We start from the raw sequence: 71,603 nt of genomic DNA, 5'->3' as shown, positions 1-71,603 counted from the left end.
CACCCTTCAGACTGGCAAAAAAGACAAAAGAGGGGAATTGCAAGATTAAAAGGGCTGCAGGGAAGTGGTCACTCTCTGATATACTGTTGGTGCATCTGGGATTGGTCTGGCCATTCTGAAGAACAGTTTGCAACTCTGCCCCACAGATGACCAAGCCATAGCTCCTTTTTGACAGCAGGGCCTGTGGCCCAGAGGGAACAAAGGCAGAGGAAAAGCACCCACACATAGACAAGTATTTATGCTAGCACTTTCTGTAGTGGCAAGAATTAGGAACGATGTCATATGAGCATCATGGAATATTGCTAGCTTCTCAGAAATGATGAAGTTGATGGCTTCAGAGGACACTGGGAACATGAACAGTTAGTTCATACAGTGACAACAACATTGTCGAGAAAGACAATTGTAAGAAACTTTGGAGCCCTGGTCACCACAGTGAGAAGCCTTGAGTCCAGAGGAGTGAGGATGAAGCACACAACCCACCTCCTGCCAGAGGAGTAATGGACCCTGGTGCAGAGTGAGACATACATCTGCAGGCCCGACCAACATGGGAATCTGGTTTGCTGCACCAGGCACATTTTTTCTTTTCTTTCTTTCTTTTTTAATGCTTCTTTGGGTGGTCGTCAGGCATTTTGAGGGAGAGATAATAAATGCCTCCAAAACAAACTTCTAGCATTTAACTTACAAGACAAATTTTTTTTGAAAAAATCAGATGATTTTCTAGACAATTGCAGAATACTTATCTACATATTTTAGGTAAGTTACTTATTCTTTCATGGCATGTGGCATGACGCAAGGTCTTTTTGTAGTATTTTTTCTCAAATTATATGTAAAAACAAATTTTAATGTCAATTTTCAAAACTTTGTGTTCCAAATTCTCGTTCTTCCTCAATCTCTTAAGAACTGAAGCAATTCAATATAAGTTATACATGTGTAGTCATGCAAAACATTTCCACATTAGTCAGGTTGTGAAAGAAAAAAATACAAAAAAAATAAGGAAAAAGAAACTTTAAAAATATGCTTCAATCTGTATTTAGACATCATCAGTTCTTTCTCTGGAGATGGATTGCATTTTTCATAAGTTCTTCAAAGTTGTCTTGGATCATTGTATTGCTGAAAATAACTAAGTCATTCGCAGCAGATCATCTTAAAATATTTCTGTGATTTTGTATACAGTACATTTCACTTTGCATCCAGGTTTTTCTGATAACATCCTGTTCATAATTTCTTATAGCACAATAGTGTTCCATCATAATCTCTTCCCACAATTTGTTCAGCTATTTCCCAATTGATGGACATCTCCTCAATTTCAAATTCAACTTTTTGGTTTTTATCTCTTTTTGTATACCAACCTACTAGTGGTATTATTAGGTCAAAGAGTATGCATGGTTTTATAGCCCTTTGGCCATAGTTCCAAATTTCTCTACAGAATATTTGAATCAGTTTATAACTCCACCAATAGTGCATTAATGTCTCATTTCCCCCATATCCCCTACAACATTTGTCATTTTCCTCTGTTGTCCTATTATTCAATATAACAGGCATGAGGTAGTACCCCAGAAGTGTTTTGACTTGCATCTCTCTAATCAATAGTGAGTTAGAGCATTTTTTCATGTGGCTATAGGTAGCTTTGATTATTTTATCTGAAAACTCTTCATATCTTATGATCATTTATCAATTGGGAAATGGCTCTTATTTTAACAAATTTGACTCAGTTCTCTGTGTGTTTGAGAACTGAGGCCAAGGGGACAGGTAGGTGGCGCAGTGGATAAAGCACCAGCCCTGGATTCAGGAGGACCTGAGTTTAAATCTGACCTCAGACACTTGACACTTACTAGCTGTGTGACCCTGGGCAAGTCACTTAACCCTCATTGCCCTGAAAAAAAAAAAAGAAAAGAAAAAAGAGAACTGAGGCCTGCCAAACTTGTTTCATATTTTTTCACAGTTACTATTGCTAACTGTATTTCCCTCCATCCTATTCCCTCCCCATGACATTTACTTTATTTTCTATCTTCTTTCACCCTATCCCTCCTCAAAAGTGTTTTCCTTCATCAGTAAAAATTATCTCTCCCATTCCTCACTTTTCCAGACTTTGTATTGTCTTGACTTTGACAAGCTTTTTTTATTCATGGCATTAGTTAGCAACTGATTTTTACTGGTCTCATGTTATTTCCATCTTCAAGAAATGTATGCCGCACTCCAGAGGAAGCATTAACAATCCCTGCAGCTATCAAAACCTTTTGAGGGTCCTTGTTTTCTGAGGCTTCGTTTAGGCTGTTTTGCAACAACAGTTTGTCAGTTCTTGATGTTTTCCATTTTCAGCTGCATCTTCCTTTGTGCTTTAGAGTGATCCTATTTCATTGTGGGCTAATGGATCCTTGAGATTCTTGACTTCCCCACACCGATAGCTGTTGTAATATTGCTAACAGTCATTGAAGTGTGCTCTTTAAGAGCTACAACTTTTACACATTTCCTTGGGGGTAATATACATTCTTGTTTTGTTTGTTTTTTGTTTTTTGTTCTTTTTTTTTTTTTTTTTTTGGTGAGGCAATTGGGGTTAAGTGACTTGCCCAGGGTCACACAGCTAGTAAGTGTTAAGTGTCTGAGGCCAGATTTGTACTCAGGTCCTCCTGAATGCAGGGCCAGTGCTCTATCCACTGCACCACCTAGCTGTCCCAGTAATATACATTCTTAAAAACCATATAATTTGGGGGGCAGCAGTGGATAAAACACTGGCCTTGGATTCAGGAGGACCTGAGTTCAAATTCGGCCTCAGACACTTACTAGCTGTGTGACCCTGGGCAAGTCACTTAACCCTCATTGCCCTGCCACCCCATAAAAACCCCATATAATTTAAAATGCTACAAAAGAGAAAAATGATACACATATGATTAGCAAGAAACCTGACCCTCATCTGACAGAAGACCAAGTGAAGGAAGGGAACCAGCTAGGTCCATTTCTTTGGGTCAGGTTCAGATGTTCTGAACTAGCAGAGTGTCAGGAGAAGTATTCATCACCATTGCCATCACAAAATAAAACCACATGGAAATTATTGCTCCTTCCAAGCAATCTGCCTGCCATGGTCCTTAGCTGCACAATACCACATAGGCAGGGCTCAGGACTGAATCGAAGTCGGCTCTCTGACCTGGACTCTTTCCTATCTACCTTGAGCAGGACTTGTGTTTTCCAAGCCCTATGTGATCTGCCAGTTGGAGCGAGGGGGAGCACCTTGGATGCCAGAGGAAGCAGCCCCGAGAAGCAGCCATGCAGGTGAGTGAGCCAGATGGGGCAGCGGAGTCATGGCAGGCAGTTAGGACCTGGAAAATGTGCGCTGGGGAACTCTTTTTCAGCCCCTGGGTCCCTGGATGGGAGCTGAGGCTTTACTGGACCTCATCGACAAGCCAGTGTCTAGACTTCCCTGCACTCACGGCTCCCTCCTGAGTCGGAGGAGAAGGTGCCTCCCCCGGGAACAGGCCTTTCACTTCTGCTCATCTTTGGAGTTGCCTTCTGGTCAGCCAGCATCATCCTGCTTCCCCTCACCTGACTGCTCTTGTTTATATACTTTTTGTTCACTAGAAATAGAAAACGCCCTCGGTGCTTCCTTCTTTCCTGCTAACGGGTCTCTCGGGAATCCTTTGGATTCTTTTATTAACATTTTCTTTACACTCAGAGAGATGAACAAACCATTTCCAAAAAGGTTCCAAAGCAAATCAGAACAACTCTGAGGTTTTACTTCACTGCGTGCAAACAGGCAGGGAGAAAAGGATGCAAGAGCCAGAGCTTGAGGGGCTGTGGCAGGCCGGGCCCCTGGCCCCTGAAAGAGACTTGGCAGGTAGAAGCAGCTTAATAAAGGCCTGGTGGTTGGTGGTTGGTGCAGCTCTGAAGTTGTCTAATAGTTTGTGGGTCCATTATTCACTAAGGACTCATATTTACATAGCCCTTTGAGGTTTATAAATTATGCTTTACTTGACCCTCACAACAGTCCTGGGAGGTTGGTGTCTTTCTTCTCCCCATTTCACAGATGAGGACACTGAGGCAGAGAGAGGTTATTTAACTTGGCCAAGTCACAGCTGATAAATGTCTGAAGCCACATTGGAGCTCAGGTCTTCCTGACGCCAGGTCCCCTCACAGAACTGAAGGGGCGGGTCATCAAGCCCGCGCCCTTTTCACAGATAAAGGAGGGGGGAGAGAGAGGATAAGGAACTTGCTGGCAGCTCACAGCTACTGTGAGAAACAACTCATTCGGACCCCTCCCCCATCCCGACCACTGTTGACTCCACAAGGGGTCACGGTGACTAGCAATTATTAGTGATCTACTCACCCGGGAATGTGCATTTAGTTGGTCATCTAGCAATAGTACAAGAATAAACACGCATCAATATCTACTTTGCATAAATTGTACAGGGCCGATTAGGTAAGACAGCTTCTTACAGTGGACCTCACACTTCAGCATTCACCACTTGTGTGCTAGTCAGGAAGCTGGCTTACACAACCATAAGAACTCTGACAAAGAACTCTCCATTGCGTTTTGCTCTGCTTCCCTGTCCGAGCCTAGGCTGGGACACTGCTGTAATATGGAAAGCCCCCCAATTTGTTTTATACCTCCGGCTACCTCTCTTGTCCTACTGGAGCAGGTGGCAATCCAGTGACCACTTAGTCAGTGGGGTTAACCAGTGCCTGCCCATCCTGTGACCCCCCCACTCCCCCGTGCCGATGCATCCTTTATGGCCCTCTTGGAGGGTCAGAATCAAGGTCTGTCATCCAACAAGATTCTGTGGGGAGTTTTACCGCCTCTCTTTTGCATGTTTGGGGATCAAACCCCATAAAAGTAAGGCCCTGTGGAGAGGAGAGGAAGATCCAAGGTCCGTTTCTTTAACCTTGGAGCCTTTAATAAAGTGCTTTTGACTTGGAGTTCTGCCTCAGTGGGTTTTTTTTTGCAGAATGGATAATTTTGGAATCTACAGCATGTGTCTAAGGTAGAATTTGAACCCAGGGCTTCCTGAATGCAAGTCCAAGCACTCCATCCTCTGTACCCTGCTGCCAAATACTATTGGGACTATGCCCCAGGGAAGTCAAAGACAGAAACAAAGGTCCAGCCTCTGTACTGAAATATTCACATTAGCCCTCTTTGTGGTAGCTAAAAGCTAGCACTAAAGTGAATGTCCATGAAAGGGGCAGAGCCAAGATGGCAGAGGAAAGACATTAAATGCAAAGAGCTCCTGACACAATTACCCCCCAAACAGCAATAAAACAAGCCCTGGAGCTGCAAAACTCACAAAAAGATGGGCTGAGATTCTTTTTTTAAATGAAAGGGGGCCTTACTGGGCTGCAAACAGAGTCCAAACCCTCGATCACACTGACACAGACCCCAGACACACTGGGCAGGAAAAACTTACCCCCGAGCCTCTGAACCAGCTGCAGCACCAGTATCTTCTGGAACTAAGTATACGGTCGGGTGAGGGCTGAAGAGCTGGCAGGTGGGGGGTAGTGGTGGGGATACAGGGGTGTATGTGGGACCTAAGGAGGAATTTGGCTATCCCACCCCAGCAAGGAACCAGGAAGAAATCCTGAGTGGCAGGAGGCCCAGGTTGGGGAGGGACACAGGCTCATCAAAGCTAAGATCCACAGCACACATAGTTTTGCTGGCTTAGCAAGAAGGCTTGAGGTTATCTTCAGACCAGAGAATAGTCCAGGTGAGAGAAAAACCTGCTCTCCCTCAAACCAAAACACCTGGGACCATTTGAAGCTTGGGACAGTGTAGCTTGGAAGTAGGGCCCCACTGTAAGAGGGAGTTAAAAGTCAAATAAAACATAGCAAGTTGAGCAAGAAAAGAAAGTTGAGAACTATTGAAAGTTTCTTTAGCAGCAAGGAAGATCGAGGTGCACCCTCAGAAGAGGATAGCAACCTCAAGGCCCCTACATCCAAAGCTTCCAAGAAAAATATGAATTGGTCTCAGGCCATAGAAACACTCAAAAGGGACTTTGAAGAGAAAGTAGGAGAGATAGAAGGAATAGAGAGGTGGAGGAAAGAATGGAAAGAGAAATGAGAGCAATGCAGGAGAGTCATGAGAAAAAAGTCAACAGCTTGAAAAGCCAAATGGAAAAGGAGATAAAAAAGCTCTCTGAAGAAAATTATTGCCTAAGAATTAGGATTGAACAAATGGAAGCTTGTGACTTTATTTATTTAGTTTTTTTGGTGAGGCAATTGGGGTTAAGTGACTTGCCCAGGGTCACACAGCTGTCAAATGTCTGAGGCCAGATTTGAACTCAGGTCCTCCTGACTCCAGGGCCAGTCCTCTATTCACTGCACCACCTAGCTACCCCAGCTAGTTACTTCATGAGAAACCAAGACACAGTAAAGCAAATCCAATTGAATGAAAAAAAAAAATAGAGGGCAATGTGAAATATCTCTTTGGAAAAACAGCTGACCTGGAAAATAGATACAGAAGAGATAATTTGAAAATTATTGGACTGCCTGAAAATCATGACCAAAATAAGAGTTTAGACAGCATCTTCCAAGAGATTGTCAGGGAAAATCTCCCTGATATTCTAGAAGCAGAAGGCAAAATAGAAATTGAAAGAATCCACCAATCACCTCCTGAAAGAGATCCCAAAAGGAAAACCTCCAGGAATATTATAGCCAAATTCCAAAGCTCCCAGGTCAAGGAGAAAATATCACAAGCAGCTAGAAAAAAGGAATTCAAATACTGTGAAGTTACAAGAAGGATAAAACAAGGTCTAGCAGCATCTACATTAAAGGACTGGAAGGCATGGAATATGATATTCCAGAGGGCAAAGGAACTAAGACTACAACCAAGAATCACATACCCATTAAAACTGAGCATAATCTTTCAAAGGAAAAAATGGGATTTCAATGAAAAAGAGGACTTTGAGGCATTTGTGATGAAAAGACCTGAACTGAATAGAAAATTTGACTTTCAAATATAAGACCCTAGAAAAGCATAAAAAGGTAAACAGGAAAAAGAAATCATGGGGGATATTAAAAGATTAAACTGTTTACATTCCTACATGGGAAGATAATACTTTGAACTCATAAGAACTTTCTCAGTAAGGAATACACAGAGGACACAGGTGTGAACTGAATATGAAGGGATTATATCTGTAAAGTATTTATTTTTTGTTTATCCTTGTTCATTGTGGGGCAAACAGGGTGGGGTGTCTTATATCTGGGGCCAGATTTGGGCTTGGGACCTCCTGGGTCCAGGACTGGTGCTTTGTCTACTGTGCCACCTACCTAACCCATGATGACACCTTTAAAATAGGCTTGAGGAGTAGGAGGAATGTACTGAGGGAGGGGGAAGGGGAGAGATGGACTGGGGAGAGGTAGTTCACATGAAGGAAACAAGAAAAAAGCTTATGGAGGGGAGGGGAAGAGGGGGAAGGAATTGGGGAGTGAGTGAACCTTACTATCATCAGAATTGGCTCAAAGAGGGAATAACATACATACTCAAGTGGGTATAGTAATATACTTTTGCCCTGAGGGAGAGGGGGAGGGGAGGGAGATAAGGGGAAGAGGAGAAGAGGGGAAGGAGGGAAGGGCAGATTGGGGGAGAGAGCAGTAAAAAGCAGAACACTTTCAAGGAAGGTAAAGATGTTCTGCATAACTGCACAAGTATGACATATTGAATTGCTTGATTTCAGAGGGAGGGCTGAGGAGAGAGGAAGAAAAATGTAGAACACAGAGTTAGCTCAGAGACCCTGATCTCACTGGAGTGGGCTCATGGAGGGAATAACATTCACACCCAATTGGGAGGCATAATCTATTTAACCCTACAGGAAAGTAGGAGGGGAAGAGGATAAGGAGGGAAGGATAAAAGAAGGGAGGGGAGAGCAGGAGAGGGGGCAGTCAGAAGTAAAACACATTTGAGGAGGAATAGGGTAAAAGAAGATAGAAAATAGAGTAAATATCATGGGAAGGGAATAGGATGGTGGGAAATAGTTATGACAATTGACTATAATGGCAAAATGTATGGTACCTACTTTGCTGGTCTATTGTGAAGAAAATTCTTTGTCAAGTTTAAGATACTATATAAAAGTTATGATGAACAGGATGCTATCAGAAAAACCTGGAAAGACCTACATGAACTGAAACAGAGTGAAATGTGCTGTATACAAAATAACAGCAATAGTGTAAGATGATCTGCTGGGAAGCATGTGGGTATTTTCATCAAGGCAATGATCCAATATAACCCTGAAGGACTTATGAAAATTACAATCCGTCTACAGAGAAAGAACTGATGGTGTCTGAAAACAGATTGAAACACAATTTTTTTTTTTACAATTCCTTAATTTGAAGTTTTGGTTTTTATCTGTTTTCTCTCACAACCTAGCTAATGGGTGGATGTTTTCCATGACTACTCATGTATAACTTATATTGAATTGCTTGAGTTGTTGGGGTTGGGGGTTGGGAAGGGAGGAAGGAAGAGAAATTAGAACACAAAGTTTTAAAAAATTGATGTAAAAATTTGTTTTTACATATATTTTGGAAAATAAAATTCTAAAGAGAGAAAAAAAGTGAATGCCCATAATGCTAAGGGGAACGAATTGTTCCATAAGAAATGGTGGCTCTGAATAATGTGGAAAAATGAGGGAAGGGGCACGTCATCTGAAGGCAAATGAGAGGAGCAAAGCCAAGAGAAAGGTCTGCAATGTGGGGACACTGAAAGGATCCCAACAGTGCCTTGGCAAACATCTGTCTGACTTGACAAATAGGCAGCCCCAATTTAGAGTAGAAGCTCTTTTGTAAAATCGTACAGTCAAATTTGATGGATGGTTAAGAACAGTTTGATGCCATATAAACCAGAGAGAAGCAGGGAGGTTAAGACAGATTTTTAAAATGCTTAATAGAGACATATCTAATTGATGAAACAGCTGAGTGGTGCAGTGGAGAAAGTGCTGGGCCTGGAATCAGGGAGTTCAAATCCAGCCTCAGACCCTTACTAGCTGTGTGACCCTGGGAAAGTCACTTCACTTCTGTCTGCCTCAGTTTCCTCAGTTACAAAGTGAGGGTAGCAATAGCACCTACCTCCCAGGAATGTTGTGAGGATAAAATAAAATAATATTTGTGAAGCACTTTGCCAGCTGTAAGGAGTTATAAATGCTAGTTATTGTTGTTGTTATTATTCCAAGGGCATTTAAGGATGATAATGGAAGGAAAATAACAAACAGAAGAGAATAGTCAAGATCTGCAAAAATAGGGGCAAGCTAGGTGGCACAGTGGATAGAACACTGGCCCTGGAGTCAGGAGGACTTGAGTTCAAAATGCGGCCTCAGACACTTGACACTTTTTTTTTAGACACCTGACACTTACTAACTGTGCAACCCTAGACAAGTCATTTAACTCCAATTGACTCAAAAAGATCTGTAAAATGTGCAGAACAAAGTTTTCACCATCAAGGACAATAGATCCGCTCACCACACTTGGACTCTCACATAACATTCCTGGGTGTATTTACAGAGGATGTAGCAATGCCCCCAAAAGAACAAATACAAGAGTAGCCAGGTTGGAACAAGGCTGCAGGTAGGAGATAGATCCATGCTGGAGGTGATAGCATTGTGAGGCTCTTCATCAATCCACGAGGCATCTGAAGGGCAGGAGAATGCCAGCGGGCTGGGGAAAAGATTTCAAAATGTTGAAACTGAAAAAAGGGTAACAACTGCAGGATTCTATGGCTACTTCCCCACCCATACAAAATCTTTTGAAATTCATCTACACACACATTAAGAGTGACCTCAATGAGGGTTCCAGCACAGAACAGACAGGCTTTTGTGAGCAGTATTTTCAAATAGATTCCAAGATCTGGAAAATACTAGATCCTACTATGATTATTTGTTGATTATGAGAAAGCAGTTGATTTGATAGAGCAAAATACTGTATTAAAGACTCTCTTCTAAGAAGATGTCTCTGTAATATATCAGAATCTCTTAGGATTCCTTGAAAAACAGCAACAATAATAACTTTGATCTATGCCCCTCTGACCATAATGATATGGTAATGAAATGCTTACACTCCTCTGCTCAGAAGTGGAGAAATGTATCTTTCCTTAATATGTAACAAATGTTGGACTTCGAAGAATAGAAGTCAGGGAAATAGATGATAGCAAAAGAAAATGAGCTGGTGGCTGACAAGGGTGAGAGGTGACAGGTGGACAGCCCATATGCTCCACTGGTATTCTTGGAATGTTAGGAGAAAGTTAGGAAGACCTGAAGCCTGTTGGGTAGGCCTCCTGGGGGGAGGGGGAGAACATGGGCAAGAGTCCCAGGGAATGGGCTGCAATCTGCAACCTGAGGGACTCCCCAAATGAAGGAGTTCCCCAAGCCATGGGGGTATTTGAGTGTGTTTTGCATGTACTTATGTGTACATGTAAGCTCTCCCTTAGGGTCTAAGTGTCTGGAGGAGCATAAATGCTGAGGAATGAACATTTATTAAGCCCTTCCAATGTGCCAGGCAATATATACACTCCAGAATCTATCGCATGGCTTGGTGATTTACTGGTTGCCATGAATATTTGGACATAACTGGATCTCTTCTTTCTTTCTGTCTTTGACCTCTTTGGACTCTGTGCCTCATAGTGTGATTTTATCATTTAAGTTCACTGACTTTTTCTAGAACAGTTGGGACAGTTCACAGGTCTCCCAGGTGTATGTGTCTGTCTGTGTTCCCACAACTCTATCAGAGTGTTGTGGTTTTTTAAAAAAAATTGCTAGGTAAATTTGCTGGGTGTGAGTTGAATAAAACCTCAGAGTTATTTTAATTTGGGTTTTCCATATGTTTCTAATTAGTTTACATTGATTTTGATGATTGTTGAAAAAAGTTGGCAGTGTGACTGCACAGACATAGCTGATTTAGAAATAATTCCCATATCAGTAATCAGTTTATTGCCTGTCTATTAAAATATATAGTTTTTGTACTCATCTTGTCCAATGCCTCTGAAAGTATTCTGATACATGGTTTTGAGTATTCTGTGTAATATGCAAGCTTCGCTTGTTCTTTCCTCATAACTTTGTTTTCCCAAAACACATTAACAAAGTTATGAGGAAAGAACAAGAGAAGTTTACATATTACACAGGAAAAAGAAAAACAACCATATGCCAACCATTGTGCTTTGCTCAAGAGATACAAAGAGAAAAAAGAAATAATCCTTGTCTTCAAGGAAGTGACATTTTACTGGGGAAGACAACATGTAAACAAGAAAATTTTTCACAGAATCCTGTTTTAGTGCTGTGCCAATCTATTTAGAAAGAAGTACTATGTAGAAATAGACAAAAGAATAACAAGATTATAGTTACAATCTTTTTAAAAAGTAATAAACATTTTTATTTCCATTTTTATTCTTTCTTCCCTCCTCCCTGAGGCAGCAAGCCATCATATATAGGTTGTACATGTATGATTATGTAAAACATTACTATATTAGTAATTTTGTGTAAGAAAACTTGAATAAAAGAAAAAAATGAAAGAAAGTGAAAAATAGTATGCTTCAGTCTGTGTTCCATCAATATCAGTTCTTTCTTTGGAGGTGGATAGTCTGTTTCATCAATAGTTCTTTGGGATTGTCTTGGATCATTGTACTGTTGAGAATAGTTAAGTCACTCACAGTTCTTCATCAAACAATATTGCTATCTCTGTGTACAATGTTCTCTTGGCTCTACTCACTTCATGATATATCAGTTCATACATGTCTTTCCAGGCCTTTCAGAAGTCATCCTGCTTGTCATTTGTTTTTGTTTGTTTTTTTGATGAGGCAATTAGGGTTAAGTGACTTGCCCAGGGTCATACAGCTAGTCAGTGTAAAGTGTCTGAGGCCGGGTTTGAACTCAGTTCCTCCTGAATCCAGGGCCAGTGCTCTATCCACACTGCACCACCTAGCTGCCCTTGCTTGTCATTTATTACAGCACAATAATATTCCATCACCCTCATAAACCACAACTTGTTTAGTCATTCCTCAATTGATGGGCATTCCTTTGATTTCCAATTCTTAGTCACCACAAAAAGAACTTCTTGTTATAATCTTTTTTGTTTGTTTTGTTTTTTGTTTTTTGTTTGTTTTTTTTTTAGTGAGGCAATTGGGGTTAAGTGACTTGCCCTGGGTCACACATCTAGTAAGTGTGTGTTAAGTGTCTGAGGCCAGATTTGAACTCAGGTACTCCTGACTCCAGGGCTGGTGCTCTATCCACTGAGCCACCTAGCTGCCCCATTGTTATAATCTTTATATGGAAAAATAAAAGACCAAGAATATCAAGGACAATAATTCATAGAAACGGCGAATGAAAATGGCTCTGGCATTACAGGGTTTCAAAATTACATGAAAAACAGTTATTTTCAGAATTATCTGGTGCTCTTTTTAAAAATTGAAAAAAGTAGATTAGTGGCATTAAGTAAGGCAAGGAAGTCCCAGAGGCAGATGTATGTGGCAGGTTAGTATTGGACCAAACAACCCAAGAGTACAACTGCCGAGGGAGCCAGTCTTTATTTGACTAGAACAATAGTGCATTTTTCTGAAAAATAGGTTTAGGAATGATTTTTCTGGATGAATGTACAGGGACAGAACTGTGTATAAAACAGGAGGGTTAATTCACATTTTTTCATTTCTTTCAGAGTGGGAGATTCCAAATGAATCCAAAGAAGCATTTCAAGAACAGCTGGGCATTTCAGTGGAAGAGCTACAACGGGAAAAGATTGGAAGAGACAGTCTTTGTTTTTCCAATTTGGGCAAAGCCTTGGAATGTGATTTCAGAGTAGAGAGGCTGCAGAGCCAAGAGGAGCAGCACTCTTGGCCAGTGACATTCATACAAACGAAGCCTCCAAATCAATCGAGAGGCCTTGAATATACTGACTGTGGAAAGAGTGTCCTTCAAGGACCAATTCTTTTCCCACAGCAAAGAGATGAAAGGAGTTTCAATGTGTGTGAATCTCATAGAAAGTGCTTCAGACCATATACAAATGTGAGAAAATGTGGTAGATTGTGCTCAAAGAAAATTCTTCACAAATGTAATGAACATGGGAAATCCTATTGGCACGATTCAACCCATTTTGGAAATTGTAGAATATGTACCAGAGAGACTTGTGAATGTAATGAATGTGGGAATACCTTTGAGCAGAATACAGTACTGGATGAACAATGGACAGTTAATATCAGAGAGAATCCTCATAAATGTAATGTATGCAGGAAGGTCTTTTTCCTGACAACTCAGCATCAGAGAATTCATCTGAGAGAGAAGTCTTATAAATGTGATAAATGTGGGATAATCTTCTCTTCGAAGAAAGAACTTACTCTTCATCAGAGAATTCATACTAGGGAGAAATCTTTTAAACATAGTGACTATGGAAGTACCCTCAGCCTAAGGACACACATTCCTCGACATCAGAGAATTCATACAGGAGAAAAATGTTATGAGTGTAATGGATGTGGGAAGGCCTTCCGACTAAAAGCACAGCTTAATCAACATCAGACCATTCATACTGGTGAGAAACCGTATCAGTGTAGTGAATGCAGGAAGGCCTTCCGTCTCAAGGGGCAGCTTAAGCAACACCAGACAATTCATACTGGTGAGAAGCCTTATAAATGTAATGAATGTGGCAAGTCCTTTCGTAGGAGCTCACACCTTACTGGACATCAGAGAATTCATACTGGAGAGAAACCTTATGAATGTAAAGAATGTGGGAGGGCCTTCTGCCTCAATACAGCTCTTACTAAACATCAGAGAATCCATACTGATGGGAAACCTTATGAATGTAATGAATGTGGCAAGGCCTTCCTCCTGAGAAAAAGTCTTGTTGAACATCAAACAATTCATACTGGAGAGAAACCTTATCAGTGTAATGAGTGTGGGAAGGCATTCCGCCGAAGCAAAGCACTTACTGTACATCGGATAATTCATACTGGTGAGAAACCTTTTGAATGTACTGATTGTGGGAAGGCTTTCCGATTAAAAGCACAGCTTGCTCAACATCATAGAATTCATAAAGGAGAGAAACCTTATGAATGTACTGAATGTGGGAAGGCCTTTCGCCTGAACTCAATTCTTATTGAACATAGAAGAATTCATACTGGAGAGAAACCTTATCAATGTAGTGATTGTGGGAAGGCCTTCCGCCTGAACTCAGCTCTTACTGAACATCAAAGAATTCATACTGGTTGGAAACCTTATGAATGTAGAGAATGTGGGAAGGCCTTCCGAATCAAAGCACAGCTTAATCAACACCAGAGAATTCATACTGGAGAGAAACCTCATGGGTGTAATGAATGTGGCAAGTCCTTCAGTCATACCCGAGAACTCAAAAGACATAAAAGAATTCATACTGGAGAGAAACCTTATGAGTGTGTTGAATGTGGGAAGGCCTTCCGCCTGAGATCACATCTTACAAATCATAATCGAATTCATACAGGTGAAAAGCCTTATGAATGTAATGAATGTTGTAAGGCCTTCAGTCGGAGGGCAGAACTTGAGCAGCATCAGAGAATCCATACTGGTGAGAAACCTTATGAATGTCAGGCATGTGGCAAGACCTTTAGTCGAAGATCAGATCTTAAAAGACATCAGAGAATTCATGTCGGAGAGAAACATGGTGAATGAAACATTTCTCCTTTCATTTTCTGCCTATTTGATTACTTCTCACTCTCCTTTTGTGGATCTTCCCATGTCATGGCCACTAATGGGTATACCCCAGTGCTCTGTCCTGAGCCCTTTTCTTTTTTTTTTTTTTTTGCGGGGGCAATGGGGGTTAAGTGACTTGCCCAGGGTCACACAGCTAGTAAGTGTTAAGTGTCTGAGGCCGGATTTGAACTCAGGTATTCCTGAATCCAGGGCCGGTGCTTTATCCACTGCACCACCTAGCCGCCCCTTCTTTTCTCTTTAAGTGCTTTCACTTAGTGATCTCTTCAGGTCTGATCAGTTAATTTATCATGTTTATAGATGCTTCCCACATCTATATATCCAGCCCCAGTCTCTCACCTGAGTTCAATCCCCCCTCATTACCTGTTCATTAGACAGTCATTATGAACTGGAGAGCCCGGAGGTATCTCAAACTCCACCAGTCCCAAACAGTCTCCTTAGCTCTTCTCTTCCAAATTAACTTTCAAGGGCGTCCCCTTCCTTCCATGTACTGAGGTTTGCAGCCTCATCATCACTCTCAGTTATCTCATCCCACATCCAATCAGTCTCCAAATCAGGCTCACCTTCACTTACGGGCCACCACCCTGGTTCAGTCTTATCACCTCTTGCCTGGTTAATTGCCATAGACACTTCTCTGATCTTCCTACCTTCCTGCCACTCGTATCTATCCTCCACATAGCTGCCAGCGTGATTTTCCTGAGGTACAGGTCTAACCACGTCACGTTCCCACTCGAGATACTTCAGTCACTCAACATTACTCTATAATTAAATACAAACTGTTGTTTGGCATTCGATGCTCTTCACAATACGATCCCTTCTTGCCTCTCCATGCTACTTTTACTTGACTGCTCTTCATCTACAGCCCGACCATGTGTGAACACCATCTCTTGTATCTGTACCATAGCCCTCCCCATACCAGATAGGGACACTTCCCGCACCATGTCTACTTCCTGGCATCCTTGTTTCCTCCACAGTTCAGCTTTGATGCCACTCTCTGTAGGAGGTCTTTTCTGGTTCTTCCAGCTTCTAGTGCCTCCACCTCCAATTTTTCCTTATGTATGATTTGTATGTGTCTCATATATTAATGACAGCACTTACTGTATGTCACACACTGTGCTAAGCACTTCACAATTATCATCTCATTTGATCTTCACAACAACCTTGGGAGGGAGATGCTATTATTGTCCCCATTTTGTAGAAATAAAACTGAGGCAAATAGAGGTTAAGTGACTTGCCCAGGGTCACACAGCTAGTAAGTGTAAGTAAGGCAGATTTGAACTTAGGTCTTCCTGATTACAGGCCCAGCACTCTATCCCCAGTGCCACCTAGCTGTTATTAATATAGTCAGAATTAGGGATCTGTTAATAAGTCAATAAACATTAAGTTCTGTAAACCAAGGTAAATGCTCTCTTGACAGAATTTAGATCTTTCTTTCCCCAAAGGGGAAGACAGGAGAACGCAAAGGTTAGGTCTCAAGATTTAAATCCCCTTCTTCCTAAAAGGGGAGGAAACCAGAGAAAGACAATGCCTATAAAAATAAAGAAAGGTTTTTATTAAGCAGGGAAGAGCAGAAAACATGATCATGGGTGCTATCCAGCTTAGGTGGATCACAAAGGTTTATATGAATTTTACACAAAGGCAGGCAAGGACTTTGTAGGAAAGGTGGGCTTAGAAAGGCCCACCCCCAAAGGGAGGCGTGTGTGTGTGTGTGTGTGTGTGTGTGTGTGTGTGTGTGTCTAATTCTGGAGTGAAGGATGTAGCCTTTGAAACACAAACCAGAAGGCATTCCTGGTGATAGGCAGTTCAGTTCAAGACTTCGTTAGGAGATGTTTGTTTGTTTAACTTCAGTACATATCCTTTTATTACACAAACACCAGTATGTAAAAGGATTTAGGCTAACCCATTGAGGACATAAAGATGAAAATTTAACAGGATGTACAAAAATAATGGTGATCAAAGATAGAATGGAATAAGGTGAAAGAAAAATTCTAAGAGAAAATCTGAGGAGGAAGAAAACACTTTTGGCTGTGATGCAATGGAAAGACTTCTTGGAGAATATAGTCCCATATCTATGTCGGGAAGGAAGAAAGAAAATGATTCCGAATATGATGGAGGGGGGATCTATTCCAGGCATGGTGGTGGCAGATTATAACAATTACTTGAAGAACACTCAGGAGTTCAGTTTGCCTAGAATGTGCAGTGTGTGAACGGAACTCATGTAAGTCTGAAAAGTTTGGTTGTTATCAGATTGTAGAGTCTTGCATTTTTCATTAAAGGCAATAGAGATTCACAGATGGTTTTTGAACAGGAATGTGATGTGACAGACCCATGCATGAAGATTATTAATTTGGAAACTAAAGAATGAATTGGTGAGCAAAGAAATTGAGATAGTGACACTAATTAGAAAGCCATCAATCATTAATTTAGAAATGATCACAGCAAGAACTAAGAATTTGACATTGTGAATGACAAAGAAGAGATGCATGGGAAAGATATTGTAGATATAAAACCTATCTGGCATGGTGGGAAATATATAACCACTTATTTATGGAATACTAGGCCTAAGGGGGTAGAAGAGTAAAAGATGATTTCAAGATTCTGAAACTCTGAGACTGTGATGATGGCGCTACCCCTCAGAGAAGTAGGAGAATTGAGTGAAGCAGCAGACTGGGGAAAGGGTAAAATCACAATGGTTTCTTGTTGATTTAGATATGTTGGTGAGACATACAGCGAGAGATATTTTGGCAGATAGAAATGTAGGACTGAAGCCTAAGGGAGGTAGAGATTTGAGTGCTCCAGTATAAAAGTGATGAGATATCTTGATATGGAGATCTCTTCAGGAAAAAATGGATTATTCCAAAGTTAGGGAATTGCCGAAGATAAGGTCCATATTGATGGTCGCTCATCCTGTCATCAGATCTTTGATTGGCTTCAGAGTGACTGATTCCCTGCATGTCCAATTAGGTTTACTCTGGGGCATGCAAAGGATTGTTGGTGTGTTAGCCAATGAAGCCAGTCCTCATACAGTTGTTCTGGTTACCTGGATAATGGTGGAGGCCAGGGGGAGGCTCAAGCAAATCACGGTATCCATTTTCATAGTGCCTATTATGTGCTGGTCACTGTGTTAAGTCCTAGGGATAGAAAAAGAAGCAAATGACAGTCTTTGCAACCTATATATATAGGATAAATAGTAATAACTAATACCCAAACAAATATTTAGCACAGTGCCCAGCACATAGTAAGTGCTATATAATTCCCCTTCTTTCCCCCCTTCCAGATTAATAGCAAATAATTTTAAAAGAGGAGGCACTAGAATTAAGGGCTGGGAAAGACTTCCCAAAGAAGATGGGATTTAGGTAGGACTCAAAGGAAGTCAGTAGGTGGAGGTCAGGAGGAGGAACATTCCAGGGGAGACAGCCAAAGAAAATGCCTGGAGTCTAGAAATGCAGTGTCTTGTTTGTGGACTGGTTGGGAGGCCAGAGTCACTAGACTGAAAAGTATGTGCTGGGGAATAAAGGGTTATAAAGGGCTCCTGAATTTGCTCCTGGAGGCAATAGGGAGCCCCTGGAATTTGTTGAGTAAGGGGTGACGTGATTGGACCTTCTTTTTAGTAAAGTCACTTTGGTGGCTGAATGGAGGGTGGACTGGAGTGAGGAGGGACTGAGGCAGACCCCTGCAGCAGCTGTTAGAGTAATCCAGGGTTGATTAGCAGTGTCAGGAAGGGTGCAGCAAAGTTGAAATTTGTAGGTGTTTATCTCCTCATGCACTTGTCTCTCCCATTCAGATGTAAATTACTTGAGAGTGAGAAGTATTTTCCTTTTGTCCTGGCATTCCCAGCACTTGGCAAAGTGCCTAAAACACCAAGGCACTTAATAAAAACTTATTGATCAGTTGATTTGTCAAGTCTTTTTGTTGGATCATACAGGTTGCTAAACATAAGACTTGAGTTTATAAGGGAGAGAAACTCTATGGCTGTAATCAATGTGGGATGGAGTTACACCTGAGAACAGAACCTACTCAGTGGAAGAGAATGTGGGTCAGAGAGAACCCAAGTGTGTGATGAGTGAAGGAAAGCTTGGCTGCACAGCAAAAGCTTTCCTCAGTACTCCCAGTTCACACTAACCAAGGAGTGTTGTACATATGTAGAAAGAACAAAACACTTGTTCAACATCACAGGACATGACAGAGAACCTATGAGTGTAACAAACAAGAATCATTTTAGCCCAAATTAACATTCTTTCTTGAAAATTTGGGAAATACCCCCCCCCCCGGATTCTTAACCTAAAGTCTATTAGCTTTTTAAAAAATCTTTTGATAACTTTGTGTGACTATATGTGGCTTCCTTTGTAGTCCTATGCATTTTATTATGTATTTAAAAAATTTTTTTTTGTGAGGCAATTTGGGGTTAAGTGACTTGCTCAGGGTCACACAGCTAATAAGTGTCAAGTGTCTGAGATCACATTTGAACTCAGGTCCTCCTGACTCCAGGGCCAGAGCTCTATCCACTGTGCCACCTAGCTGCCCCTTATTATGTATTTTAAAACAAATTTGAGGATATGTTTGCAATTTTCACCAATCTTCCAAGAGGTGCAAGACACAAAATGTAAAGAATCTGTGGACTAAATGAAACATCTCAAATGACTGTTTACTTTTTCTTAAGCCTTCATTTCATTTTTTTCCTCCTCAAGACTCAGTCATTTCCCTCTCAAAACCCCCAAATTTATTCCATATGATTTAAATTCTTAACTTTGAGAAAATTGGAGTTGATCTCATGGGCACTCATGCCTGGAACTGTACTCAAAATCTCTGAGAATTGTCAACTTCTGTGTTCCAGGGGAAGATAGAGCCCTGCTTCTCATTAAGACTCATTCCTGGGGGCAGCTAGGTGGCACAGTGGATAAAGCAACAGCCTTGGATTCAGGAGGACCTGAGTTCAAATCTGGCCTCAGACACTTGACTTACTAGCTGTGTGACCCTGGGCAAGTCACTTAACCCCCATTGCCCAGCAAAAAAAAAAAGACTCATTCCTTGAAAAAAAGAAAAGAAAAGACATTCCTTTTCCTGCCTACTCTGTAGAGTGCTAGTCCTGTTATGGGACAAATGCTTTCTCTCTGAGTTCATGTGGTGGGTAACTGATGCCAAAGATATGTTTACCACAACACAGAAATTATATATATAAAAACCTAAGTTTTATTATGCTCAAGCATAGGCCTCAGGGAAAATGAACAATTATGAAGATTCTGACAAGGCTTTTTGTGGGCAAAATGACATCAGAGTGACAGAAAAATAATTCATTTACATAATTCGATCTGGTACATTCCTCTCAGGCCATAAAAGTTCAATGAAAAATAAATCCACAATTCAATACTTCCTTCAATGTCATAAAAGTTGAACAAAGTTAGTTAAACAGAGCCATAATCTCATACATCACAGGGACCAGCTCTTGCACCATGGCAAACTTCTGTTGGGTTGCTGGGTCTTTGTTAACTCCTTGTCCCCCAGCAGTGAGTCCTTAGACATCTCCATGAGTCTTTGGGTCATACTGGTTACTATGCTCAGTTTGGCCAAAGCAATGGAAAGCTGAAGAATGATTAGCAGATGTGGGTGGCATCCTTATTGGCCCATGCTTCGTGCCTCATCTCCATGTAGGCAGCTGATACAGTCAGTCGAAGACTCAGGCACTGCAGGCTGTTTCTCTTGGCACATGACCATACAACACCTTATATGTTTCATGTCCAGTGGCTTGGACTGCGGGGGTCTGCCGACCATGTTGGTGCATGTAGGTGATGTGTTGGGACAACCACAGGTCACTGTCACCATCGGGGCTATCTGGGATTAGCCAGAATGGGTCAAATCAGGATAGGGAGCCTTCTGTTATATATCTGTTTCTATTTGTGCCTTATATGCAGTTTTCTTTGGTATGCAGAACATCTGTACATATGACCTGAGCTTTAAGACTTAAACACCTTTTAAAAAAAGACTTAAACACCTTTTTAACTTCCTTTCATTCTTTTGCAGTTTCTGACTTTGATTCTCCCATTTCTTGTTCTGAATCTCCCACGTTAGTGAATGTCTTGCAGCAGTGTTCTCTCTGTTCGTTTAATATTTAATTTTCCTTTATAATTTACCACTTCATCTTTGATATGTTCCAATGACTTGTCTGGGCAGATTTAGTTCTTATTTTTCCTGCTGTTGTTCTCTGTGATCCAGTGATGTTGGCCTCTGGGCTGTTCCACTAACAACACACTTTCTCTCTGGGCTCTGGGATTTACATTTGCTCCTCCACTCTGACTATTGACTTCCCTGGCTTCCTTCAAGTTCCAACTAAAATCCAAGGGCAGCTAGGTGGCATCATGGACAGAGTGCTGGGCCTGAAGTCAGGAAGATTCCTCTGCACTTTATCAAAACCCAAATATGACTTCCTTCCATAATGCTCTACTCCTACTTCTATTGATCTTCTGCTATGTGTCATTAGCGGAGAAGACACAACACTGTTGACTGGCTCTATTAGATATTTATATTCACTAATCTTATTGTCTCAGAGCAGTGCCTTTATTTTTTTCTTAGATTATCTACATTTCTGAAGATAATACTTATTTCAAACCATCTATCACTCCTTAAGACCCCTAAACCATCACCTTCCTCCTGACATTCAAGCAGAGAACACTACCTCCTAAGTTACTGAGAAAATTGAGCACACTCATACTGAATTTGTTCAACTACATTATTCCAAACTTCAAAACCCCTATATATCTACCCAGCTAGGTTGCACAGTGGTTACAGTACTGGACTCAGACACTTACTAGCTTTGTGACCATAGGCAAGTCACTTAACCCTGTTTGCATTAGTTTCTTCATCTGTAAAATGAGCTGGAGAAGGAAATGGCAAACCACTGCAGTATCTTTGCCAAGAAAATCCCAAATGGGGTAATGAAGAGTTGGACATGACTAAAAATGACTGAACAATAACAGTCTTCTTTTGCTTTGCTCATTTCTAATAAAGAGATTATCCTTCAACTTCTCAAAGTCCATGGATTCCAGTCCCACCACTTGACTGGAACCACAGCAATCAACTATGTGCTAATTGCTAAAATCAATAATGACTTTTCTTTTAAAAAATAAAATATTTTTAATTAGTTTCTTTTTATCTTCATATTACCTTCACTTTTAATATATCCCAAATCTTTCCTCAAGCAAGCCTTTCAAACAATGAAAAAAGCAAAAAAAAAAAAATCTCAAACAAATGTTCAGTGAAGCCAACATATCAAACAATCAACGTTTATTAAATTCCTACTAGTGCCAAGCAGTGTGCTAATCGTCAGGGATACAAAAAAATGCAAAAGACAGTCTCTTCCTTCAAAGAGCTTACACTGTAATGGGGGAGACAACATGCAAACAATTGCATATAAACAAGCTATATAGAGGATAAATCGGGAATCATTAATAGAAGGAAGGCACTACAATTAAGAGGGGTTAGGATGGCTTGCTATAAAAGATGGGACTTTAAGTGGGACTTAAAGGAAGCCAGGGAAGTCAATAGGTAAATTTGAGGAGAGCATTCTAGGCATGGGAGAGAGCCAGATAAAATGCATGGAGGCAAGAGTGGAAGTGTCTTGTTCAGGGGACAGGCAAGTATCACTAGGCAGAAGAGTGTGCAGAGAAGACTGGAAAGGTAGGAGGGGGCACATTGTAAATCCCGAACAGAGGATTTTGTACTTGATGCTGGAGGTGTCAGGGAGCCACAGGAATGTACTGAGAAGAATGACATATTTACAGTTTCTACCAAGAAATGCAATATTGCACATCCCTTCCCTAAAATCTGCTATGTAATCAAGGTAGGTATGTCTTAACTCTTCTGCCAAAGTCAAATTTAGTCACCATAATTACACAGTATTCTGTACATTCTCTTTGAGTAAGGATCATTTCATTCTTTGTATCTGTATATACCCAGGGCTTATCATAAGTGCATGGGGGGCAGCTAGATGGCGCAGTGGATAGAGCACTGGCCCTGGAGTCAAGAGTACCTGAGTTCAAATCCAGCCTCAGACACTTAACACTTACTAGCTGTGTGACCCTGGGCAAGTCACTTAGCCCCAACTGCCTAAAAAAAAAAAAGTGCATGAAGCATAGTGTGATGGGTAAAACTAAATGTGTGCAGTCACCTGTCCCCAGTGTGGGGAAAGCTAACTAGAACAACAGTTTAACAGTTTAGGTATTAAACATTTGTTAAAATATATTAGAGGTTAACAAATATAGAACAAGTGTCTCTGAAAGAATAGGAAAACCTCACTACCCTCCAGGAGTGATCAGAGCTCCACCTCTCACAAGGTTCCAACCACCAGTTGACAAAACAAACAGCCTTCCACACTGCTTCAAGCTGATTGGTTGAGAGTGGTCTCGTGTTGATGTGAGGTAACTTCGGGACACTGAACCTTAGAAATGTCAACTCATGCTCTCTCAGCAGGGGCCCCTGGTAATAATATTCTCATACTCCCCCCTGTGCTTCATTAAGAAACAGTAGTTTCATTAAATGAAGCAGTCACTTTACAGATACTTATAACTAACAACGTAAAGGGAATCAAAAAAGAGAAAAGAAATTGAGTGACACATAGTAAGCACTTAAATGCTGCTTCATTGATCCTTTTGCTTTACATCATTGTGGTTATTGTGTATATTATTTTCTTGGTGTGCTTATTCATTTTGCATCAGTTAATAAAAAGCTTACTTTTCTCCTTTGAATCCTTCATATCCTTAATTTCTTAGGGTAGAGTAATATTCTATTATATTCAAATACCACAATTCATCAAGCCATTCCCCAAACAAGGGACATCTATATTGTTTCCAGTTTTTTGCTACCACAAAAAGTGATTTTTTGAATGTATATGATCCCTTTCTTTCTGCCTTGACATTGTTGAAGTACTTGCCTAGAAGTGGGATCTATGTGTTAAAGGGGTATGGATATTTTTAGTCACTTTTCAACCTAACTCCAAATTCATTTCCATAATGGTTAGACCAATTTCCAGATTCACCAACCGTGTATTTGCAAGACTATCTCCATAATGCCTATTATATCAAATATTCCTGTATTGTAATTTCTGTCAATTATCTTGATGAGAGATAAAACTTCAGGGTTGTTCTAATATATATCTGTCTTATTAGTAATTTGAAGCAATTATCTGAATATTTATTAATTGCTTGCAGTTGTTTTATTGAGAGATTTTTGCATATTTTGACCACCTATCCATTCAGGAATATCTCTTTACTTACATTTTTTACTTATTTCATATACATCTTGAATGAGTAAGTCCTATCAGAGAGATGCAAAGATATTTTTTTCTCCAATCAAAACTATTACTTTTTTTCTTAGCTGCCTTGTCATGTAAGAATTGTTTAAATTTCACATAATTAAAATTACCTATTTTTGTCTTTTTTGATGATCCTTGTTTTTAATGTTTGGTTAAGAATTTTCCACCTGAATGCTCTTTCAATTCTCAGCCTCCTTGATCTTTCAGCAGCTTATGACCAAGTTAACCACCCTTTCCTTTTGGATAGTCTGTTCTCCACTGACCTAAGTGACATTGCTCAGAATCTGACCTCTATTCTGACCAGTTATCCTTGAGTTCCTTTGCTGAATCATCATCTGTCTCTTTGCCTCTAACCATGATTTCCCTCTCATAAGTTTCTATATTATATAATTTCTTTTCTCTCTAAAGTATTGGTGGTCTCATCAGAACTCATTGGTTAAGTTACACTCTCTCTGTAAATATTTCCTGAACCTTATGGAGAATTATATATGTAAAGTTGAAAGGGACTTCCAAGGGCCTCTGTGACAGAGGTGTCAAACATACAGCTCTTAGGTTACATGTAACCCACAACACTTGGGACCCACAATACACCCAAGTGCAGCCCAAAGTAAATTAAAATGTAATGGGGAGGGGCAGCTAGGTGGCGCAGTGGATAGAGCACCAGCCCTGGATTCAGGAGGACCTGAGTTCAAATCCGGACTCAGATGCTTGATACTTACTAGCTGTGTGACCCTAGGCAAGTCACTTAACCCTCATTGCCCTGCCAAAAAAAAATGTAATGGGGAATGTTTAACATAATAAGTAAAAATACAATAAAGTATTGACGATATTAATATGTGGTTATCTAAGACAATAAATAGGCTGCAGAGATTCTTATATATAGTTTACTTGTCTTATTTCTATGAGTTTGACACCATTGATCTAGGTCAACTCCCCACCCCTGCCCCCCACCCCCAATTTCCCATCAATAAATAAAGAAACTAAGGTCCAGGAAGATCAACGTGCACAAAATTATATGGTGTATATATAGCAGTATTAGGATTCAAACCTGTTTTCCAATTTTCCAATTTCCAATTTTACATCCAGCATTCTTTCCACAACTTCCCCATTCTGATTTCATTTTTGTTCATACTCAGCACTGACCCTATGATGTGCTGTATTCATTATTCCCATTGTTTCTGTCACGTATGACTCTTTGTGACCCTATTTGGGGTTTTCTTGGCAAAGACACAGGATTGGTTTGCCATTTCCTTCTCTAGCTCATTTTACATAAGTAGAACTGAGGCAAACAGGATTATATGACTTGCCTAGGATCACATAGCTTGCTAAGTATCTGAGGCTAGATTTGAATTCAGGAGGATGTCTTCCTGATTTCCCACCCAGCCCTCTGTTCACCATGCCACCTAGCTGCCTATATCCACTAATTATTACCTTCGAAACCCTTAAGCCTCAAACTAAACATTTTAGTTTCTAGGCAATTTCCACAATCCAATTCCTTAGCTCTTTTTCCAGGCCTATTGAGTGTTGTTAGAAGTCATGAAACTGACCAATTTCACCCCCAATAAATTAATGGTATATAACCTCAGCTAGACGTACCACCACAAGCTCAACTCATGGGTCACTTGATATTAGAATCCTTTCCTAATCCTACCAGTTATTTCCCTTCATCAAGTTTTCTTATGTATACCCTAGCAAAATAGAGCTTCCTGCAAGTTTGGGATTGATTTGTTTTGGGTTTTTTTATTTTTTGTCTTTACATTCCCAGGACCTAGCATAGTGGCTTGTATATAGTGGGTGCTTAATAAATGTTTAACTAATTGTATTAAGCAATTTCAATAAAAAGTGCTGAAGAACTAATTCCCTTCTTTTTCTTTTTTTTTTGGCAGGGCAATGAGGGTTAAGTGACTTGCCCAGGGTCACACAGCTAGTAAGTGTCAAGTGTCTGAGGTCGAATTTGAACTTAGATCCTCCTGAATCCAGGGCCAGTGCCTTATCCACTGCACCAACTAGCTACCCTGAAGAACTAATTGAAAGGAATAGATACAAGTTGAATCACTAGTAGACTAACTGTCCTGGAGTAGACAGGAGGAGGACAGTTCAAGAGGACAAAAAAAGTGTAAGGAATTAATTGTAATTTGGGGTTTCCATGACCCCATCTTTGCTTCATTATGGTCAAACTGAAAAGATGTAATCTTGAAAAGCCTAAGAAAAGATAGGTATGTACTTAAAGATATAATAGAACAAACAAAAGGAACTCTGATTAGATTTGTCATGTATATTAGGTGGGACTGAATAACATAAAGAACGTTTATTGAGTCAAAGTATCCAACTAAATACCTAAGCCCCACCTAGGAGTTCCCCCACACTCACATAGGCCTGGCCAAATTATAATGGAGACAGGCCAGGGGTTGTGTAGAATCAATTGGAGACTCAGCAAGGCTAAGAACCTCCCTTCTGGTGGGAGAGGGAGGAAGGGAAAAAGAGAACTCCAAGAGGGGACAGGAAGAAAGGGAAAGAGAAAGAGAGGAGCTGGTGGTGGTTGACCTTCAGACTGAACCAGAAGAGACTGCACAGCTGATTCTCCCTAGAACTATGGATTCCAGGTGGTGGTGAGTTTGTGTTGTTGAAGCGAGGCTGTCTCTTTCAGCCAGCTGAGCTGGAAGCAAGTTTAGGGTTTGAGTCAGTTTTTGCTCTAGCCAAGCTGTTCTGAGTAGCTGAGGAAGCAGAGCTTATTCAAGGTACCTGGGGGCCTTTTTACCCCAGAGATTTAGATTCTAACCATCTGGGAAGTGGGACATATTCTTCCCTTTCTCTATCCCCTTTCTCATTGTCCCTGGCTCTATTAACTTCACTTGTGTTGTAAATTTTGTTCCCATTAATAAACCCTGGTTTGTGGAAAAGAGGCTGTTAAACTCCTTTCTTATCAGTCTGAGAGAAATAACTAAAGAAAAGGCAGTTTGGAAGAGAGGAAACTCTGGACCTAGAGGTCTCCCATTATTTTCTGAACCCCAATATTATGGTTAGCTGCCCAATTAACTCTTCCCATACTGAATGTGGCCCATACGAAAGGAATTGCTTTTCTTCAGTGACCAAGATGGTGCTCGACAATTTTCATAATTTAAAAAATTTATTTTTATTTATTTATTTTTTTTTAGTGAGGCAATTGGGGTTAAGTGACTTGCCCAGGGTCACACAGCTAGTAAGTGTTAAGTGTCTGAGGCCGAATTTGAACTCAGGTACTCCTGAATCCAGGGCCGGTGTTCTATCCACAGCGCCATCTAGCTGCCCCAATTTTCATAATTTTTAAAGTAGCAGAGCTCAGGGAGTGAGCTTCTAGGTGAATACATCCAATTTCCTCAATAATTACAACTCTAAATTGGGTGGGGTAGGTTTGGGGGTTGTCATTGGCAAGTGTTTGGGGATTTGAGGAGGAAAATGTTTGGCATAGCCACTATGAGATAATATATAAAGTAGATATGCTACTGTCTACTAGAAAGTAGAGGGATCTGCTTCATTTATAGCAGGAGTAAATAAACCATGGCCCACAACCTTTTTTTTTTTTTTTGTGAGGCAATTGGGGTCAAGTGACTTGCCCAGGGTCACACAGCTAGTAATTGTTAAGTTTCTGAGGTAAGATTTGAACTCAGGTACTCCTGAATTCAGGGCCAGTGCTCTATCCACTGCACCATCTAGCTGCCTCCCACAACCTATTTTTTATAGCCTGTGAGGTAAGGATGATTTTGTTAAAAGGTTTTTGTTAAAACACAGGGGGTCCAAAAACAGATGTGGGTCAGATTTGACCTTTGGGGTCTGCCAACCCCTGATCTATAGGGTTTCCCTTAAGTTTTAGTGCTAAAATTTTCAACAAAGGCTAATATCTTTGGTCAGGTCCAACTCAGGTTAGTCCTCTTGTAGTTTAGGTCTAATACTGGAACAAAATGAGACACCTGTAGCTCCTTCAACAGGTTACAAAAGGTTTACTTACTTAGCCATTAGGAGAGGAAGGATATTCTACAAGGGTATTTAGAGAGGATACACTGATTTACCTGAATGCAGCTTCCTGGTGTTGATGATGCTCTTGGTTCAAAGTCAGAAGTGTCTGAAAAAGAGGTGATGCTCCTCATGGCTTTTATATTAGGGTGACCAGGAAGCTATGCCAATGACCTGAAGCAGGATCCTTAGTCACTCAAGACTAGGCAGGTGTTTCAATAACTCTTGAGGAAAAGAACTGACATGGCACGCATGGGATTAGGCTTTAAGAAAAGCCATGAGACTTCTCCATATGAATGATCTGATGCTGAATAAATTTCATGTTTTGGCTCCACATTTGTTACATGAATGCAGTTTTTAATCATTACTTCACAATGGTACTGAGTGTTTTCTCTGGAGCAAAGCCTTTCCCAAAGCATTAGATCCATAAAATTTCTTTACAGAATGTATTCTCTAATGCAGTGTGGCACTGTGCAAAGAGCAGTAACTGGAGTCAGAAAACCTGGGTCCAAATCCTACAGTAATGTTAGTGTGACCTTGGGCACGTTGTTTAATTCTCTGCATTTCAGTTTCTTCATCTTTAAAATTAAGGAGTGGGGCTATATAAGCTCTGAGATCCCATGCAGCTCTAGATGTATGCTAAGTATGCTCTCTTCATAAGTAAAATGCCTCCACTCATTGATTATATTCTTAAGGTCTGTCCAGTATGAATTTTCTTGCTCCATAAGCCATTGACCCCAACCAACAGCCATTCTATATTGAACACATTCATAATGTTTCTTTCCAATATGAATTTTCTTTTGTAATTTAATATTCAATATGTCCCCTGGCAGCATTCCCATATGCAGTTTCTCACTAAAGTGAATTCTTTGAGGGGAAGCTAAGTGGTGCAGTGGATAGAGCACCAGCCCTGGATTCAGAAGGACCTGAGTTCAAATCTGGCCTCAGACACTTAACATTACTAGCTGTGTGACCCCAGGTAAGTCACTTAACCCCAATTGCCTCACCAAAAAAAAAAAAATTGGAGTGAATTCTTTGAAACATAGTTAAGATGTGACCTCAAGGAGAAGTACTTTTCATATTTATTAAATCTCTAAGGTTTCTAAAAAGTATGGCTTTATAAAAATGTAGTAAGAGTTTGATGAAGAAGCGCTCCCTCCCACATTTTACTTCTTTACAGTATGAATTCTTTTATGCTTACTGAGTTGTGTGGTCAGGCATTAGACTTACTGCCCCCACCCTCCACATTTAATAATCATAAGTTTTCTTTCCACTATGAATCCCATGGTATCTTTAAAATTCTCAACCATAACTAAAAGCCTTCCCACATTCATTATACTCAAGGCTTCTCTTGTGTATAAATTCTCTGGCATTCCATAAGAGAGGGAATCAGGTGGAAGACCTTGCATTCATATTTATAATCTAGCCAGTGTGAATTCTCTGATGTTGAATAAGTTTTATCTTCTCACTAAAGGCCTTTCCACAATCATTACATTTATAAAGTTTCTTAGAAGTATGAATTATTTGATGTTGACTAAGCTTTCCTTTTATTCGGAAGGCCTTCCCACATTCATTACATTCATAAGGTTTCTCACCAGTATGAATTCTTTGATGTTGAATAAGTCTAACCTTTCGGGTGAAGGCCTTCCTACATTCATTACATTCATAAGGTTTCTCACCAGTATGAATTATTTGATGTTGATTAAGCTGTCCTTTCAGTCGGAAAGCCTTTCTACATTCATCACATTCATAAGGTTTCTCACCAGTATGAATTCTCTGATGCTGAATAAGTCTTATCTTCCGGCTAAAGGCCTTTCCACATTCATTACATTCATAAGGTTTCTCACCAGTGTGAATTGTCTGATGTTGACTAAGTTGTCCTTTTAGTTGGAAGGCTTTCCCACATTCATTACATTCATAGGGTTTTTCACCAGTATGACTTCTCTGGTGTTTAGTAAGAGCTATGCTCCAGTAAAAGGCCTTCCCACATTCACCACATTCATAAGGTTTCTCACCAGTATGAACTCTCTGGTGTTTATTAAGAGCTGCACTCCAACGGAAGGCCTTCCCACATTCACCACATTCATAAGGTTTCTCACCAGTATGGATTCTCTGATGTAGAGTAAGAGCAGCACTCCAGAAAAAGGCCTTCCCACATTCATTACATTCATAACGCTTTTCACCAGTATGTACTCTTTGATGTTTGTTAAGGGCTGTGCTCCATCGGAAAGCCTTCCCACAGACATTACATTTGTAAGGTTTTTCACCAGTATGAATTCGCTGATGTTTAGTAAGGGCTGTGCTCCAGTAAAAAGCCTTCCCACAGTCATTACATTCATAAGGTTTCTCTCCAGTATGAATTCTCTCATGTTCAATAAGGTTTGATCGATTGCAGAAGGCTTTCCCACATTCATTACATATATAAGGTTTCTCACCAGTGTGAATTCTCCTATGTTTAGTAAGAGCTGTACTCCATCTAAAGGTCTTCCCACATTCATTACATATATAAGGTTTCTCACCAGTATGAATTTGCTGATGTTTAATAAGAGCTGTATTCCAGCAGAAGACCTTACCACATTCATTACAATCAAAAGATTTCTCACTAGTATGAATTCTTTCATGTTCAGTAAGGTTTGATGGCCTGCAGAAGGATTTCCCACATTCATTACATTTATAAGGTTTCTCACTATTTGGAATTATTTGTTGTTGGTCACTTTCATAATGTTTCTCTCCATGATGAATTCTTTGGTGTTGAGTAAGTTTTGCCTTTTGGCTACAGGTTGTCCCATATTCATTAGAGTCATAAGGTTTCTTATCCATATGAAGTCTCTGATGTTTAGTAAGAGCTGACCTCCTTGGGAAGGTCTGCCCACATTCATTACACTCATAAGGTTTCTCACCAGTATGAATTCTCTCATGTTCGTTAAGGTTAGAACGCCTACAGAAGGTCTTCCCACATTCATTACATTTATATGGCTTCTCTCCAGTATGAGTTCTCTGGTGTTCATTAAGCTGGTCTTTTAGTCGAAAGGGTTTGCCACAATCATTACATTCATATGGTTTCTCACCAGTATGAACTGAGTTATGTTTAGTAAGTCCTGCTCGCTGGGAGAATGCTTTACCACATTCATTACATTCATAACATTTCTTTACAGTATGACTTCTCTGATGTTGAATAAGTCCTCTCTTCTGATGGAATACTTTCCCACATTCATTACATCCATAAGATTTTTCATTAGTATTATTTGTCTGATGGGAAGTAAGAGCTAACTTCCATTGGAAGGTTTGCCTACATTCATTGGATTTATATAGTTTCCCTCCAGTAGGAACTGACTGATGCTCAGTAAGTTCTGACCTCTGATTGAAGCCCTCCCTACATATATCACATTCATACTGTTTCTTTCCTAGATCAGTTCTTTGATACTGGGTAAACTGTGTTGTCAGGCTATCAGCTCTCCCAAACATGTTAGCTTTATAAGGTTTTTCTCCAGAGTGAATTGTCCAATGTTCAGTCAGCCCTGTGCTCGGATGGAAGGTATCCCCACATTTATTAAATTCAAAAAGCTTTTCTTTGGTATATGTTTTACAATTTTCAGTAAGGCCTGAATTATCCCTCAAAAATTTCCTGTTTTCATTATAGTTAGAAAAAGTCTTCTTTGAGCACATTCCATTCCATTTTCTTATATCTATATAGTGTCTGAAGGTCATTTTGTAAATATCACACATATCAAGACTCTTTCCTATTCTTGGTTGTGGCAAAAGCACTAGCCCAGGATTAAAGACTCTACCATGCCTATTACAGTCATGGTTTCCTGATATGCTAACAAGTTTCTTTCGTGTGGTTTTGACTGACCAGGAATGTTTCTCCCCAGTGTTCTTTTGCCTCGCTAAGTTGGCATCCCATTTACAGGTTCCTCTTAACTTGGAGAAAATGGAACCATCCATTACAAGTCTTTCCAGTGAAGTTTCTTCCACTGGAATGTCCAGATTTTGAGATGATTCCTTGGATTCTTGTTGAGTGTTCTGATCTAAAAGAAATGAAAAATGTAAATAATACATACAATCTTGGAGCAACACAATTTTATCTCTGTGCATGCATTACAAAATTATTTAACCAGATTTTCCGGCAAATTTCCCTCCAACAGCTCATATCAAATAAAGACCCCCACCCCCATTAGTTTTGCTTTTGGGTTGATATAACATAAGGCTGCTTTATGCATATGCTTTTAGGTCTTCCTTATTCGGTACATGCCACTGACCAATTTTTCTGTCTTTTGAAACCAGTAACAAGTAGTTTTCATGCTGCTTTATAGGATAATCTTAAACTGTTGTAATGCTAGACTATTTGTCATCTCTAAGTTCATTTCCTTTAGTGCTCTCAACCTTTTATTTCTCTACATTAATTTGATATACTTTTACCCAGAATTCCCTTTTAGCTTGCCTAGGATTAAATTCATAAGTTAATTTAAGTTGTACTGTCATTTTTATCAGGTTGGTGTAATCTATCCATGAACACCGAATGTCCAAATGATACATCTGTAATATTTGAATGTACTGAGCAAGCTGGTCTTCAGAGGCTAAAATGGGAGGGACAAGGAAGAAAGTGATTAAGAACCTACTATATCCCAGGTGCTGTGTTAAGCATTTTACAAATATTATCTAATTTGATCTTCACAACAATCCTGGAGAGTAGATATTACTATTGCCTCCATTTTATAGATGAGGAAACTGAGGCAGAGAGGTTAAGTGACTTGCCTCGGATTGGAGAGCTAGGAAGTGTCTGAGCACAGATGTGAACTAAGATCTTCCTGAGTGAAGATCCAGAGCTCTGTCCACTGAACCACCTCACTGCCTTACCCAAGTAAAAGACTTCCTAACAATTGGATTGGCCTAAAGAAAAATTGATGGTTCTGAGAAAATAAGAAATATTAAAACAAAACCAAAAGACTGAAAAAGGAAGAAATTTACATAAAAGTGATTTGCACCAAAAAAGGAAAACAATCTAAGTATCATTATGCTTCCAGAAAACCATGACCAAAAAATAGAGCCTAGATATTATTTTTCAAGAAATCATGAAAGAAAACTGCCCAGAAATATTAGAATTAGAGAGCAGAATCTATTCATTACTTCCTAAAAAAAATTCCCCAATAATGTCACAGCCCAAAATCAGAGCATCCAGGTCAAAGAAAAATTACTGCAAGGATCCAGAAAGAAAGAAAAAATTCAAGAATGAAGAAACCACAGGAGGATCACATAAGATCTAGCTGATAGTAGAGCTTGAAATATTCTGAAATGTAAAAGATTTAGGTGTACAACAAGTATAAATAACCAACCTAGCAAAACTAAGGATAATGCTAGATGGGGAAATATATCTTTAATGAAATAGAAGATGTCCAAGCAATCCTAGTATAAAAACCAGAGCTGAGTAGAAACTATTTAGTATAGCTATATGCTAATAAAGTGACAAATTAAATGGATTAATATTTACAAATTAAATGCCCAGATTAAGAGCAAAAAATAGAGAATTAAAATGACCAAAACTTAGAAAAAAGAAATTGAACAAGCCACAAAAAAACTCCCAAAACAAAAATCCCTATAAATTTTATCAAGTATTCATATAATAAATACCAGCATTGTATAAATTGTTTATGAAAACAGGGAAAGATGGAATCCTACCAAATTTCTTCTTTAACACAAATATGGTCTTGATATATAAACCAGAGAAGTCAGTACAGAGGGAAAAAGCTATAGGTCAATATCCCTAATCTTAAGTCGAATATTAGCAAAGAATGTATAGCAACATATAAAAAATTCTATACTATGAATAGTTTGGATTTATAACAGGAATGTAAGATTGATTAAAACTGGGTAAACTATAAATATAACAGACTATATTAATAACAAGAACAACAACAAAAATCATGATTATGTCAATAGATGCAGAAAAAGCTTTTGATAAAAAGCAACACCCATTTCTCTTAAGATACTAAAAATAATTTCAATAAATCAACCTTAATATGGTGAGCAGTATCTACTTAAAACACACACTAGCATAACATATGATGGGGAATATACTAGAGGCATTTCCAATAAGATCAGGGGTAAAACAAGGATGTCCATAATTACCACTATTATTTGATCTAGTGCTAGAAATGCTACAGCAGACAAGAAAAAGAAATTGAGGAAATAAGCATAGGTGAAGAAGAAATAAAATTATTGCTTTTGGCATGCTGTGATGATTTATTTACAGAACCCTAGAGTCAACTAAAAAATTAACTGAAATAATAACTTCAACAAACTTGAAGGATATAAAAAAATCCATATAATCAGCATTCCTGTATGTTACTAACAAAAGCCAGTGTCTTCCTATTAAAACATACACAGAAACCTTATACAAGTACAAACACTAGTTATGTAACTAGTTAGTTTTTATAAATAAGCATTATTTGTAGAAATAAAGAACTAAGTAATTAGAAAAACATGAGTTGCTCATTTGTAGAATAAACCATTATCATAAAAATGACAATATTACCCAAATTAATTTACCCATTCAGTGCCCTGGCAATAAAACCATGAGAGAGTACTTTACAGAGCTGGATAAAAGTTAACATAATTTGTCTATAGTCACAAAAGGTCAGAATGCTAAGGGAATTAATGAAAAAAGGGGAGGGTGTGTGTGAGGAAATTGATCTAGCAGTACCAGATCTCAAATTATACGACAAATTAGTAGTCATCAAAATGATTTGATGTTAGTTAAAAAATAAAGGCCTCTCAGTGGTACACTGATTAGGTACACAACAAACAGAAGCAAATAAATTTTCTATTCTAGTCTTGTATTCAATGAACCCAAAGACACTAATTACTAGAATAAGGACTATTTGACAAACAGTACTGGGAAAACTTGATAGAGGTCTGGAGGGAATTAGGTTTAACAACATTCAATATCTTATGCCAATATAAACTTGAAATGAATATATTAAGTTTAAAAGATCATGACATATACAAATTAGAGGAACAAAGAAATTATTTTTCATATCTGTAGACAGGGGAGAATTCTGATGAAACAAGGGATAGAGAGTATTACAGAAGACAAAATGGACAATTATGATTACATAAAATTAAAAAGCTTTTGTAACAAACAAAACAAATGCTGTTAAAATTGGGGGGAAACAATTCACTGGAGAGAAAAATCTTTGTGGCAAGTCTCTCATTTTGAAGATATATAGGGAACTGATTCAAATTTATGAGGATAAGAGCCATTCTCTACTTGATAAATGGTAAAAGCATACAAAGAGGCAGTTAGCAAAGGAAAAAATCCAGGCCATAAAAGCCACATGAAAATGAAAGAAATGCAAATTAAAGTAATTCTGAGGATCTATCTCATACCCATCACATTGGCAAAGATGAAGAAAAAAATGACAAATATTGGATGATCGACAGAGAAAGAAGACACTGTTGTGTTGGAGCTGTGAATTAGTCCAACTTTTCCAAAAAGCAATTTGGAACCATGCCCCCAGTCACTAAACCATGTACGTCCCCTGACTCAGCAATGGATTATTTCATTCTTTGAACTTGTATCTCTGCTACCTAGTGCAGTGCCTGGTACATTACATGCTTCTTGATTGACAGATTACATGAATATAACAATAATATTTTGACATAAGAAATTATGAAAGGGATGCTTTCAGAGACCTGGGAAAAATTCTATTAAATGATGTAGCATACAATAGAAGTTACATTGTTTCCCTGCCAATCTGCATGCTGTAAGTTGTTTTAATTTGCTTTTCTCTTATGTTTCAAAAACTGTTCATATTCACATAAAGAAAATTCTAACAACAGAATCCTAAAAGTTCACATTAGAATACACCACCAGGAGCAAATAAAGAAGCAAACCATGTTTCTGTCATTTTTATGTAAGCTAATAGATACTTTTGGGCAGCTAGGTGGCACAGGGGGATACAGCACTGGGCCTGGAGTCAGGAAAACTTATCTTCATGAGTTCAAATCTGACCTCAGACACTTATTGTGTGATAGCTTGTTTTTGTTTTTGTTTTTTTCTGGGCAATGAGGGTTAAGTGACTTGCCCAAGGTCACATAGCTGGTAAGTGTCAAGTGTCTGAGGCCAGATTTGAACTCGGGTCCTCCTGAATTCAGGGCCAATGCTTTATCCACTGAGCTACCTAGCTGCCTCCCTCAGACACTTATTACTGAGCAAGTCACTTGACCCTGTTTGTCTCAGTTTCCTCATTTGTAAAATGAGCTGAAGAAGGAAATGGTGAACCACTCCAGTATTTCTACCAAGAAAACCCCAAATGGGGTCACAAAGAGTCAGACATGAATGAAATGACTCAACAATAATAGATGCTTTGTGGAAATGCAGAATGAGGAGAGGTGGAGCAGGAAAGCAACAAGAGAGGAAGCCAAAGACCTACATCTGAGGCTCCCCTTTCATTCAGTTGATGAGGAAACTCCATGAAGGGCTCATGACAGGCAGCTCAGCTCTTCTCCATAGGCCTGGAGGGCTCCCTGTTGAACATTCCATAGTCACCAACAGACAACTGTTTACGACGACTCATCTGCTGAGTCCAATCACTCACCTGCACAGATAAATCCTGGGCCTTCTTTGGAAACCCAAGGTTCTCCCCCCTGCTCCAAGTGGCAGATCACTTCTGGTTTAGAGATGGCAAGTCCTGCTCATTGGAAATGGAAAAGGGCTCAGGACAGAGAACCAGCTGAAAATTCAGTCCTACATCTGGCCCCTCTGGTGTTAAATGGCTAGCAATAGGAAGGGCCACAGGCATCATCTTTTGCTGGGCTGCTAAGTAGCGTGGGGACCATGGGCACAGAATGGACTCTAACGTAGGAAAAGAATTCATTTATTTGACCTGCTCCTTGCTAAGAGGAGAGAAACCATCCAAGTGTTTCAGGTATCTGTACTGGGACTCAGGGGAAGATTGGATTAGAAGGAACAGAGAGTGCAGGAAGTTAAACCTTATGGGCCCCAGTCAAGAAACCAGTCTCCAGGTATGTAAAGCCAAATCTTTTACCTGTGAACTAACAGCACACGCATCCTGTCTTTCTTGTTCATAAAAGGATCGGGAACCTCTGTGCATGTCAATTAATACCTGCTCATCACCCCACTCCCCCTCCAATGGGCACCAGGGTCCTCACCCAGGCAAAGCAGGTTCTGGTAGTTCTCCAGCATCACCTCCCGGTACAGCTCCTTCTGGGCAGGGCCCAGGCGCCCCCACTCCTCCGGGGTGAAGTCCACAGCCACATCCCCAAAGGTCACCGACTCCTGAAACAAATAAAAAGCTTTCACCTCATACAGACCTGGAAAAGAAGTGCATTTTCACAGGGACTACAGGGATTAGCTCTAACTCTTCGGGTTTTAGTGAATAAAGCATTTCCCAAGCAGAAGCTTTATTCCAGGCACTGTGCTAAGCACAGAAGATACAAATAAAAGGGAAACAGTCCCTGACTTTGAGAAGCTTATATTCTAAGGGGTAGGGGGGCTGGAGAGAGAGGGGGACCCGCTTGGGGAAAAGGCAGATGTCAAAGAGGAGGAGAAGGCTAGAGGGTTGTTAGGAGGGTGGTGGAGGCCCTTCCTGAAGTAGGGGTCATGGGCAGGCAATGGACAATTAGAAGAGCAGTCTCCAAGGAGAAATCTCTCTCCAGGGAGAGACAGCAATGGCTGGAGAATCCAGTCTGTAGGGAAGAGTCTTCCCAGCGCCTCTTCTGTGACACAGTTGGTAGGAGATTCTGGATTATGGAGCAGAGAGATGATAAGAACTCACATCTGAACCATCCTTTGGGGCTTATGGAGTACTTAACCCTGAGCCACCCCATGAGGCAGGTGTGACAACATACATCATACCCATTTTAGAGATTTCAATGCTAAGACTAGGAAGTAGATGGATCTTGTGGTTAATCAATAGGAGAGTGGGGTCCAACTCTTGTTTTCTGAAAACCAGGGCAGCTAGGTGGCGCAGTGGATAGAGCAATAGCCCTGGAGTCAAGAGGACCTGAGTTCAAATCTCACCTCAGACACTTACTAGCTGTGTGACCCTGGGCAAGTCACTTAACCCAATTTCCTTAACCATCCAGGTCATCTCCAGCCACCCTGATATATACCCTGCCCCTGGACCCACATGGCTCTGCAGAAGAGAGTGAGGGGGGTGACCTTGCCCAGCCCTCCCTCACTTCAAATCTAATTCATTGCAAGTGACATCACCGGATGTCCCAGTCCTCTTCAAGAATGAAGGGTAAGGGGCAGCTAGGGGGCGCAGTGGATAGAGCACCAGCCCTGGAGTCAGGAGGACCTGAGTTCAAATCCAACCTCAGACACTTGACACTTACTAGCTGTGTGACCCTGGGCAAGTCACTTAACCCCAATTGCCTCACAAAAAAAAAAAAAAGAATGAAGGGTAAACAACAACCCTCTGAAAGCCAGTTTATTCCATTGCTCTCTCCATTACACCCTGTGCTGAGCCCAAGTTCACTATTATACTGGGTACACAATCATGCAGTGCTTTTGACTTGTTGCTTTCTTTCCTGCTACTGTGAGGTTTCATTTAATTTAAATAAAAAAGCAAAGAGGTCTTTACTCTTTCTCCACTCTTCCATAGAGCATTGGGAATGGGGATCTTAATGGTAAGTTCCATAGTTTTATAATTCTTAGCAGAAATCTCTGCACAGTGAGCTCACTGTATATTAGGCACATTTCTAGCTCTTCAATACATTTCCTGAATCCACCAGGCATTAAGATCTGGGATCATTTTGCACCCTGTTGTCAGTGACTCTTGGTTCATGCCCATTATGCTTGATCTGGACATATCGTGCTGACTGGGGTGGGGTGAAGTTTGGGGTTCTCTTCACAATTTTAGGCTTCACAAGGGGTCTGAGGGCCGGCATGTTGCTGGCAAAGAGATGACAGGCCCCTCGTAGGCAGCACCAAAGGAGACTACCTTTAATTGTTAAATATACAAATCATTTAGTAGGCATCTGTAACATACATCAAGTAATTTTGAGGTGGACTTCATGAAGATAAAAATTAGTACAAAGTAGACAAGGCTGTGGGAAATATCAGTTGGGTGCTATGCTGGAAAAAGGATGAGAAATTATGGCTCCTGACTTGTTGTTCAATTATTATCATTCCTGTTCAATTCTCCATGACTCCATTTGGGGTTTTCTTAGCAAAGATACTGGAGTGGTTTGCCATTTCCTTCTCCAGTTCATTTTACAGAAGAGGAAACAGAGGCAAACAGGGTTAAGTGACTTGCCCAGCGTCACACAGCTGGTAAGTGTCTGAGGCCAGATAGGGGCTCAGGAAGACTCCAGGTCTGGCCTTCTATGCACTGTGGTATCACCTAGCTTGGTTTGCTTGATGATACTTTTACCCATGGGGCCTGCTGGGCCAGTAGTGCTGACTTTTGCCTTGCCACTGGATTCCAATGATTCTGGAGGAGAAAGCATGGCTGATGACTTTGTGCAGCTCTTGCCTGACTTCAATCCAATTCACCCTTGTGATGTCGTTGGTCCTCTTTGAGAACAAAGGATGCACCACCACCCACAGGGCCTACTGGCATCAGTGACAGAAATATGTGCATGTGCACATATGCGCATGCGCGCGCACACACACACACACACACACACACTGTGCAAGGTGACAGAGATACAAGGACTGAAACAACAATTCTCTCTTGTTCTTTGTATAGAAAAGACTTGCTTTTTTAAATAACTAAGTTCATAATACAAAATAATATTAAAAAGCACGTGCAAACCTCACTGACACAATGGCCCCGCTAAAGAGCTCAGTCATAAGAAAAGGAAATGGAAAGATGGAAAGAAAAACACCAAGAGCAGGACAAGTACCAACAATGACCCGGTGGAGAGAGTCAGTCAAGCAGCCCCCACATTACTGGTCTCTCAGGAAAATAAAAATGGACAGAATCTGAACACTTCATTTTCATGGCTAACTACAAGAAGACTGCACAGAAGTACTGGGAACATAGAGTGGTGATAGGCAGCTTCCTTTCATTACTTCTTGCATTAAGATATTCAGGTTTTTAATTTGTCTTGTTCTTCTAAGAGACTTAAAATCCCCAAGTTGTCTCTACACATGCTGCCTTCTAGATGAAAATGCTTTGCTTGGACAGCCTGCTCTGAATGGGGCTGACATCCTCATGGCTTCTCTCCTGTGTGTTTCCATCTCTGATAGATTACTCTCTCATTCCCACAATGCTAATAGTGGTTGTTACATTCATACAGTGCTCCCTGTGTGCCTGGCACTGTGTTAAGCACTTTACAAACATCACCTCATTTGAGGTAGGTGCTATTAGGGTCCCCATTTTACAGATGAGGAAACTAAAGCAAGCAGAAGTGACTTGTGCAGGGTCACACAGCTAGTAAATGTCTGAGGTGGGACTTGAACTCAGGTCTTGCTGACTCCAGGCTCACAACACTCGTCACTGCTTCTGGCTGCCTTTCTTTGGAGAGACTTGCCATAGTGGATTCAAGTTTTTCTATTGTGTTGATTATTTCTGCAATGCAAGCCGTCAATTTTGCTTTCATAATTCTTCTTTTTTCTCTTTTAAACCACTTAGAAACATCCTACTGCAGTTCCAAGGTTTCTTCAGAATCCACAGGGTCCTCTCTCATGAGGTGTTGATCCTTTTCCTTTCTCCTCACTCACAGGAGTCTGGACTCTCTGACTTCACCCAGAGGCCATATTCTCTTCTGTCACTACCTTCCCCAAAGCATCTGCTCATGCTCAAGGTCTTGACTTCAGTTTGCTTCCTCCTGAGGTCTCTGGTGATTTCAGTCATTTCTTCATACTCCCCTAATCTTCACTTTCTGAACTTTCCTCTGATGGCAGTTTCCCTGGGGAAGAGTTGATCAATGGAATGGACTATATGCCCAACATCCAGAAAGAGCCCAGGGTCACAGAGCCAGTCTGGGTCACTGGTACATCTGAAACGTGGTCTTCTAGCCAGCTCTCCATCCACTATGCCAAGCTATCTCATCAGAGGCCATACTATAAGCAAGCAAAGGAGCAAGGAAAGAGATGTCCTTCCCAACTATGGACAGCAGAACTGAGAATGGATGGAAAGAATCACAGAAGATTATGGGAACGTTTGATTACAAAGAACGGAAAGGTTTGTGAAAGGAAACCCAATAATAAATTGGCGATCTGGAGCATCCTTCACATGGTTGCTCACCGGTTTCAAGTCTTCTTTTGAGAAGTTTTTGTTCTCCTTTCTTGGTCCTGTGTTCACTGGGGGATGGCTCTTGGATCCACACATCTGCTGTGCTTGGCTCTGAGACAGAGCTGAAGAAGAAACGTCCTCCACCCCCCCACCCCCTTCTTCCTTCCAGGGCTGGTATGGAAAATGACCCACACTGTCAGACATGATTGCTTTTGTTGAACTATCTTTTTCCTCTTTGAAAAAAATCATAGCTCACTGAGTATGGGATAGTAGAAGGATATGTTAAAACATAAAAGTATAAAAACAAAGGATACCCATAAAAATAAGATTTTTAATAGTTATATTTACAGTGTGCTTTAAGTAAGGTATAGAAAGCTCATTACATATGTTCTTTCATTCGATCCTTACAAACAACTCTGTGAGGTAGTTGCTATTATTATTCCCCATTTTACAGATGAAAAAACTGAGGCTGAGAAGGGTGAAGGTGACTTCTCTGGGGTCCCATTGTACCTAATAAGTGTCTGAGGCAATATTTGAACTTAGGTCTTCATGAATCCAAGTCCAGAACTCTATCCAGTGTACCACCCAGCTGCCTCAATAAAAGTTGAATCCTGAATCCCTCTTAGGTTTAGGTAGAAGAAAGAAGAGAGAAATTATTAAGATGAGATTAAAGGCAGGGACTTTAAGAAAAATAACAAACAGGTAAGCAAATCATCACCTTGCCACAATAAAAAGAAAATATTAACATAAAAAATAATGGATTTAGGGGGCAGCTAGGTGGTGTGGTGGATAAAGCACCAGTCCTGGATTCAGGAGGACCTGAGTTCAAATCTAGCCTCAGACACTTGACACTAGCTGTGTGACCCTGGGCAAGTCACTTAACCCCCATTGCCCCGCAAAATAAATAAATAAATAAATAATGGATTTAAAACCCATTTTGAAAATATATAATCTTGGCCATTAATGGGCTGAATTCACCAATAAAAAGGAAATTGTTTGTACAATGCATTAAAAAAACAAAAATCTAAATTTTCTTCTTACATGAAAATATCTAATGTTCAGAAGAGAAGTATGTAAGTTGAAAGTAAAGGACTGGAATAAAATAAATTTTGTGTCAGCTGAATATAAAAAAAGAGGAAGTGCAATCATAATTCTAGAAAGCAGATATGATTGAGAGAGAAGCAGGGAAATTACCTTATAATTATAGGCATCATATACAACAAATGATAAACATGAATTCATCATTATAGATGAATAAAATGTATCTTGGCAAAATAGGATTTAAGAGACCTATGATGACTATTAAATGGATATTTCAACAATTCTATGTGCCTCTCAGACCCCCAGGCAAATTATACAAATAGCCTCTACATATAAGGGCATAAGACTTATAAGCCATGATTAAAGGCAGAAATCTTAAACATATCCTATACAGACTATAACTCAGAAAAGGAAAAATTAAGGGAACATACCACCCTAAATGAAGGCTAAACAATGAAAAGGTCCAAAGACTATATGATAAAAACATGGGGCAGCTAGGTGGCACAGTGGATAGAGCACTGGCCCTGGAGTCAGGAGGACCTGAGTTCAAATCCAGCCTCAGACACTTAACACATAACTAGCTGTGTGACCCTGGGCAAATCACTTAACCCCAATTGCCTCAACAACAACAAAAAAAAGAAAAAAGAAAAAGATAAAAACATGAACAAATATATAAAAGAGAACAATAACAAGAAAACATGGGAAATGCCAAGATAGTATTTGAAGAAAAAGAAAACATCTACTCACCTTTTGGGTCCAGGCTGTCAGGAGCCCAGGAGCCATTATTTCCTCTGTAAAGGAGACAAAGTTATTCCTCTTGGGGAAGGGCAAACTCTTCGGAAGGCAGAACTGGGAAAGAAAAGGTACCATGAGGGGAACCTTGGCCCTGCCCTGCAGTTCCCAGGCCCATGAAGCAACCTTCCCTATATAACTCCTTGCTGAAGAAATAACCAAAACAGGGGCAGCTAGATGGCACAGTGGATAAAGCACTGGCCCTGGATTCAGGAGTGCCTGAGTTCAAATCCGGCCTTAGACGCTTAACACTTACTAGCTGTGTGACCCTGGGCAAGTCACTTAACCCCAATTGCCTCACCAAAAAAAAAAAAAAAAAAGAAATAACCAAAAAAGAAATGATGAGGATTTCCCAGAATTCAGTTCAATTCATTAAACATCTTTTATGTCCAAGGCACTGTGCTAGCTGAAGAGGAGTAAAAAATGAGATTCTCTCTACTCCAAGGATCTATCCCTCCCTGCCTCCTACATCTTTCACTCTCTTTCTTCCTCCCCCTCTCTGTCTCTCTCTCCCTCCCTTCCCTCTTTTTCTTTTCTTTCTTCTCCCCCCTCCCTCTCTTTTTCCCTCCCTCCATCTCTGTCTCTTTCTGTAAACAGACAGAATCTCTCTCTATCTCTGCCAAAAGCATGGCATTTAATAATGTAGCAAAAGGTAGAGGAGGGGCAGCTAGGTGGCACAGTGGATAAAGCACCGGGCCTGGATTCAGGAGGACCTGAGGTCAAACCCGGCCTCAGACACTTGACACTTACTAGCTGTGTGAACCTGGTCAAGTCACTTAACCCCCATTGCCCTGCCAAAAAAAAAAAAAAAAAAGGTAGAGGAGCCAACCAGGGACATTCTCTCCTAAATCTGATTCTTACTAACTGGGAGGACCTGGTAGTTGGGATGGAAATGATAAGAAATGGGAGGAAGTGACCATTGCAGCCTAGAACTTTTTATAGAAAAGAGGAAAGGAAATCTGGGCATAGTCTGACACACACCATAGGCATCATGAAATTATGAAAGCAAATTTCAGGGAGTCCAGGGGAAGGAGAGGTAGGATTCTATGGGAGTCAAATGCTTCAGGAAAGTTAGCCCAGAAGGGATGGGAGGCGCTCCAGAATGAAATTCTGAAGACACAATGGGAAATCATTCCGATGCAGGCGAAGGGAGCTTCCCAACTTGGATTCTTAAAAGCCAAGTATCAAAAGATGAATACAAGGTTACAACACTGTCCTGTAAAAAGAGAGTCTGGAACACTAGCCTCCAAAGGAGCTGAGGTTGTGGAGGGAAGCTAAGGACAACAAAAGAGGGTTTGTTTGGTTTTTTAAGTGACAATGGGAGAAAAAGAAGGCTCAGAGAATGAACAGGACCATTGCTCAGAGAGACAGACATCACAGTAATTGATAAAAGAAAAAGTAAGGCTACTCAGTTCTTCATTTGTTTCTGTTTTCTCCTTGAAGGCACATGACCGTCACAAGGAATTGATACTCAGGATAATCAAGGAGACAGTAAGAGGATTCCTAAAGCCCTGGCCCAATTCAAGTCTCCTGACCCAGATAAGTGGCATTCTCCATGACACACAAAATATCATGGAAAGGGAGAGATGTCTCAGGGATTGAGAAGAGCAAATGTTACCCCCTTAAGAGACCAATCCACAAACAATAAGCCACTGAGCTTGTCTTCTACAACTGGGAAAATTCCTGAAGCAATTATTGAACAGATAAGAGATGAAAATTTAAAAAGGAGAGGATCAAGAGGAGCCAGCTTTGTTTCACAGATGAGTCTAATTTCTTTTCTGGTAGGACTGCCAACCTAGATAAGGGACATGCTATGGATGTCATTCACCTACATTTGGACAAAGATTTTGACAAAGCACTTCATGCTATTCTTGTGAAGAAGGTGGACAGAAATAAATTTGGCAGTAATACAGCCAGATGGATTCCAACCTAGTTGGATGCGACTGGGCTCAGAGAGTCAGTATCTGTGGAATGCCCCAGAAATCTGTGGTTGGAGCTACACAGCTTAACATTGTTAGCAATGACTGGGAAAAGGGCCTATCAAACTTGTGACTGACCCCATGCTGAGAGGGATCGCTAACACAGGGGATGATGGAGTTGGATCCAGAAGTATCTTCACAGGCAAATCCACTTCCCCCACCCCTTTTCTGTGTATCCTACAAGCTAAGAATAGCTTTACATTTTAAAATAGAGATTTATGATATTTTTTGGAGGCATTAAGCATTTATTAAAGAATATTAAATATTAGTAAAGAGAACGTGCATGACTCTGAAAGATAGGAAAGCCTAGAGAAGAGAGAAAATGGGGGACCCTAGAGGGCACTGTCCGCACTCACCTAGTTCCCGGGGCCAAAAGAGTGATTTATGATATTTTAAAATGCATAAACCATTTTTAGCTCATGGATCCCACAAAAACACTCAGCAGGTTGGATTTGGCTCTCAGGCCATACTTTGCTGAAGCTGGGCTAGTTCACTGCACTGACTTTAGTGAGATTAAATTCAATAGTGATCTATGTAAAGTCTTGCACCTGGGAATAAGCACTAGAAGGGGGAGGCAGGTATAGGGAGCTATTGTTCTGAAAAAGATCTGAAGGTTTTAGACGGCAAGCTCTAAGTTATCTGAGTCCCTAGCCTGTGGCCCCTTCTCTTTAAGGATTTCTGAAGAGCCTGGACAGCCATGGATCCAGGCCCCCTTCCTCAGAGTGGACTCCCTTTCTCCCTGCACAGATATACATGGACTGACTGGCCAGTTCCTGCCTCCTGTCCAGCTGTTCCTGTGGCAGGAAGGGAGTACTTGCTGGACCTCACAGGCAGAATACATCCCCACCTGCCACAGGGTTGGACATGGAGAGAGTGCCTTCCTCAAAGAATCTCTTTAGGCAGAGAAGGAGTGGTCAGAGAGGTCAAAGGGAAATCAGGAGAGATGGATGTCCCGCAAAACCTAGAGTATGGACCCTAGAAGTACACAGGAGGAGAGAGTGATCCACGGTGTCTGAGGCTGCAGAGGTCACGGAGAATGAGGATGGAGAAGAGGCCACTGGGTTTGGCGGCTTAGAGATTACTGGTCACTTTGGAGAGGGCAGTTTGGAATAACGAGGTTGGAAGCCAGACTGTGAGGACTTAGTCAGAGAAGTGGAGGCAACACTGCAGACGCCTTTTCGAGAAGTTCAGCCACAAAGAAGAGAAATGGAACAAGAGTCCGGGGGACAGAGATCGGGGGAGGGTGTTGGGGGAGGGGGGCCGGGGGGAATGTTTGTAGGCAATAGGGAAGGGGCCAGTTGAGAGGAAGAGATTGAGAATAAGTTGCGGGGGGGGGCGGTGAGAGAGGGGTCGATCTGTTAGAAGAGAGGGGGGCAGCTGGAGCGGGGAGGGGTCAGCCTTGGTCGGGAAAGGGCCCTCTCATCATGGGAGGCAGGAGGGGGAAGAGAGAGGGGCGGGGCTTGGGGTAGGGAATGAGGGGAGAAGGCTCTGCTGAACCAGCCTTATTCCAGTTTGGGGACGTACCTTCCAGTTTCCCCCCATGGAGCCTTTGCCCAGGCCGTCCCCCGGCCAGGCATTCTGGCACTGCTCACCTCTTACAGAAGGCGCTTCCGGACCCGCTCCAGGTGAGCACGCCGCACCTTTCATTCCCCCTCGAGCCCAAGGGCCGATGTGTTTGGGTTTATCGCTCCCGGAGGGCTGATGCCAGGCCACCCCACGCATGCCCAAAGCCCCCCTCGAGCCAGACGGCCGCCCCGCCGCTGATTGGCTGGCACACCCCGCCCATCTGGAACTGACAAGTGGGCGTGCCCGCTTGGGCTGGGGTCGGGGCTCTCCCTGCAGGCCTGGCGCTCCGCCCACTCCCTCCGCCGGGGCTCCGGGTGCTTTGCCTTGTCCGCCAGCCGGTTCCCTAGCTCCCACTCGCCCGGAACCGGGAGGCCGAGAAGGAGCCGAGTCCGAGGTCCGGTGTAGGCGCTCGGAGCGGCCGCAGCTCCTTTAGCAGAGGAAGTGACGTGTCCAAGACTGGTCCACTCCGAGAGCTTCGGCTGTGTTTCCATGACAACCCCCCGCTGTCCGCGCAGAGCCTGCTGGGAAATGTAGTGTACTGAGGCTGCTAGGTGGCCCTGCGGGGGAGAGAGTGGCAGGCCTGGGGTCAGGAAGACTCGTACCTGAGTTCCAGTCCGACCTCTGTCGCTTCCTAACTGTGACCGCGGACGAGGCATTTGACCCCGTGTGACCTCGTCTCCTTATTGTAAAATGGCCAAACCGTTCCATTGTCTCTGCCAGGAAAGCCCCAGATGGGGTCAAGCAGAGCGGGCGCGACCGAAATGACCGATAACAAAGTGCAGACCTTCGGCAGGACGAGTCGATAGCATGTGATTAACAAGGCCATCCTCTCGTACACGAGACGGACTCTCCACCTCCTCCAGCAAATGGGGCCCTTCCAGAACTAACCAGAACTTCTCTTTCCTCCAAGCTGCCAGACGCTACAATGCCCTGGGTCCCAGACTGGCAAAACCAAGCAAACCTGACCTTGACAGCTATTAGTGTCGCAGTTTTGTCCAGTGTCCTGCTAGGACCTCTCCCATTGAGCCCAGTTATTGTGAGGAGTTGTCACCGGACAAAGGCAATGAGTGTGTTGGGGAGGGGGTTAATGATAAGCCCCAATACTTTATGTCTACTTCAAGGAAGACAGGGCGTTCTTCCTCATCTCCCAATATCGTTGCTACCATTCAAGTCAGCAGAAGGGGAGCAGATTGCAATGGCCACCTGGATTTTAATAGACACAAGATGTACTGAGAAAATGCTTAAAATAAGCTGATTTTTAAAAAGAGGTTCAATTACAAAATAATCCTTAAATAAGGAACATAAATAATTGGAGGAATATTTGGTGATTGTTGCTGGGCTATGCCAATATAATATAATAAAAATGTCAGGGGCAGCTAGGTGTCACAGTGGATAGAGCACTGGCCCTGGAATCAGGAGTACCTGAGTTCAAATCCAGCCTCAGACACTTTATACTTACTAGCTGTGGGACCCTGGGCAAGTCACTTAACCCCAATTGCCTCACTAAAAAAAAAAGTCACTATCAAATATAATTTAAATATTAAGCATTATGTATATTCAAATGGCAGGAGGAATAATTGCTAGAACCAGACAAAATAATAACAAAATTAATTTAGAGGAATAAAATATCTAGCTATATAAAGGGAAATGATTAAAAAAAGGAACAAAAGAAAAATATAGCATTTCCAAACTTCAAATCATATTACTGTTTTGTTTTTAATAAGATTTTAATTGATGTCTTCTGTTTTTTGTATCATCATAGGTATCCTGTAGAGATTAAAGTTGTTCAACCTACAATAAAAGAGACTAAGGCAGGGTGGAAAGGGAAGGTGGGAGAAAAACTTGGAAGTAAAAATCCTATGAAAACAAATGTTGAAAACTATCTTTACAGGGGGCAGCTAGGTGGTGCAGTAGATATATCACCGGCCCTGGATTCAGGAGGACCTGAGTTCAAATCCAACTTCAGACAATTGACACTTAATAGCTGTGTGACCCTGGGCAAGTCACTTCAAAGAAAACTATCTCTAAATGTAACTGGGAAAATAATAAAATCCTTTTATGATAAAAAAATAAAGGGACTGATAATTTGAGAGGGGGGAGGAGGGGAGAGAGAGAGACAGAGAGAGAGAGAGAGACAGAGAGACAGAGAGAGACTGAGGCAGAGCTCTGAGCCAATGGCACTTTAGTAAAGAGTCCCTGGTCTCCTCTAGTGAAGTGGACTTCAGATCTTCCTCATGATCAGAGATACCCCCTTCTTCCAGGACTTTATCTTTCTAAGGTTTGATAACAGATCTATTACCTGGATGTTCTAAAGTGACCATACAAAGTACAGAATTCTGTTGGTTGACACATGACACATAAGCTAAAATAAGCAAAAATGGTATGTCAGCAGGGTCATGGGCTGGGTGAAGGAGGGAGTGTCTCAGCTGAAGCTAGATGGTCATGAGATACTCATTTGCTCATGTTGGACAAGAGAGAGTGGTCTGGAGGTACAAAAATATGTTGGAGGACTTTCCAAAGCATCAGGGCATCCCACCCATGCTGGGTTTGGACATGAAATTTGAGCAAAAGAGGATGGTGATATCTCGGTCAGCTTTCCTGTGGTTGCACCAGTGAACCTCATCACTTGGTAAACAAGTAGTGAACATCACATGAAAGTTTGAGGACCGCTATAAGGACATATCTATCCCTATGTGCCGTGTGTAGAACATCAGACTGATTGATACTGACTGGAATAGAGTAGGGATCCACATGAATGATTTCTCACCATCCCTGGAATCCTTCTCCTTCATCCTCTGATCTCAAACTATAAGGGAAAACATCAAGCATCAAAACCATATGGAACTAGCTTTTAAAAAGGAAATAGACAGGGGCGGCTAGGTGGCGCAGTGGATAAAGCACCGGCCCTGGATTCAGGAGTACCTGAGTTCAAATCTGGCCTCAGACACCTGACACTTACTAGCTGTGTGATCCTGGGCAAGTCACTTACCCCCCATTGCCCCGCAGGAAAAAAAAATTATTTAAAAAAAAAAAGGAAATAGATTATCAACAATGGCCTAAACAAGTATCTATTAAGCACAAATTACTATGTACCAGTCACTGTGCTAACCATTGGGGAATACAAAAAAGGCGAACAACATCAACAACCAAACACAGTTCTTGTCCTTAAGAAGCTCGTAATCTAATTGGGGAGACAACATCCAGGTAAGTAAAAACTTCACACACGCACACACGTACGCACACACACTTGAAGGCATCCTCAAAGAGACTACATTAGCGTTAAAGAGACCTGAAAAAGAGGAAAAGGATTCTTGCAGAAGGAGGGATTGGAACTCAGACTTGAGAGCCTGGGAAACCAGAATGTGGAGAAGAATGTTTAAAATGGAACTCAAAAATCTAGTGTTTGATGAGCCTGAAAACATAAATGACTTAGGAAAAAACTCTCTATTTGATATAAACTGTTGGGGAAAATGCAAAGAAGCCCAGCAGAAATTAGTCTTAGGCCAACGTTCTTATACCACATTCCCTAAGACATAAAATAGATAAGTGACCTAAATGTTAACGATCACACCACAAAAGAAGAAGAAAGCAGATCATAGCTATCTGTCTGTCTATCTATTCATCTACCTTCCATGGCTATAGAGAGGGGGTAAATTTTTAAAAATAATTTTAAAAAAGATTTTATGTTTCTTACATTACCATAGTACACCATAGCATCTCCCCCTCCCAGAGAGCCATTCCAAAAAAAGAATATTTTTTTAGAGAGGAAAAAAGAAACAGCACCACTGATTGAAAAAGTCCAAAGACACATGCAACATGTAATATCTGTGGACCTCTTGCTTCCATGAAGAGGTAGTTTGTCTTCTCATACTTTTTCATTTGAGTTCTACTTGATCTTTATAATTTTGTTACATTTACTTTAGATTTTTTTATGTGTCTTTGTTCTTTCCATTGATGTTGCTGTAGTTACTGTGTATATTGTTTTCTTGACTCTGCTTGCTTCATCCCGCATCAGTTCAAGCATCAGAACTCTGCATCAGATCTTTCCATGCTTCTGTATTCATCATACCAAGTCTTATACCATAATGTCTCATTATATTTATGTTCCACAATTTGTTTAGACATTTCACAATTAATGGGTATCTATTTTTTTCTAATTATTGGCTATCACAAAAAATGCTGTTATAAATATTTTTTTATCAATGGTTTTCCTGTGGTATAAGCCTAGTAATGAAGTCTCCAATTCAAAGAGTATGGATATTTTAGCTATTCTATTTGCATAATTCCAAATTGATTTCCAAAATAGTTGCACCACTTCACAGTTCTACCAACAATATATTAGTGTGCCTATCATTCTACAACCCCTCCAACATCGACTGGTTGTCTTTTGTATGTTTAATTTTTGTCAAATACCAAGGTTGTTGTGGTTTGCATGTCTTTTTATTCTCAGTGATTTGTGGTTTTGTTTGTTTGTTTTTTTGCCAGGCAATGAGGGTTAAGTGACTTGCCCAGGGTCACACAGCTAGTAAGTGTCAAGTGTCTGAGGCTGGACTTGAACTCAGGTCTTCCTGAATCCAGGGTCAGTGCTCTATCCACTGTGACACCTAGCTGCCCCAGTAACACCTTTTTCAACAGGGACTTCAAAACTGCAGAGGTGCCTTCACTGGCAACCATTTGGATAAGGGGGATAAGAGACAGTGAGGAGACAAGAGTAATAAAGAACCATTTAAGCCAGGCTTACCATCCTTTAGAGAAACCCTTTCCCAAAGTGACCATTCACAATCCTATGGCTCCTCAGATCCACAACTCCAACTTATAACATGTGACTTGGACTCTTCATTTTCTAAGAAAATTAGGGAGAGTCTTATGAATGCATTGAATGTGGGAAGGCCTTCCGAACAAAAGCACAAATTAATCAACATCAGAGAATTCATACTGGTGAGAAACCATATAAATGTAATGTATGTGGAAAGGCCTTTCAATGAAAAGGAAAACTTAATGAACATCAGAAAATTCATACTGGTGAGAAACCTGATCATTGTAAAGAATGTGGTAAGGCATTGCACAGGCACTCAGACCTTACCGAACATCAGAGAATTCATACTGGTGAGAAACCTTATCATTGTAATGAATGTGGCAAAGCCTTCTGCCTAAGTGCTGCTCTTACTAAGCATCAGAGAATTCATACTGGTGAAAACCTTATCATTGTAATGAATGTGGCAAAGCCTTCTGCCTAAGTGCTGCTCTTACTAAGCATCAGAGAATTCATACTGGTGAAAACCTTATCATTGTAATGAATGTGGCAAAGCCTTCTGCCTAAGTGCTGCTCTTACTAAGCATCAGAGAATTCATACTGGTGAAAACCCCTATGAATGTAATAATATATGTAGGAAGGCCTTTAGACTTAAAGCGAAGCTTAATCAACATCAGTCAATTCATACAGGTGAGAAACCATTTGAATGTAATGAATGTGGCAAGGCTTTCCATCAAAAAGGACAGCTTAGGGGGCAGCTTGGTGGCACAGTGGATAAAGCACTGGCCTTGGATTCAGGAAGACCTGAGTTCAAATCTGGCCTCAAACACTTGACACTTACTAGCTGTGTGACCCTGGGCAAGTCACTTAACCCTCATTGCCCTGCAAAAACAACAAAACAAAACAAAAAAAGGACAGCTTAAGGAACATCAGAAAATTCATACTGGTGTGAAACCTTATGAATGTCACGAATGTGGGAGAGCTTTCTATCAAAGCACAACTCTTACTGAACACCAGAGAATTCATACAGGCGAGAAACCATATGAATGTATTGAATGTGGCAAGACTTTCCAACAAAAAGGACAGCTTAAAGAACATCAGAAAATTCATACTGGAGAGAAACCTTTTGAATGTATAGAGTGTGGGAAGGTCTTCAGTTGGGGCACACAGCTTATGGAACATAAAAGAATTCATTCTGGGAGAAACCTTAGGAATGTGACGAGTATGGATGGTAATTCTTCTTGAGAAGAGAGTATGCTCAACACCAGAGATTTCGTCTACAAAGAAATTATTTGGCTGTATTGATTGAGGGAAGGCTTTGTTCCTGAGCAACTGCTATACTCACCATTAGTTTTTACTAACCAGAGCAGCTTTATGTATATAACGAATATGGTAAGCTTTTACATCAGAACTCAAGACATTCAATATTAAATCATTCATACGGAGAAAACCCTTGTGAATGTAATCAATCCATTGACAAACATTTGGTAAGTGCCTACCATGTCCTAGGGATCCAACAAGAGCTGAAAGTTAGTTCCTGTCCTTAAGGACAGGACTTAGTTACCATCTAATGGGGAGACAACAAATAAAAATGTCCAGACAAGGGATTGAAATGATATTTGGGAAATAATTAAGAGAGGGAAGAACCTAGAATTCCGAAGGATTGGGAAAGGTTTCCAGTAGAAAATGAGATTCCTTAACTTGTCCTTAACAGAAGCCAGGGAAACCAGTAGCGAAAGATGTGGAGGGAGAGTGTCTGGTTTCTGGAGCAGTGGAGAGGCCGGTGTCCCTGCATCGAGACTACAGGGCGGGGACTTGGGCATAAGAAGAGTGCAGAGGCAGGAGGGGGCCAGGTTTGGGAGGGGGGATCAGACCTGGGCTTTGGCCCCTTAGTGGAGGGTGGACTGGAGTGGAGGAATACTTGAGGAGGCAGCAGCTGTTACCATAGCCCAGGCATGAGGAAATGAGGGTTTGTGCCCAGTTAAGGGCAGTGTCAGGAGAGAAGGAAGCATATTCCTAGATGCTGCAAAGGTGCCTTCACTGGCAACCACCTGGACAAGGGGGATGAGAGACTGTGAGGAGACAAGAGTAATAAAGAACCATTTAAGCCAGGCTTACCATCCTTTAGAGAAACCCTTTCCCAAAGTGACCATTCACAATCCTATGGCTCCTCAGTTCCACAACTCCAACTTATAACATGTGATGTGGACTCTTCATTTTCTAAGAAAATTAGGGAGAGTCTTGCTCCCTGAACTTGCCCACTCAAAAGTCTGAGGGACTACCACAAACACTCATACCTAGCAAAAGAAATGAATATTTTTTAATCTTTAAGACCATTTCTTCTCCTGTCCTCTTAATTCCATCTCCTCCTGCTGATTCCAGGATACCACTTCTGTAATGATGCATTTTTATTCTTTTCCTCTTGAATTCCCAGCAGTCTGTAGTTAAAATTTTCAATTCAAAATTGTTATATATGTGTGTATACATATATATGTATGTATGTATATGAAGCCATGCTAAGTCCAACAAATAAAGAGAAAAATTTTAAACTGTTCCTTTCTTTTAAAGTAGAGGGCACCAAAAAAGAAAAAAAAATGTAGAGGGCACCTCATTAAATAAGCAGATAATGTGAAGTTTGCTAAGTCAGACCCAACTAAGGAGATCCCATCAAGATCCCTGTAGCAGGGAGCCATGGAGTTGAACACTGAATGAAGCTAAGTTTGAGGTGAAGGAAAGAGGGCATTTCAGGATCTGTGGATTGATTTTGCTGGAATATTTTTGATATGAGGGAGGATTCTACAGTGAGGGGGGATTAGGTGGTCATGATAGATACAACATTTTAAAGACATATTCCTTTTTATTATTAATGTGACTAATAAAAATCATGAACATTTCTCTAGACCAAGGGTTCTTGAGCGCTATTCATGTCATGGACTCTTTTTTTTTAGCGAGGCAATTGGGGTTAAGTGACTTGCCCAGGGTCACCCAGCTAGTAAGTGTTAAGTGTCTGAGGCCGTATTTGAACTCAGGTACTCCTGACTCTAGGGCCGGTGCTCTATTCACTGTGCCACCTAGCTGCCCCCATGTCATGGACTCTTGGCAGTCTAATGAAGTCTACATACCTCTTTTCAAAATGATGTTTGTTTTTTAAAAATGCATAATTGAAGGAAATACTGAACTTCAGCTAGAAGTGGGAAACTAAGGATGTAAATTCTTTTCCCCATCCAAATTCATGAAGTCCTTGAAAGCTATTCTTAGGTTAAAAATGCCTTTCCTAAGCAAAGAGAGAAAGAGGACTGAATACAAAACAATAAATTCCCACCATGTACAGAATTAAGTTTCTTGTGTATTCCAGATCTGATGTGGCAGTTCCAACATGTCCCTGACGCGGATGACAATGACATTGTGAACCTGGATAACTGGAAGGGATGGTGGTGCCCTTAAAAAAATGAGAAAATAGGAAGTTTGGAAGAGAGGTGGGTTGGGGGTGGGAGAATAATGTGTCAAGATAATGGAATGTGATAGATGAGATTTAGCAGATATTCAGGGCCCACCTGCAGACTGAGTTAAACTGATTGAATTGGATAAGGCAACTGACTGTTGACTGCTTACTAGGTTGTAAGCACATCTGGCTGTTTCTTAAGGGTACTTAAGAAAGTAATTGTTCTCAGAAGCTAACATCTTTGAACTTTGACCACCTTCGGGCCCAGTGAACCAATCAGCTTGAAAAACCTCCCATTTCTGGGAGGGGGACAGGAAGCAGGAAGGAGACGCTGGCCAGACAGTGCTTCCTTTTTGGCTTCAAGAGGTCAGCGTGGTGGCAGAGGCTTCAGAAGTGGAAGCAAGGGAAGTTTAGGGTCACCAGGTTATAGGAAATCTGTTCTCAATCTTTCTCTTTCTTTTACTATCTTCCAATAAACCCTTAAAAAGCCTAAACTTGTTTATCAGTGATTTTAGTCAGCTTACCCCCCAAACTTGGGGGACAGATTAGAACCCACGTTTAGAATTTAAATTACACAGTAATGTGTTAAGTTTAAGAAGTCAGAAGACATTCAGGTTGAAATGTCCAGCATCTGGTGATGAAAGTTTGTACCCAAGAGAGACAAGACCTGGAAATCATGAGTATAGGGATGATAATTAAACCCATATGAACTGAGGAGATTCCAAGGAAGGCATCACGAGAAAAGAGATAAGACCTTGCACAGAGCCTCGGGGCACATCCACAGCAACTGTCACATGGATCATGATATAGCTGTGAATACTGAAGAGTGGCCAATAGCATGAGAAGAAAACAAGAGAAAGCAAAGTCACTCCTTACCTTGGCATTTAAAAACCTCCACTAGCTGGTTCCAAACTATGGATAGCAACCCAGGGGGGAGAGAGTTTCCAGTAGGAGAGGGTGGTTTATAGTGTCCCATGCAGCACAGATGTCAAACAGGATGAGGACTGAGAAATGACCCTTAGTCTTTTTTGTTTTTTGGGTGGGGCAATGAGGGTTAAGTGACTTGCCCAGGGTCACACAGCTAGTGTCATGTGTCTGAGGCTGGATTTGAACTCAGCTCCTCCTGAATCCACCAGTGCTTTATCCATTATGCCACCTACCTGCCCCGACCCTTAGTCTTGACAATAAATTGTTGGAAACATTTGAGTCAGTCCTTTTAAGTGTGGAGGCCTGAAACCAGATTGTAAAGGGTTGTGAAGTGAGAAGAGGGAGAGTACAGGTAGTGAGTGTAAACAAATTTTCTGCAAATTCGTTGTACCTAGTAATGGATGAGAGATAAAAAGCAATAGATTCATGATTAATGGGACCATGGGAGTGATTGGGAAGGGGGTGAGGCAGGATGTTCAAGAAGCCTGGAGAGGCTGGCATCCAGAAAATCCATGGAGGGAAACCCCTCTTGGTCGTTGGTGAAGAGAAGTGCCATTCCCTTCATCAATATAAAGGAGAGGAGCTTGAGGGATGATATCAAGGGGTTATGAGTGGACCCTCTGCTCAATTACATATGGGACAAGGTTTTTGGCTGTGAAGGAAGGGAGGGGTGAGGGAAATTTGGTAGGCCTGAGGAGAGAAAAAAGTTTGGACTGATTGCTTTGGGGAGTGAATTAGAGAGTCAATTAGGAATAAAAGGATTGTCTTGGGAGTGGTGATGGACAACTATTAGATAACAAATTGTGGATTTAGCACAGACCAGCAAATCTTGAACTTCACAGGATCCTAGATGAGCCATTGGAAGGGACTTCAGAAGCCAACAAATCCCACCCCCTCATTCAACAAATGAGGAATCTGAGGCCCAAAGAGCTTACATTTGACCAGTGTCACACAGGCACAAAACGTCAGATGACAATCCAACCCAGGTTCTCTGGTCCCAGAGCCAATGATCTTTCCCCTGTACCAAGCTGCTTCTTTCATTAGCATGTTACATTCAGTTATGTCCAAAAGGGAATCCGTCTTTCCTCTTAAACTTACCTTTTCCCCGAATTCCTTAGTATCCTGTGGGTCGCACCTTTTTTCCAGGCTCTAAGGTTTACTAATTCTGAGGCATCCCGGACTCCTTCCCTTCCCTCCATGTCCATGTGGCAGCATAATCTTGGGTCCACCTGCTGAGGTCACATCTCCCTCACCCTCAAATGGTAACTGCACTCAAGTCCTTGTCACATCTTACATGAAGTGCTGTCATAGTCTTTTTTTGAATTGTTATTTTGGTCATTCGCTCTCCTTTTATCCTCCCCTGGCAAACTGTAAGGGATGAAAATTCTAGCTATACTGTCTAAAATATCTAATGAGTGGTCGCCAATAAATTATAAGCTTTAGCAAGAGTTAGACTTTTAAGCATTTATTAAGGAGAATAAGAATTTGGTAAAGAGAGAGAGAAAGGCCTAGATTCATCTATCTATCAAAGGGAGAGCACATTTCTAGCTCCCCTCTCCACCAGAGTCCTGCCGAAAGAGAGTGAGAGAGCCAGCCTCGCCCCCTCTTCCACCCACAAGCAAAGAAAAGCCGCATGGCCTTGCCCTCAGAGGCCTTCTCCTCATGGCGGAGCTTTGCTACAGTAAGTCTCCAGCAGATGGCTTCATTCCAATTGTTACAAAACCAAGGGACAAAGTTCAGCAGCATCACTGCCCTGCCCCTCTCCCCCCATCCACAAACACAAGAGAAAGTGGCAGAAAAAAGGCTCCATGGCCTCTACAGACCATGACCCTGGGGAAAATGCTCCTTTGTGTCTGGAGTACAGCAAGAAGTACCTGTCAGGTTTCTGTGGGTCAATTAGACCCAAAGAACCAAATAGCCTTCAGTCTAGTTCGTCCTAACAGTTTGTAGGGATACAAGTTACAGGCATGAGGGCTGTGGTCCTAACTGCCCAAATGACTTGGAGGACTGACCCTGTTTCAGTTCTTTGCAATAGTCTGCTTGGACTCAGCTTCCAGCCTCACTTTTTGATCCCATTTTTCATGTCAAACTCTATGGGATCTCCTTAGTTTGGTCTGACCTATTCATCTTCAAATTATCTGTTTATTTAATGAGGTAGCCTCTATTTGAAAAGAAAGGCCCCAATGCTTAGCATAGAGTGGTCCCTGTTTAAGAAGAGCATGCTAAACAAAGAAGCCCCAGGAGCCCAGAAAACCCTAGAGCAACAGGCAAAGTCCCTTTTGCCACAGACTGTTGGCAGGGGCACAGGAAGTGGCAGGAAGGGTCCCCCTCTGTTCACCCCAGCTTGAGGCCACTCCAGTCCTGAACCTGGACCTGTTACACCCCAGGGCTGAGCTTCTCCTCCTTGCCCCCAATACCAGCGATGTTTTCCCAGACCAGAGTCCAGTAAAGCACCACTTCTTCTGCCTTTGCCTCTAATGCATGCAGGACCCCAGCAGACTGTCCTGTGGAGGGCCAGCCTCCCTGACCACACTTGCTCTCCTCTCAGTAAAGCTCACTGGCCACCCTGTCAATCTGCCGCCATCTTGTACTGCACTTTGTCCACCGGGGCTGCACCTCCCCACCACACCAGAGCTGTCCTTGCAAGTGTGAGCTGCTGACCATGCAGCTGCCCAGACGTTCCCACGGGTTTTTTCTTGGGGGGCTGTAGAAAGCCAGGGCTGGACGTCCAAGGCAGGGCCCATCCTTCTCCCTGACGCCGGGGTTGGGAGGAGGGCCCCTGCCCCAGGCCCAGTGCCCTTCGGGTTTTTCCCTGGCGACGCCAATGACAGATAAGGGAGGCGGACTGTCGCCTTTCCCCATGCAGGGTGGGTACCAAGACACCCCCAGCAGCTGGCGATGTCCCTACAAAGCTGCCCTGAAGGCGCTTGGATGAGTCCAGGTAGCGAGCGTCGCCACCCCGGGCAGAAGGGCAGGGGCTGAGCGGGATGGGAAGGGTCAAGGGATGGTTTGGAGGATGGGGAGAGTGGGGACGAGAGAGGGAGGCACACCTGGTGCAGGCAGGTAGAAGGGTGTGCCCCCAGGACAGGCCCCCTTCCCAGCTGAGACACGCGGGGGAAGGAGGAGGAAGGGGGGGGGCTGGAGAAGAGGTGGGGGCACGAGGCAGCTCCCCGCGAATGGCCTCCAGCCTCTTTGGGGATATCCGAGCCCAGGGTCTCAGGCCAGAGAGGGCTCAGAGCCATCCACTGGACACTAGGACAGCATCTCGGTGTAGCATCTTTCTTGATGTCGGGCCCCTGGGGCGGTCTGGGGGCTGAGGCGGGATTCCGGCCCCAGGTCCCAGTCGCCTAACCCTAACCCTAAACCTAATTTTCTCGCCTAATCCGGCCTAATCCCAGAGGAAGGCCGGACCAGGGTCTCAGGCAGGGCTCCTTCTCTGCTAGGCATGCGCAGCCTGCCTGAGAACTACATTTCCCAGGAAGCTTTGCCAGCCCAGGTGAGTGAGGGTGAAGTGGCAAGCGTGACAGGCCAGGTGCAACTGGCATGGGAAAAAAACCAGGACAGATTCTGTTCCCGATTGGAGGAGGAGTCACACGGGGGCGGGGTCGTATGACGCCACATCCGCTCCTGTCTCCACTCTCCTCGCTTCCGTCCAGTCTCAAGAGTCCTAAGCAGGTTGGAGGTCACCTGAGACCCGCTCTGCGCTCAGCCGCTGCCGCAGCCCGAGCCCCGCGTCCCCGGCTGGGGTAAGTGGGGGACACCAAGGTGGGCTCGGCCGGGCGGGCGCCTGGTTGCCTTGGAGGCTCCCTGAGTGAGAGGAGGAGACCGGGAACCTTGGATACCGTCAGCCCCGCCCTCTCGGGGAGGGGAGGTGCTCATTGGTCATCCGGCGGCGCGCTTGGAGCCAATCCGCAGCGCCTGCCCTTGCTCCGCCTCAAGAGGCGGGCCCTGCTTTGGGCGGGGCGGGGGAATATGGAGGCCCAGGCAGCGGGCAGCAGGTGGGAGGCTGCCACGTGGGAGCCCATGTGGGCTTGCCAGTGGGCAGCTGGGGAAGAGGTAGGAGAGCCGGCCTGGCAGGGCCGCCCGCGGCATGGCGGGCGAGCTCTGTGCCCCCTTGGCTCCCTCCCCGGGTCCCGGGTGTCCCCAGCTCCCCACCCCCCACCCCAGGCAGGCATGGGGGTCCTGGCCGTGACCTCCGTACGGACTCTCCTTCCTTCCTAGCTCTGCTTCACATGACGCTGCCCATGCCCACGAGGAGGTAGGCCTGGGGAGGACAAGATGGCCCCTGTGCTCCTGTCAGCTGGGACCCCACAGGTGAGTGGGGGTTGGTCTTTTCTTGACATGTCACGTCTATTGGGATTGTCCTTCCCTGTGCTGTCTTGTAAATTGTCTGGATAGGCTCTCATTCTGATGTTGCTTCCCTTTAGGCTCTTCTTCATTTTTCCTTTCTTGAGTTATGGTCTGCGTGGATACGTTTCAGATTTCCACCTTTCTCCGTGGTTTATGAGTTTGTGCCCTACCCCATGATATCCCTCTGTGTCATTCTGCAGAGAGCTTGAGAGGAGCACAGACTTACTGATATTCCTGCACAAAAGTCAACATAGGGTGTTTGGTGATGTTCATTTTTTTTGTTTAATCTTTTAAAATCCCGTATAGTTATACATGTATGTGTGTCAGCCAAAATCCACACTCGCTACCCCTCGGCACAACCCCTAACTAAGAAAGCAAGAAAAACCAAACACTTCAGATGAGCCCAGTCAAGGACCACAAATTCCTCCAAAATAGATGCTTCTCTGCATTCTCAATCTCCTGGAGGTGGGCGGCAGGTTTCTATGACTCCTGGAACTGGGATTTGTATTGTGTTGGTCAGAGTTCCTATGGTTTTCAAAGATGTTTCATTGGCTTCTATTCTTACTGATAAAAATGTTTCAGTCTTATTTTTATTGGTATCATTTGTTTTTGTGTTTTCTTCCTTTCTGGATATGTTGCTCCCGCAATCCCCATCCTACAAACCATCTCTTGTAACAAGGATTTAAAAAGAAAGAGGGCAACACCAATCAACTTACAAGTAATGTCTGATAACATGTATAGCATTTTCCAGTCGTATATTGTGACCTTGGCAGCAAGAAGGAAAGAGAGATGTGTTTATTTTTACAGTGATTTATCTCTTCATCCAGATGTTCCCCCAGCCGTTTCAAATTCAGCACGTCCAGAATAGAGCTCGTTATCATTGTCCTGCCTCTCTTTGGAACATCCATATTACTATTTAGGGTGCCATCAGTATCACATTGCTCAGGCTTGCAAGGTTATTGTCAGTCTCAACACTAAAGGTTGGGGCTCGGTGTGTCTGTGTCATTTCATATGTGGAATTTCCCCCACATGTTGTCTTCTTTGTTAGAATGTGAGCTCCTTGAGGGCAGAGACCATGGCATCCCAGTTCTTGGCACAGTGCTCAGCACACAGTAAGGCTTTAGTAAATCTGTACTGACTTAATTAGGTGCATTTAGGCACAGGTGGCTTTTCCTGGGAGTTTGCTGAGAAGCAGATGAGAGCTAGAAGACAGGAGTGGGAATGCTGGGACTGAGAGGGTGTGGCTGGTGTGGGTACTTCCTCAGGTGAAGATTGGGGAACATGCTCATCAGTCAGAGGTGAAGTTGTAGCCAATGTGAGAAGGCTTCTGGGGGAGGAGCTCAGGGAATGGTTTGGGTCGTCCTGGCCAAGCTGGGCCTGCAGTGTGATGGGGTGGAGAGGGAAATTGTTAGTCAGTCCCTGAACTCACAGAGGGGCCTGCCCTGGGACTTGGCAGATAATGGCCAGCAGGTTCTGGATCGGGTAATGAGTTTGGAGAGAGGAGGGCTGGCAGGAGGCAGACTTGCTGAATGATCATGGCGGGAGGAAAGACTTGAAGTGGCAGTGGAAAGCAAGGGGCACTTCAGCTTTGCCACCTATACCAGGGATTGGTGGGTATGGAAGAGTGTGGCTGAGGACACAGTGTCATCAGCAGGGGAGCCAGGCCCCAGTGAGTTCTGGGGGACAAAAGGAAAGAAGAGAAAAATGGCTAAAGGAACTGTGTTCCTCATTGGGTTGGAGTTCCCAAGGGCACACGGGAAGAGGGAAGCAGACCTGCAGGGGGCACTTTCAACAAAAACAACAAGCAAGCATTTCTGACTAAGCACCTACTATGTGCCCTGTGCTAAGCATGGGCATAGAAAGAAAGGTAGAAACAGTCCCTGTTCTCAAGGGGTTCATCGTCTATTGGCAGAGACCACAAGCCAACATCTACATACAAACAGGAAGTGTAGAGGGTAATGGAGAGATGATCATTAAAAGGAAGGGACTTAGGTCAGAGTAGGATTGAAGGGTATGGGAACAAGGGTGGGGAAGTGAGCTCTGTTCTTTGGAAAATGCCAGTTCTTGGGGAATGTGTCCCATGTGTAGAAATAGTTTTGCTGATGAAAGCAGGTGATAAGAAGGTTTCAGGTCTGTCTTTGGCCCTGGTGCTCAAGGCCTTCAGCTGCCCAGGAATGTGTCAGGTGATGGTGCTGTGTCCCGGGGAGCTGGAAGCCTGATCTTGTAACAGATGGGTGAAGGATCAGTCACTGTTATGATCTGAGGTCTCTAGGACCTTATTGAAAGGAAAAGGAAAAGGTGATGCTCTGTCTGTTTCTTCTTGCCCAGTCTTGCAACAAACACCAAGAGGGCTTTAAAGCCTACGTCAGATCAATGGATCTTTTGTTGTTTTTTTTATTTTTGGTTTTGTTTTTTGCGGGGCAATTAGGGTTAAGTGACTTGCCCAGGGTCACACAGCTAGTAAGCATCAAGTGTCTGAGGTCAAATTTGAACTCGGGTCCTCCTGAATCTGGGTCCGGTGCTTTGTCCACTGTGACACCTAGCTGCCCAGTAAACACCTTTTTCACCAGTGACTTCAAAACTGCCACAACTCACCTCCCAACCCTCCCAGCTGAGGATTTCATCTTTACTGAGAAGGATGAAGCCACTGTCCACCAATGCCTTCTTTCCCCATTCCCATCGTCACTGCCTGTACCCCTTCATCTAGTCTCTTTGTCCACCTTGCCCTCTCTGTGGTCTCCGACACCTGACCACACTCTCCTGGATACTCTGGTCTCTGGGTTCTTGCGATGCTGCCTTCTTTTGGGTCTCCTCCTACGTGTCTCACCCTTCTCTCAGGCTCCTCTGGTGGGTCACTGAACGTACCCCCACCCAACTCTGGGTGACCCAATGGTCGGTCATGGGCCCAGGTATAAGCAGTTTATCAAGCTTGTTAAAAAGCAGTCTGGGGGCAGCTAGGTGGCACAGAGGACAAAGCACTGGACCCGGATTCAGGAGGACCTGAGTTCAAATTTGACCTCAGACACTTGACGCTTACTAGCTGTGTGACCCTGGGCAAGTCACTTAACCCCAATGGCCCAGCAAAAGAAAAAAAAAAGGTGTTACTATTGAGGTGCTTTTCCCCATGCAGTGAGAGAGGGAGTGAGGGAAAGAATGAATGTGAATGAGAAATTTTATCTCCTTTGCTTATGAAATGTTTTTCAACCTTATTTGCTAGAAAAATGTGGATAATTATTTGCAGACAAGTGAAGAATAGTCAGGTGGTGCTACAGAGGGTATGTGAGGGGCCTCTATTCTTGGACACAGGTAAAATATAAATAGGTGTTTGTGTCTTTGTTTTTCATTTGTGATATTTATTAGTTATGCATATTTCTGAATTTTAGTGTCATTTAATTGTGGAGAAATCAGAGTAAGTACTATTGGGAGAGGAAGTTTCTTTAGTTCATTGAGTAATATTGCATGAAATGGGGAGAATGATGTAAGTAATTAATGAGAAAGAAGTTTCCATTTAATTAGTAAGAATCTATCCACCTGTGTCCCGGGCAATTCTAAAATTCAAGGGAATAAGAGTAAATGAGAGGGGCAGCTAGATGGCACAGTGGATAAAGCACTGGCCCTGGATTCAGGAGGACCTGAGTTCAAATCTGACCTTAGATGCTTGCCACTTACAAGCTGTGTGACCCTGGACAAGTCACTTAACCCTCATTGCCCTGCAAAAAAAAAAAAAAAAACAACAGTAAATGAGAAAATCAACCCAAGGCCTGTGTTGAATGGAGAGCTGTGAATGTGAGGAGTGGCCCCTTCTTCTTCTTCCTCTTGCAGTTAGAGTTAAATCTCACAGTCTTCATCCCACCATCTCCCCCATTTTCCAGATGCACAGTAGTGAACCCACTGACATTCCCAGTTCAAACCCCTTCCTCAGTGTCTTCTTCCCATTCACAATTTTTTACACTAACATTGACTTTGGGGACATTTCAGTTGAGCGGCGTCGTTCTTTCAACTGAACAAGATGCTTGTGCTTTCTGAGCACGGGGGGTGGGGGGTGGGGGGGTGGGGGGGTGAGGAAGGCCTGTGCTGGGGGGGGGGTGAGGAAGGCCTGTGCTGGGGGGGGGGGTGTGAGGAAGGCCTGTGCTGGGGCGGGGGGGGGGTGAGGAAGGCCTGTGCTGGGGTGGGGGGGGGTGAGGAAGGCCTGTGCTGGGGCGGGGGGGGGGGTGACTGCAGAGAGGGAGGCCTGTGGGACCGGTGTCCTGAAGGCAGAAATGGTAAGACTTGGCAGCAGTTTGGAGGGAGTGTGAGGGAGGGTCAAGGATGATAATGAGGTTGTAAGCCTGGGCAACTGGGAGGATGGAGGAGCCTTGGGCAATAGCAGGGATGTTGAGAAGAGGGGAAGGTTTTGGTGGGAAAGATCATGAGTTCAGTTGAGTTTGAGATGCCAGTTACAGCACATCCAGGCTAAGATGTCCAACAGGGTAGATACACAAACATGGAGATGAGCTGCCTGATTGTGATCATTGCACTCATAGGAACTGATGAGATGACCTGATGACATAGTATAGAGGCAGAGGAAGAGAACATCCCAGAAAGAGCCTTGGGGTCCCCATGGTTAGCGGTGGGGAGGTGGGGGTGGGTATGATGTGGTTGAAGATCCAGCAAAAGAGACTGAGAAGGAATGGTCAGACAGGTGGGAGGAGAAGCGGGAGAGAGCAGGGACAAGAAAACCTATTGTAGAGAAATTGTTGTGGAGAAGAAGGGGACCCTCTTAAAGCCTGCTGTGAGAATTAGAACGACACCAACATGCTGAGAAAGAGAATCCTGGGGAAGCTCTGCCATGAGGAGAAAGTGTCTGACTTAGTGTTGGGAAGTTACCACCTGTTAGTTGTGTCCATCAAAGTTACCAGCCAATTAGCTTGGAGCTGTGGGCAATAGGGGACTCCTGGGAGAAGGGGGAGGATCTTGGCCGTTTCATGTCCAGACTTGGGCTTGGCGGCAGAGGCAGCAGGGACAGGCAGAATAGGGGTACTTTATCCACGAGTTTCTCTTTACTAACCCCTAATATACTTTAATAAATACTTAATGCCCCAAAATTGGTGCTATACGTTTTTTCATTTAAGGCGACCACTCATTAGATTTTAGACATCACAGCTAGAATTTTAGGCCCTTACACTGCTCAGAAGTATTATTACCTATGATAGTTACTTTGATTTCATCAAGTCATAAGACTTCCATTAATTCTCAGATTACCTTGCTCTACCATCCCATCTGCCTCTGGTGCTTTGTATTATACTATTTTATGTCATTAAAAGTTTTCTTTTTGATTTGTTTCTCCATTCTGTGGTTTATTTTTGTTTGTTTTTGGCAGATGCACATTTGTCAGTGTACAATACATTAATGAGATTTTTTTTAATGTACTTGTTTTCCTAAACAAGCGTCATTAACAAACAAATGTTACAGTATACCAAAACCAGAAAAGAGGATAAAAAATATATGAATTTTGAAAACACAATAATGGTAAACAAAAACTGAGTAACGTCTGTCATGAGCAATTTTTTTTATTAAATTTAATGAGGTAGAAACAGAATTTTCTTGTTTGTTTACCTCTCTTACAAAGTCTATATCTGTGAGTCTTTCATAAACTCAAATGTACTTGGTGTTTCAGGAAGCAGTGACCTTCAAGGATGTGCTGGTGGACTTCACCCAGGAAGAATGGGTGTACCTGGACCTTTCTCAGAAGGAGTTTTACAGGAATGTAATGCTGGAGAACTATACTAACTTGGTCTCCCTGGGTAAGGCTAGCTTCCCCTGGTACTCAGACTTTTCCCAACTGAAGGCATCTGTGCATACCTTAGTAAATACTGTAGGATCTATGGACTGCACCAGATGTCTGCTAAGGTAGCTTCCAATTCTGGAATTCTGTGACTCTTTGATTCTGGCTGTTAAGCACTTAACGTTTTTGGGAGGCAAAGATCAGAGATTCCTAATCTTTTGGGGTCTGAGAGAGACTGGATACACATATGCTTCCTGCTTGTTGGTGAAAATTGTTGCTTTTTGATCAAAGGAGATTATATTTGTAAATTGCTTAGCAGAGAGCCTGGCACATGGTAGATGTGATCTAAAGGCTTATTCCCCTCCCCTTTCCCCCTTAGAATATGGTTTCACTAGAGTCTCCTACTGAAGTTATCTTCTGATTCTATTAGATTCTAATAGAGTTCTCTGTCCTGAGCCCTCCCTGTTCCATTTCCATTGAGCAGGACTTGTACTTTCCAAACCATATGTCATCTACCAGTTGGAAAGAAGGGAAGCACCATGGATTCCAGAGGGAGACATGCCAAGCATTAGCCATCCAGGTGAGTGAGCCCAACCAGGCAGGTGTGTCATTGCAAACAATAACTGGGTTGGTCCTTTAGGGAGAGTCCCTTGTAAAATGTTGAGCAGAGAGCCCCTCTTTCAGCTCCCTAGGGCTGTGGATCCAAGGGGAGCCTGCTTGTCATGAGGTTCTTAATTCAGCTTCATTGTCCCCTGAACAAGTCAGTGCCCTGACCTCAGTCCACTTGTAGGCTCCTCCTGGGGTAGAAGGAGAGGTGCCAGGAGGGGATAGATCTTTGGTCTCTTCTCTTTGGCATTGCCTCAAGAGTAGCAGTCATTTTCCTATTTTACCTCACTCGATTGTTCATTCATTTGTACTTCTTACAAGTGTCTTGGTTCACCTGCAAACAATAAAAGAAATGCCATTGTTGCTTCCCTATTGCCTTCTGATGTTGGGTTTTTTTTAAACACATTTTTTGGAATGACATTCCGTTTTCTTTAAAAGGATATAATTAGGAGGCAGCTAGGTGGCACAGTGGATAAACACCGGCCCTGGATTCAGGACGACCTGAGTTCAAATCTGGCCTCAGACACTTGACACTTACTAGCTGTGTGACCCTCGGTAAGTCACTTAACCCACATTGCCCTGTCCCCCAAAAAAACAAAAAAAAAGGATATAATTAAACAGCTTTCAGGAACTAAGAGAAGAATAAGTTGGAGGTTTTCCCTTATACTATGCAAATGGGCAAAGAGATAGGAACAGTCATTGAGGGGGAGCTGGTGTTAGAAGACAGGCTCACTGATGTTCTCTTAATGGTGCTGGGAAGTGGTCCAACCATTATTGATTTCACTTTGGAGTTAAGCAAAGTGCCTGAACTATCCCTGAACCTAGCTCTCCCACTGCTGAGCAAGTCTCTCAAGGAAATGAGAAAGAAAGCAGAGTCCAGTATTTGTGCCCAAACACAGCAGCATCTTTGGATGTTTTAAAAAAGTTTTTATTAAGTGCTTACTAAGTGCCAAGCATGGTGCTAAGTTTTGGGCATACAAACAGGAAAGTCACACAGTTCCTACCTTCCAAGAACTCACATTTTAATGGAGGAAACAACACATAGACATGGTTTCAGCTGCTAGTTGGGGAAAGGTCCCATGGTTCTTGGGGTGCATTGGCAAGACAGACGATTGTGCCTCCTCTTTAATGTCTTTCCACTGCTAACATCACATGGGTTTGTCATGTTGACCTGTTTGACACCCTTTCCAAGGCCCTTGGTGACAGACAAGGACTTTGTTTCTGGGTCTTCATCGACTGTGGCTTAAAAAAAACCTCTGTCCCTGCAGGACCCGAGGCCAGCCTGCATCTCCTCTGGGGTGGCTTCCCAGCATGGTGGCTGTGGGCACTGGGCTGGAAACATAGCTGGTCCCAAGGCTCTTGGGCCCAACATCCTGGGTTATTACTATCCAGACTTGAGGGTGATAGTCATTGAGGTCACGGTTGTGGGGGTTCGACTTGCCTGGCACAGAGTGAGCATTTTATAAATGCAATGACTATTGAACTTCATATGGAACTTTTCAAGTAGGTCTCTCCCCTCTTTGAAGTTTGTAACTTATATATACTTTGAGAATTTCTCTCAATGATTCTAGACTGTTCTCCAGAGTAGTTGGACCAATCCTCCAACGTTTTTATTATCCAAACTATCTTGTACTAGTGTAAAAAAAGAAAAAAATCAGATTAGTGGGATGTGCTCTGTAAGGAAACCTTAGAAGGAAATGCAGATGACATCCCAATTTTGGATCTTTGCTAGAACATGAACTACTGGGGGAAACTTCCATCACTGATCCAAATTGTTTAAAAACAAAACAGACACACGCAAAATTGGAGTGCAGATAGCTAAAAGGTAGGTTTATAGAATAATTTTTCTTGATGGATGGAGTCATTCTGAAAACTGTCTAGAACTGATTTAGAAATGGAAAAATCAGTAGATTGCACCAGATAAGAAAGACTCAGAAGTAATTGGATATATCTGCTAGTGCTGGATCCATGCAGAAACTATTCAAGAGAGGGATTCTTTATTTGACCAGAACTACTGGCAGAACTTGATTGTAATTTGTTGGAAAATGAAGTTTGGCAATCATTTTTATTCATTTATTTATAAGGATTATGTATGCTATGTATATAACAGCAACAGGGTTTATTTATGTTTTTCATTACTTTCAGATTGGAAAACCCAGCAAAAACTGAAGGAGCCCACTCCAAAGAAAAGCATTTCCCTGGAACAGCCATCCCAGGAGATGCTTCAGAGGGATCATCTGCTCTTTTCCCCATTGGGAGAATCCAGGAAATGTGGTGCTGTGCAACAAAGTCATCTGACCAATGACGAGAAGCATTCCTGGCCAGTTACCATCACACAAAAGAAACATCCCAATAAGGCTAGAATTCACAAACAAACTAGTTATGACAGAACCCTCAATCCAGAGCCAATCTTTCTCCCACAACAGATAGTAGGAAGGAATCTGAGTTCATGTGACACACGTTCAAAGTACTTGAAAATACATAGAGATAGACGAAAATGTAGTAGTAGATGCTCAAAGAAAACAGCTAAGTATGAATATGAGACATGCTCTAAGCATCATTCAGCTGTTGGTGGCAGTCCTGGAATAGGGACTGCAGAGAAAATTTACCACTGTAATGGATATGAGAAGACCTCCTCAAGAAAACAATGTAGTCTGCCTGAAACAATTCATACTGGAGAGAAACCTTATACAAGTAATGATTGTGTGAGTACCTTTTGCCTCACAACTGATATTCCCAAATATCAGGACATTCAAAATAGTGAAAAACCTTATCAGTGTAATGTATGTGGGAAGACATTTCGACTAAAAGCCCAACTAAATCAACATCGGACAATTCATACTGGTGAGAAACCATATAAATGTAATGAATGTGGAAAAGCCTTTCGTCTTAAAGGACAACTTAATGAACATCAGAAAATTCATACTGGTGAGAGACCTTATAAATGTATCGAGTGTGGGAAAGCCTTCTGCAGGCGCTCAAACCTTACTGAACATCGTAGAATTCATAGTGGTGAGAAACCTTATAAATGTAATGAATGTGGGAAGGCCTTTCAACTCAAAGGACATCTTAATGAACATCAGAAAATTCATAGTGGTGAGAAACCTTATAAATGTAATGAATGTGGGAAGGCCTTCTGTCATCGCACATACCTTACTAAACATCAGAAAATTCATTCTGGCCAGAAACCTTATGAATGTAATGAATGTGGGAGGGCCTTCTGCATGAGCACAGCTCTAACTGTCCATCAAAGAATCCATACTGGTGAGAAACCCTATGAATGTAATATATGTGGGAAAGCCTTTAGAGTTAAAGCCCAGCTTAATCAACATCAGTCGATTCATACGGGTGAGAAACCATTTGAATGTAATGAATGTGGAAAGGCCTTTAGACTAAAAGGATGGCTTACTGAACACCAGAAAATCCATAGTGGTGAGAAACCTTATCAATGTAGTGAATGTGGTAAGGCCTTCTGCAAGCGCTCAAACCTCACTGAACATCAGAGAATTCATACTGGAGACAAGCCTTATGAATGTATTGAATGTCAGAAGGCATTTAGCCAGAAACTAAAGCTTTTTCAACATCAGAGAATTCATACTGGTGAGAAACCTTATGAATGTCAGGAATGTGGGAGGGCCTTCTGCCTGAGCACAACTCTTACTGAGCACCGGAGAATTCATACTGGTGAGAAACCTCATGAATGTATCGAATGTGGGAAAGCTTTCCGACTAAAAGCACAGCTCAATCAACATCGCAGAATTCATACTGGAGAAAAGCCTTACAAATGTAATCACTGTGGGAAGGCTTTCTGTAAGCAATCAAACCTTACTGACCATCAGAAAATTCATACTGGAGAGAAACCTCATGAATGTATGGAATGTGGGAAGGCCTTTAGTCAGAAAATAAAACTTACTCAACATCAGACAATTCATACTGGTGAGAAACCTTATGAATGTAATGAATGTGGGAAATCTTTCCGTCTAAGCACGGGACTTACTGAACACCAGAGAATTCATAGTGGTGAGAAACATTATGAATGTAATGAATGTGGGAAGACTTTCCGCTTAAAAGCACAGCTTAATCAACATTGGAGAATTCATACTGGAGAGAAACCTTATGAATGTGATGAATGTGGAAAGGCCTTTGGACATAGGTCAGGACTTACTCAACATCAGAAAATTCATACTGGAGATAAACCTTATGAATGTGATGAATGTGGGAAGGCATTCAGATGGGTCACAGGACTTAGTCAACATCAGAGAATTCATACTGGAGAGAAACCTTATGAATGTAAGGAATGTGGGAAGGCCTTCTACTGGAATACAGCTCTAACTAAACATCAGAGAATGCATTTTACAAAGAAATTATATGGATATAATGGCTGAGAAAAAGCTTTGCTCCAGAACAAGATCTTCCTGTAGGTCAGCACTCTATCCATAGGTGTCCCTCAGGCTTCTGTAATGAGCCCTCTTTTCTCTATATACTACTTCACTTTGCGATCTCATCAGTTCCCATGGGTTTAATTACCATCTTTATGCTCATCATACTCAAATCTAACTTTTCTGCCCAAGTCTCTCTGCTGAACTCCAACCTTGCATCTCCAATTGCCTTTCAGACATGTTAAACTACTAGTAGACATCTTAAACTCAATATTTCCAAAATAGGACTGGCTATCCCTCTCCCTTAACAGGCCTGCCTCCTACCCTATCTATTAATGTAAAGGGTAATATCACCCTCCCAGTCCTTCTTCAGGTTCCCTACTATCACCCCCAATTTCCAAGTGATTGCCAAGGCCTGTTAATATTACCTTTGCAACATCTTGCAAATCCATCCCTTTCTCTCTTCTGACATTGCCTACACCCTGGTGCAGGCCCTCATCACTTCACACTTTGATGATTACAGTATAATACTGGTAGGTCAGCCTGCTTCAAACCCCTGCCTACTGTACTTCATTCTCTCATTAAAGTGGTTCTCCTAAAACACAGATCCAAAGACGTCACTCTTGTATTCCTTGAACTCTAATGACTTATTACTTCCTGAAAAAAATACAAAATCTGTATGGCATTAAGCCTTTCATAACCTGCGCCATTCTACCTTTCCAATCTTCTTATACCTTGCTCTCTTTGAGCCTCTTGTCTGTTCCACAAACAAGAGTTCAGTTGCTATCCCGATCTTTTTCATCCCCAAATCCAAAATTCCAAACCTATTCCATATGAAAGGGGTGGGGAGGGGGAGGGAAAATCTGGCATAT

The 71,603-nt window shown here is 42.2% G+C and overlaps 3 protein-coding genes across 5 annotated transcripts in view; 2 read left to right on the top strand and 1 right to left on the bottom strand.

The window, feature by feature from the left end:
* Nucleotides 1–14,667, top strand: part of LOC122746865 (zinc finger protein 345-like) — a 21,592-nt gene extending 6,925 nt beyond the window's left edge. The window contains exons 3-4 of the mRNA XM_043992924.1: nucleotides 3,172–3,267; nucleotides 12,613–14,667. Of these exons, the coding sequence (XP_043848859.1) occupies nucleotides 3,172–3,267; nucleotides 12,613–14,591 (2,075 nt within the window). The 3' untranslated portion in view covers nucleotides 14,592–14,667. The remainder of the gene's footprint in view (nucleotides 1–3,171; nucleotides 3,268–12,612) is intronic.
* Nucleotides 14,668–27,189: 12,522 nt separating this feature from the next.
* Nucleotides 27,190–46,926, bottom strand: LOC122746862 (zinc finger protein 665-like). Of its 2 annotated transcripts, none has more exons than XM_043992916.1 (5): nucleotides 46,537–46,926; nucleotides 42,921–42,964; nucleotides 37,096–37,222; nucleotides 36,522–36,614; nucleotides 27,190–31,952 (listed from the first exon to the last, which is right to left on the bottom strand). In XM_043992916.1, the coding sequence occupies exons 1-5, from the start codon at nucleotides 46,664–46,666 to the stop codon at nucleotides 29,347–29,349; spliced, it is 3,000 nt and encodes a 999-aa protein (XP_043848851.1). In that variant the 5' UTR covers nucleotides 46,667–46,926; the 3' UTR covers nucleotides 27,190–29,346. The 2 variants fall into 2 exon arrangements, with proteins under 2 accessions (XP_043848851.1, XP_043848852.1); XM_043992917.1 differs by having other exon boundaries at nucleotides 42,921–43,022; nucleotides 46,537–46,657.
* Nucleotides 46,927–59,240: 12,314 nt separating this feature from the next.
* LOC122746864 (zinc finger protein 345-like) lies at nucleotides 59,241–71,321 on the top strand. Of its 2 annotated transcripts, none has more exons than XM_043992922.1 (5): nucleotides 59,241–59,378; nucleotides 59,854–59,946; nucleotides 65,639–65,765; nucleotides 66,231–66,326; nucleotides 68,498–71,321. In XM_043992922.1, exons 2-5 carry the CDS (start codon nucleotides 59,911–59,913, stop codon nucleotides 70,735–70,737), a joined length of 2,499 nt encoding a protein of 832 aa, XP_043848857.1. In that variant the 5' UTR covers nucleotides 59,241–59,378; nucleotides 59,854–59,910; the 3' UTR covers nucleotides 70,738–71,321. The 2 variants fall into 2 exon arrangements, with proteins under 2 accessions (XP_043848857.1, XP_043848858.1); XM_043992923.1 differs by lacking the exon at nucleotides 59,241–59,378 and adding an exon at nucleotides 59,600–59,688.
* Nucleotides 71,322–71,603: the final 282 nt, after the last annotated feature.

Source organism: Dromiciops gliroides, chromosome 3, assembly GCF_019393635.1.
Source record: "Dromiciops gliroides isolate mDroGli1 chromosome 3, mDroGli1.pri, whole genome shotgun sequence".
NCBI lineage: Eukaryota > Metazoa > Chordata > Mammalia > Microbiotheria > Microbiotheriidae > Dromiciops > Dromiciops gliroides.
This window is presented reverse-complemented; position numbering and strand designations above follow the sequence as displayed.

Coding starts and splice junctions, on each gene's coding strand:
- LOC122746864 (XM_043992922.1), top strand. CDS start 59,911: ATGGCCCCTGTGCTCCTGTCAGCTGGGACCCCACAG. Junction 65,766..66,230: donor TACTAACTTGGTCTCCCTGG/GTAAGGCTAGCT, acceptor TCCATTGAGCAG/GACTTGTACTTTCCAAACCA. Junction 66,327..68,497: donor GCCAAGCATTAGCCATCCAG/GTGAGTGAGCCC, acceptor CATTACTTTCAG/ATTGGAAAACCCAGCAAAAA.
- LOC122746862 (XM_043992916.1), bottom strand. CDS start 46,666: ATGCGTGGGGTGGCCTGGCATCAGCCCTCCGGGAGCGATAAACCCAAA. Junction 42,965..46,536: donor GGAAGCGCCTTCTGTAAGAG/GTGAGCAGTGCC, acceptor TCTCCTTTACAG/AGGAAATAATGGCTCCTGGG. Junction 36,615..37,095: donor CCAGAACCTGCTTTGCCTGG/GTGAGGACCCTG, acceptor TCCAATGAGCAG/GACTTGCCATCTCTAAACCA.